This window comes from Lolium perenne, chromosome 5 (assembly GCF_019359855.2).
Source record: "Lolium perenne isolate Kyuss_39 chromosome 5, Kyuss_2.0, whole genome shotgun sequence".
Taxonomy (NCBI): domain Eukaryota; kingdom Viridiplantae; phylum Streptophyta; class Magnoliopsida; order Poales; family Poaceae; genus Lolium; species Lolium perenne.
In genome coordinates, this window is record NC_067248.2 from 166,784,381 (window position 1) to 166,854,778 (window position 70,398).

Sequence of the window (70,398 nt, forward strand, 5' to 3'; positions counted from 1 at the left end):
TTCCATATTTCCCAACAAACAAGTATGAGTAGGGACGTAATTGACCTCCTATGGGTGCCCTGAAGATTTGTTACAGCGCACCACAAATCCTTGGTGGTGACGAAGGAGCTCTAAATGCCCCTATCTGTGAGACCATGACATTGTCAAACCATGCCCCAAATGTAGATGGAGTACGTAGTGACGACCAAATATAAGATGATCTGCCATCTCTTACACCCACTTGCAAAGCTAACAGATACCACAATTCGCTATCCTCACGAAAAAGAAAAGTAATGACATTCCAAAGTTCAACCCCTCCGATAAAAAGGATCGGTGGGTCTGGATCATGTTTTGAAAAATTAACCAAGCGAAAAACTTGCATTTCTATGGGGCCCAGTTGTCCCTCAAAGCCGGCCTCATCGATGTTGTTGGCACACCCTCGAATTTCACAGAGCATGCAGATGATGTCATGTATGTACCAAAGCTTAAACGGTTCCAAATAACAGAGTTAGAGGTCCCATAGAGGAGTTGGATGTCTTGGAGCAATATCCAAAGCGAGCAAATCCCCCCTCCCCTCCCCCCGCTTTGTCAATATTTCTCACCCACCAGTTGCCCGAAAAATATTTAGGAACCACCACATTCTTAGCTCTTGAGATGTTGTAGATAGAGCGGCAACATCCTTTGTCTTCAAGTCGTTTAACCACGACGCGCGCGTGTCATACATGTTAAATGTATCCATAAACTTTGGTGTTTATTCTATGACATTTGCATGATATGTGAGGTTCCCTACATGTTTTACATTGATCTATGGGAATTTGCAACAAGGTCCTCTTTTGTTTGTTTCTAATTCTGCAAAACATGACACCCTATTTTGGGTATTTTTGAATTTTAGGGACCTTACGGACACAAATGGATCCACACGTACTGCCACATCATTTTTTTCCAGAAAATACAAGAGGATGAGAAGAAGAACTGGAGCTGGAGCTTCATGTGCCAGGAGATAGGGCCCATGGCGCGGCCCGGCCATGGTCGCACCATGGGCCCACGCCGGGCCCCGTGGACCCCTTTGCCTTGATTCCAATGGCATCCGATGAGTTTTTACCTAAAACCGACTATATATAATCATGATATCGTGAAGTCGCAAGGAGGCAGATGCAAACAGAAAAATACACGAAACAGATAAGGTGCTGCAAAGATTGGGAGAGGAAACACCGCTTGAGTCGCCCTTGGTTGTTCCTCTGCCTCCATCAATACCATCACCATTGTACCACCATGATGAAGATTGAGTAATTCACCCATAGACTTTGGGTTTGTGAAAGTAGCTTGTATCAATCTCTCTATGTGCTTCACTAATTAGAGCCACACATGAGGTGTCTACATGATTGTTAGCACTTTTGTATTACTTTGGCCGTGAAACTTGTGTTATAAGATGCGTTTTGAGATGCAACTGATATTTTATTCTTGGTGTATTGATACATGCATATGTTACTTCATTCATGTATGCTATGTTATGATCAAACATGTATTGATACATTACACCGAGCCACATGTATTGATCTTGCTATACACTACTTCCATTAATCGGTGCAAGAAGGCTTACCTGAGCTGCCTGAACCACGGCAGATTCGAATCCACCTTAGCTATCTAGAAATACAACCTTTGCAGAAAGAGGATTTGCAGTACGGGGAGGCTGACATTGGGGACCCATGAGCCAGCAGCGTCGTCAACGTTTTAAAGGCGGCAGGAGATCGAAAGAAAAAATAAGCCAAAAATCAGTTGGTAAACAAAATCCAAGAAAAGAAACATTTACGTTTCTGAGAGGATGACATGCGGGACCCATGAGGCAGCAGCATCCTCAACTATTCCAAGGCGGCAGGGGATCAAAAGAAAAAAGGAAATAGCCAGAAATTAATTAGGGTCAAAAATAAATCCACCAAAGGAAACTTTTATTGTTCATAGAGGATGACATGTGGGACCGACCTGCCAGCTGCGTCGTCATCGTTTCAAAGGGGGCAGGGGACCAAAAGAAAAAAGGCAAATAGCCATAAATTAGGGCTAAAAAATAAATCCAACGAAGGAAACTTTTATTGTTCATAGAGGATGACATGCGGGACCCATGAGCCAGCAGCTTCCTCAACGTTTCAAAGTCGGCATGCGATCGAAAGAAAAAGACAAGTGACCAAATATCAGGAGCCAAAAATAATCCAAGGAAATAAAGTTTATTGTACATAGAAGATGACATGCGGGTCCCATTTTGCATCAGCGGTCTCAACGTTTCCAAGGCGGCACAGGACCAAAAGAAAAATGAAGTAGCCAGAAATCAGGGGGTGAAAAAAATTCAAGAAAAGAAAGATTTCAATTGGGCTGCATCTGGACATCTGGGCCTTTGAACTATCCTGCTAGGCCTTTTGACTCGTACAATTTCAGCCCACTCCAAAACAGGAAAGTTCGGATTTTTCTATAAAAAAAAGGAAAGTCATATGCTTCGAAAAAACAAAAAACAAGGAGATTGAACATATAAGTTTGTTTATGTAAAAATAAAGATTTAATTTATCCGTTTGTAATAGCTCAGAGCGAAATACACTATTTATTGTCTGCAAAATAATCAAGATATCACATGTTTCTTGTACGGGGAGGCTGACATCGGAGACCCATGAGCCAGCAGCGTCATCAACGTTTTAAAGGCGGCAGAGGATGGAAAGAAAAAATAAACCAAAAATATGTTGGTAAAAAATCCAAGAAAAGAAACATTTTCGTTCTGAGAGGATGACATGCGGGACCAATGAGGCAACAACATCCTCAGCGTTTATTGCTCATAGAGGCTGACATGTGGGACCCGTGAGCCAGTAGCATCCTCAACGTTTTGAAGGCGGCAGGAGATCGAAAGAAAAAATAAGCCAAAAATCATTTGGTAAACAAAATCCAAGAAAAGAAACATTTATCGTGCTGAGAGGATGACATGCGGGACCCATGAGGCAGCAGCATCCTCAATGATTCCAAGGCGGCAGGGGATCAAAAGAAAAAAAAGGAAATATCCAGAAATTAATTAGGGGTTCAAAATAAATCCATCAAACGAAACTTTTATTGTTCATAGAGGATGACATGTGGGACCGACCTGCCAACAACGTCCTCATCGTTTTAAAGGGGGCAGGAGATCAAAAGAAAAAGGCAAATAGCAGAAATTAGGGGTAAAAAATAACTCCAAGAAAGGAATCTTTTATTGTTCGTAGAGGATGGCATGCGGGACCCATGAGCCAGCAACTTACTCAACGTTTCAAAGGCGGCATGAGATCGAAAGAAAAAGGCAAGTGACAAAATATCAGGAGACAAAGATAATCCAAGAAAAGAAACTCTATTGTACATAGATGATGACATGCGGGTCCCATTTTGCAGCAGCGGTCCCAACGTTTCAAATGCGGCTTGAGATCAAAAGAAAAAGAAAGTAGCCAGAAATTAGGGGGTCAAAAAAATCCAAGAAAAGAAAGTTGATGGACATAGAGGATGACATGCGGGTCCCATGAGCCAGCAGCTTACTCAACGTTTCCAAGGCGGCAGGGGATCAAAAGAAAAAGGAAATAGCCAAAAATCAGAGGGCGAAAAAAATCCAAGAAAATAAACTTTTATAGCACATAGAGGATGACATGCGGGTCCCATGAGCCAGCAGGTTCCTCAACGTTTCAAACGTGGCATGAGATCGAAAGAAAAAGGAAAGTGACCAAATTTCTGGAGCCAAAAATAATTCAAGAAAAGAAACTTGATTGTACATAGAGGATGACATGCGGATCCCATTTAGCAGCAGCGGTATCACCGTTTGATAGGCGGCACGGGATCGAAAGAAAAAGGCAAGTGACCAAATATCAGGTGCCAAAAAAATCCAAGAAAAGAAAGTTTTATAGTACATAGAGGATGACATGCGGGTCCCATTTAGCAGCAGCGGTATCACCGTTTGAGAGGCGGTATGGGATCGAAAGAAAAAGGCAAGTGACCAAATATCAGGTGCCAAAAAGAATCCAAGAAAATAAATTTTTATAGTACATAGAGGATGACATGCGGGTCCCATTTAGCAGTAGCGGTATCACCGTTTGAGAGGCGGCACGGGACCGAAAGAAAAATGCAAGTGACCAAATATGAGGTGCCAAAAAAAACTCCAAGAAAAGAAAGTTGATTGCACATAGAGGATGACATGCGGGTCCCATTTAGCAGCAGCGGTCTCAACGTTTCCAAGGCGGCACGGGATCAAAAGAAAAAGGAAGTAGCCAGAAATCAGGGGGTCAAAAAAAATCCAAGAATAGAAAGAATTTTGGTTCATAGAGGATGACATGCGGGACCCATGATCCTGCATCGTAAACGGCTCGATCGGAGAGCGTTGAACGAGATGGCGCGATCGAGAAAAAAACAATGCTAGAGAGGCTGCCATCTGGCCCTACATCCCTGGGCGGTGCGGATTTGCGTTGACTCGGCCGGCGAACCCGAGAATTCGTGATGCACCACGTGCTGGGCCACCATAGGTGACGTTTTGGACGTTTTCGTCGGGCTAGGTGGCCTCAAAAACGAGAAAAAAAAGTTTTGACATGCACAACGGAGAGACCAAAAATCGTCGGTCATGGTGCAGCAGCAACCACGGCGCTACTTCAACTTCACCGGCCATAGCAACTTTTCTTGTAGTGTAACCCATGAGGGGTATGTGTATGTTAGTTGGAGCAACTTGGTAGTATGCATGGACAACAAACAATCTATGTGCTACTAAGGTATTACCTTTCCATTAGTTACCTCACTAGGGATACATGTTTGTTTACGCTTTGTATGTCCAGTGACAACCTAGATAGCCTTTTTTTTTTGCTCAAGATGGTATATTAATAGTCAACATCAACATCATACCAAAATTTTAAGGCAGTACTATATATGTTTATCTTAAACTTGGATTAAGGAGATTTCCTTTCAAATAAAGTATTAGTGAGATGTGTTGCATCATCCCTATGCTAGGACATGATGTCTTGATGCCCATATGAATGCTCATCAACAACTTAATTTTGCTATCACATTTTACTTGTCATTAGAAGATTTACTCATGCCGCATGTTTATAAGAGAGATCAAGTGCAACTGTGAACCTCGGTCCATTTTAACCATAGGAAACAATTTTTTACTTCAGTTTTTTTGAAGTTTTACTTTCAACATTATTAATTTAAAAAATACAAAAATACATTACACGGTGTACTTGCTTTATTTTAAATTTTTTATATTAATTACACACGTTGTGTCTGATAAACACCTCAGTTGAGTTGGCGATCGAAAATCTATTTTTTTTTTTTTGCATTTGCAGGTTGTGTGGAGAGGATAGAGGATATGATCACTTTTTCCCCGAGAGTTCGATATAACCCCCAAGTCACCTTTGTGGAAAAAATTACGCTTGATGCATGACTTTGCGCTTACAGTCCCAACGAGATGATAAACACGTGTAGTTTTGTTGCTATCAGCATGCCAATTTTTTTGGAAAGCTCCCATCTCCAATAGGTATGGTCGTGCAGCCATTTAAAAGTTCCATGTCGCCATTATTGTAAGGATTTTAGGTACCACCCCATCCACGAGTCGGGGAAGTCCATTCTAGCCAAGGGCGCCTCGAATGAAGAGCACACGTGAATTTTGGGAGATTCTACACCCCAAGCCCACCCAAATTTCTTGGTCTATATGCAAGCTTCCATATAACCTTAAATTTCTTTCTAAGGCATTATTTGTACGATCCCACATGAAATCTCTTGAAAATCTAATGATTTATGGAATTGTGATTTGTGGCAAGGTGAGCACCGAAATGTGATAAATGGCAAGGGAGGTACGAGTCGATATGATGTAGGTGCAATTACCAACATGGTGATGTGCTTCCCAATAGGATGTTTTGTCAACTAGCAGTTGGAAACCACTCTTCCAAGCCTGTGCACCATAAGTACTAGTCCTAGGTACTCAATTTGAAAGTCAACTATAACCGTCCCGAAATTTTTGAAGGGTTCATACCATAGAAAACAAAAAATTACCGCAAGAACAACCAAAACCAAGATGCAATCTATAAAAAACCAATGTACAATCTACTAGATTGAAGCAACGAGATATATTAGAATCTTACCCTTGAATATCTCGTGGATGTATTAGTCGTACTCTTGCCAAACTCAAGTTCGTGATGAAGTCCTTCCAGCGCTGCAAGTGGCAGCACCTCCATACTCGGTCACACGTATGGTGTCGATGAAGACGCCATTTCCATGTTCCAGCGGGCAGCGTATGTAGTATATCCTCCGGGAATCCTAGCAACACAATGATGTGGTGGTGGAGGAGAAATCCTGCAGGGCTTCGCCTAAGCCTGCGCAGGAGGAGAGGGAGGGAGGATACGTGGCAGCAACGTCTTACTGTTGTTGCAAATATTCGATATCCGATAGTAAATGAGTAAGTCATGTTCATTGTGTCCATAAGAAGGGAGGTCTTACTGTTGTTGCAAATGAAGAAAATGAACTTATCCCTCAAAGGACCATTAATGGCTATAGAATGTGCATGAATTTAAGAAATTTAAATAAATCTATACATAAGGATCATTCACATTTACCATTCATTGATCAAATTCTTGAACAATTGTGTAATTAAACATCCTCATTTTTGTTACCTTGATGATTATATTGGTTTCTCTCAAATTTCTATGCATAAAGATGATCATGAAAAGACAAATTTTAATTGTCTCCATGGTAATTTTGCGTATAGAAGAATGCCATTCGATGTATGCAACGTCCCTGCTACTTTTCAAAGATGCATGAATGCCCATATTTACTGATTAGATTGAGAACATTATGGAAGTCTTTATGGATGTTTTTTCTATGTATAGTACTTTATTTGATAATTGCCTATTCAATCTTAACAAAGTTTTGCAACGGTGTGAGGACCAATACTTGCTCTTGAGTAAGGAGAAATGTCACTTCGTGGCAACAAAAGAAGTTGTTCTTAGAAACACAATTGTTCTTAGACACACAATATTAGATAGATGTACTGAAGTTGATAGAGCTAAGGTGGAGGCAATTGGAAATCTACCTTATCCGTGAGATATAAGAGGTATGAGAAGTTTCCTTGGAAATATGTTTTTTATAGGAAGTTGGTTAAAGATTTCTCTAAAGTTTCTAAGTCTCTTACTATTGTTTTTTTAAAAGGATGTTTGTTTTTTTTCTTTTGATGATGATTGCATTGAATCCTTAAAAATATTAAAGAAAGCTTTAATTTTTGTTATGTCATTTAACCACCAAACTGAAACTTGCCTTTTAAAATTATGTGTGATGGTAGTGATTATGTTGTAGGAGCTATTCTCGGTTAATGTGCTGACAAGAAACTGAATGTGATTTACTATGCTAGCAAAACACTTATCGTGAAGGAATTATAAACTGAAAAAGAATTTTTGGCTATCTACAACTAAAATATGTCTAGATACATCTATATTAGCATCAAGTAATATGAATCGGAGAGAGGATTATTTTTGCTTGTAGTAAGTTTAGATCTTACATTGTAGACTCTAAAGTCAATGTGCATACTGGCCATTCAACTCTTAAATATCTAAAGAATAAAAAAAATGATAAACCAAGAATAATAAGACAAATTCTTTTACTACAAGAATTTGATTTGATTGTTAATTGGAAAAAATGAAGATAACCTTGCTGATGGTCATTTGTCTAGAGTAGAAAATATGCCTGATGATCATAATTCTATTGGTGACTTTTTTTTAATGAACAACTTGCAAGTATTAAAGTGGAATCACCTTGGTTTACTGATTATGCTAATTTCGTTGTTGCAAAAGTTATGGTACGTAAGTTTACTATGGAACAATGAAAGAACTTACCTTTTTATGATCGTATGCAATACATTTGGACGACCCATTTTTGTAGTATAAGAAATTAAGAAGTATGTTGATGGCATTATTAAACTCGTTGTGCACCCAAGTTTGAACAATTATCGTAAGGAAATGTCATTCATGCAATTGCTTCATGGTGTACTTCAAAGTAGGCACGGGCCAAACTCAAAAACAGCTCCGGGATTTGTTTATAAATCATGCAGCAACGACACACATGACACCAGTGCAGCCCAATGGTCGCAACCACATAATTTTTTCTAGCAGATATTTTTGCAAAGAAAGCAAGTACATATTTTGTACCTAATGGATGATCGAGTTGCATTAGAAAATGAAACGAGCACACATGACACCAATGCAAAAGACAAAAATATGGACTCTTGGGGCGAGGGTGTGAAAGGATATTGAAAGAGAATGCCAATTTCTATCTGGCAAACATCCATATAGCAAAGGAGAACCACGACTACCTTCTCTAGGTATTGTTAGTTGCATGTTCTAGCTTCTTATTTCACATCCTTCCGTTTTCCTATTTGGAAGCTTGACGGTCAATCTCTTACATGCATGTGCCAAATTCATGGGTTCCTTCCTCTTCTAGCATTGTGTTATCACAGTGAGAGTTCCTATTGTCGACATTAATAGGTACCTGTTTAAAATAACAGAACAAGTCAGATAATGACATTATCTGCTCAGTATTTCAAACAGAATATGGTACGGGTGACTTTCACCAATTCCACACAAACTACTCTAAATCCAATATCATGTGCGGAGGGGGGATTACATACAAGGCTGTAACAGGGCAGGCAGGCAGGATGTTCAGCATTACGGCAGATAGTCAAAGTCTTCTGTTATGCCAGCCTGAAATTCCACAACAACACACATCAGATGAATGCAGAACTGGTTTCTGAAGGATGTTATCTTATCTAGGAAATGAGGATATGGATTAGTCAAAGTTACTTTCCAGAAAAACAAGCTAACGTTTCTCACAAGATAAAGAAGCCAATCTCAAACTTTAGTTGTCACATCCAATGGCGCACCAAAGCTAAGCTACACTACAGTCACTTGCGAACGATTCAGGTCTTTACATGTTTCAATACCCCGCCAAGTCCAAACTAGTAAACAAAAAATGGCCAGCTTCTTAATTCTGGCACTGTAATTCATTGTGCTGGGCGGCATGGCACGGCATTCTACTGCTATGTTCTTAAATTTAAATCACTCAAGACAAACATGTACAGTGTGTTCTCTACAGGACAAAAGGCTTCACAATTTAAGTGGGCAAGTAGGTCGGATGGATATGCTTCTTTAAGATGGTCAGGTTATTTCACACCATGTACAAATATGGTGCATTTGGGTCCACTACACCCTGGATAAGAGATATACCTCACAAGCAACATCTAGTGCATGAATATGGATTAGTTGCAGACTTTTTGGTATGCCTTATGGCAACAATAAACTTGGCATGTTAGCGAGCACAAAGACAACAAGTACAAAGTAACAGATGGACATGATTTAGGCTCATCCTTGTAGAGCAGGGCCAGAGCTAGGTACGGGTCAATGGACTCAGCTGGCCCCAATGGACCACTGCAAATACCTTGGTAAATTACTGAAATTACACTAATTACCAGGCCATGACAGTGACACCAGCACAATGGAGGTCGCGCTGGTCCTCCCCAAAGGTGTCCTCGTCCCTATTCTACTGCCCAAACAGAAAGCACACATCGAATGCTAGAATTTTAATGTAAGCACCCTTACATAGTCAACATAACCACCAATTGTTTACACTCTTAATAACATTACTGAAGATAAAAATGAAGGTTCTAGAGCACTGCAAAGTTAGTTAACAAAAAAGAAGAAATATATTGACTAGTGAAAAGATCTAGCTGTGGCTAGCTTAAGTAATTAAAGGAAAAAAGAAGAAGATTTAATGTGCATGCATGGCAATATACTTACTAGTATGTTAATGTATCCTTTGAAAAAAATAATATGGTACTAATATCTATGAGGTAGATGATCTTAAGTTGGCCATATTTTATGGTATCAACCATTTAAAGGATTTTATGTAACCCAATAATTATTGTTGCACTCGCTCAGAACCATGTCAATCCACTCTGCACTAAGTGGCATTCTTCTAACTACTAAGTGTTGCTTCACCTAAGCTTTAGATGGTTACAAATCGTTAGTTCCAATTGTATATTGGCATAAGTGAAGTAACAGGCTAACAGCATGCCATCTCTATAGTTTCTGAATTCCATTTCTAATTACAATATGAGGAGAGGGCAGAACCTACCTCCCTGTACATGTTTTCGAGTTGTTCTTTTGCTTGAGGGAATGTAGTTGAACACCATTGTTGCAAAGTGAAGATGTTCTCTGAAGTTTCATTCATAATGACATTAGCCTAAGTGATGGCAGGCAAGTCGCAAGCATTAATTTCTCACAAAGTTGACAAGTGGAACTACTGGTACCTGTCCACCTGTTGGCTGCTAAATGGGAGACCTCAGTAGCATCCTCTGCAATTATCAGCATACAGTTTAGAAAAAAGTATATTTACTGTACGAACTTCGATGAAACAGGATGTTTCCGTGGAAACACAGGTCAGAAAAATGTATCAAACACTAATAATAGATGCGACAAAAGCCAATTCCTATACTAAATGAGGAATGGTAGATGTCATACTCATTGCCTCTAGCGCAGATGGATCACTATCAGCATAAGCAGCCAGTTCTTCCTGAAATGAGCATAGAAGTGGTTGAGCTGCACATGGCACTGATGAAAACCAAAGAAGAGATAGCTGGATGTATATAAACCTTTAACTTCTCATGGCGTAACTCTATAGCCTTCAGCTCCTGCAAAGCATCTTCTCTCTCGTCCTACAGCAATGCATATAAGTTTGATCTAAATGCCTCTTACACAGCTCAACAGAGGACACGGTGAATAACTTACAGAGTCCTCCCTGCCAGTTTTCAAGTTGTCTCTCTGCTCAACAAGCTCCAGGTAACGCTTTTTAGAGTTTGAAAGATCAGACTCCAGCTTGTTGTAAGTAGTCCTCAGCTACAAGCAATCCAACATTCACTATTATAAGTTGGTCTTAATGAGGCTACATGTAAGTGACTTAATTGGTATGTGCGGCCTGGTTTTCATTGAAGTCCAACCACACATGCAAGGTTAAAGTTTGCTAATGACGCTATGCAGTGTAAGAAGAGCAGAGTTCAATTCATCATAACAATACCTGATTTCCAGCACAGCTGGGAAGACTCCAAAAGTACACCTGTAAGGAAACTAAGGAGTTCAGAAACAAAAGGTACATGGATGAGTATGCAAGTTAAGCAAACAATTGGCATGCACTCTCTTTGTGATACATATAGCATGCAAAGTTAAAGTTAGGTGCAACCCAAACACAATTTTCTTGAAGAGGACAATAAACCTTCTTTAGTTAAAGAAACATCAACTTAATGCACACCCTATCTGCAAATGGCTACATCATGACAGTGAATCAGTCCAACTACTCTTTCCCGTCGATGCTACAATAAAAGAAGAAAAACTTACAGAAGTCCCTATTTTGTCTCTCAAGACAAGATCATCATCCACCAGGGTTTGCACAACATCCTTAACGGACTGGCTGATCACTCCCCTTTTAGGACCCATCTTCTCGAGCTCTTTTAGCTGAAGTACAAGAGAATAATAAATTTATGACACATTAAAACATATTCTACAGCCTACACGAAGAAACAACAGACATAGACGCTACTGATCGTTTTTCAAGCCAAAAGAACTGGCGCGACCACATGAACATCAGAACAGAAACCTTTAGTGCACAGAAATAGAAGTTCACCAAAGCACGTTGGCACTCATATACAGCTGTATTATTTACTGCTGGCAGCAGTATATATAGAGTCGTATGTTAAGGTATTAACGGTGAGCTTTAAATAGACTCTGATTTCCTGTGGAAAATAAATGCATAATGTAACATGGAGGTGACAATTTGACAGGTTAAAATCAATATTGAACGAGAATATGGGAATGAAGTGCAGCAATTAGACTGGCATGTAGCATATGAATTACTTGCGTTGATCATCATTACAGATTATAGCTAAACTACATATAAACACCCTACGGGCGCATCTTCAAGCTAAAACTTCCACATTAGCACCAGAAAAGAAGCACACATAAGTTTGTTGCGCACGAACAAAAAGTAGTCGCTGGAAACAGCTAATGTTGGCAAAAAAAAAGTGGTAGAATAGTTTCGCAAAATCTCCACAGGAGGTTTACCAGATAGAAGTCTTGACTGTCGTAGAATATTTGAAGCATCTGCTCCCGTTTCTCCTCCAACGAAAGGCCCCTCTTCTTCGACTAAGGACAGTAAGGAGAATAATCAGCTATGAACTATCCATTAAAACTATGCAGGCGCTTAGGGATACAGTACAGGAAATGCCATCACAATTCCAAACTTGTCACAGGAAATACAGTACGAACACAGTTCCATGGCATTGCAAATCCCAATTCCCAACCGCACCCACAAGCACACCCAGTGACCCAGAAACACAACCGGTGACCCACAAACAGCTGATAGTCTGAAATTCATCGAGGCGGCACTCTAAACTGAAACATACGGCTATGAGATGCAAAATGCACCTTAGATGTGACGGGCGGCAGTGCGATAACAATGGAAATTGGAAAACCTAGGGGCCCAACGATTCACAGTACGAAATGCACCGAATTCTCCAATCCGCTACACCCTAGTGCTTCTGAACGCACAGCCGAACTACCTCGCGTGCAAAAGGGAGCTCCACTTCCAGTCCGCCGAGCCATGGACCCCGTGCCCGCGCCACCAAAATTCGGCGGCGTTGGCGCGCAGGGGTGAAGGAGATGAACCATAGGAGAAGGAACTCACCATGGCTGGAGAGCACCGTCGATCCGGTGGCGACGGAGGGTGGCGCTGCCGCCGGTCGCCGGGAGACGCGAGGGGGAGTGGGGAAGGTTTTGCGTCAGTTCGCTCCGCGAATGCGCCTTCTAGATTAGACGAGGCTAGAGGGCTTGTTGGGCCCTGGCCCGCCTAGGTTGGGCCGACGCACGAAATGGGTAAGGCCGGGCCGGCCCAGGCCCGGAAGCCCAACCTGCGGTTCGCTTCCCACGGCGGAGCCGAGTCAAGTCCGTACGGTCGGCAGCTTCTTCTTCCCCATCGTCACATCCCGATTCCCCCATCCCACCACCGCGAGAAATTCGTTTCTAGGGTTTGGTTCCCCCGTCCGATCTCTCTGGATCAGGTAACTCTCCCTCACCACGCGCCCTCCCGCCCCCATGGGATCCAGCGATTCGAGGCCTCGCGCCTCCATCCCGGAATTTTCCCCAATTTTTTGCACGCCAAGTCTCGCCCAAATCGGCTTTTGGTGGATTTTTTCTGAGCGGGATGGGGGTGGCAGGCTAGATTGCGTCTAGACTTGTTTCGGTGGATTATGTATGTTGTTACCTTTTCTGTAACAACCCATGGCGGTGTGTTGATTGGAGCTTAAAGGATTGTGTAGCGTAGCCATGGATAAGGGCCTCTTCGCCAACGACGGCTCCTTCATGGAGCGGTTCAAGCAGATGCAGCAGGAGAAGGACAAGGAGAAGGCCACCCCCACCAGCGCCTCAGCCCCGGCCGCGGCGCCCAAGGCTGTGAACCCCAAGTCGCCTATTGTCATCCCCATGAACAAGAGGCCGCTTGAGGTGAAGAAGGCGGCGCCCGTCTTGTCGGGCGGGAAGCTGGCCTTCAGCCTGAAGAAGAACAAGGCCCCCATCTTGCCCGTCAAGTTCGGGGCCGAGGAGGACGAGGACGAAGACGATGTGGGCGGTGTCAAGAGGGAGGATCACGCCAAGCGGCACAAGTCTGCTGATGCCTCCTCAGCAGCTGCCCCAGCAGGGGCTGTTGGTAATCATTTTTCTTTTCATTTGCTGCTGTTACTGCATTTCTTTCTAGTGACACACTCTCTGAGATCATATGTCCTTACTGCGGGTGGTACCTCTTGAGTCTTGACTCTACATATAGATATGCTACAACTACAAGGATTCAAATTTTGACAGACCATTTTAAACATTAGAGATACTGTATCTTGTATGTGTACATGCGCACTGTTACTTGGATTACAATTGTGATTAAGATTGTCTCAAATGCGATCAACTTATTCTGAGCTGAACATTTTGAGCAAAAACAGTTGTTTCTTGATTCCTGACTTGAGAATTGCAATATATAATGACGCTGCACTGCTTATCTGAAGCATACCTGTCTGACTAACTAAAAAAACCAATCGCCATTGCACCACCATACTGAAACTCTGCTTTTGCTTAGCTATGCATGCAGTAGTACCTTGTCGAATGTGGACATCAGTTCTCAGCATCTGTAATTCTATATTCCAAACACTGTTGGCAGAAGAAAGTTGTGAAGGTTTTGGTTTTTTCTTATGGCTGCAGTTTATAGATTAACTATATCGATATTGCTGGGAAGGATGTTGATTGAAAGGGTTGGAAATGTGGCGCTACTGCTTTGCATTCCCTTGTTCATCCGCTTGATATTAATGAGCTCTTAAGTGACATGCAGCCTCAGCAACACCAAATGATATGACTGTCAGGCAGGTTGCTGACAAATTAGCAAGCTTTGTCGCAAAAAACGGGAGACAGTTTGAGGATATCACACGGCAGAGGAATCCTGGGGATACACCATTCAAGTATGACTGCTCTAGCTTTGCTGACTTACATTAATGTTGGAAATAAAAAAAAATATCTATGATTAGCTGTTGCGATAATGAACTCTTAACCACGTGTCTGGTTATCTGCAGGTTTCTATTTGATAAGAACTCTTCAGACTACAAATATTATGAGACCCGGCTTGCTGAAGAGGAAAAAGTGCTTGCACAAACAAAAGATGCTCAGGCTTCAAAAATTGGTACGTGTGTCAGAGAACATCGTTACTGTTGCTATCACTTATCTTCTGTGCATGTTGTGATGCCATATGTTCTTGCTAAATGCAGTTAATTCTAGCACTGAAAGCTCCAGAGCACATAGTGGTTCACATAGAAGCTCGTTTGAACCCAAATCGAACTACCAAACACCAGCTTCTGCTTTATATGGGGCATATGAGGGCGGTCCTTCTCAGGGAAGCTCATCTAGTCATGGTAAGTTCCTCGCGATGTCTTTCTTGATAATGTTCAAATGGTCAAGTTCTTTTTCTTAAGCTTGTCTGCTACTCTTGCTTTGATTGCTTTTTTTTTTTGGTGTTCGTAGGCTGGATTCACCACTTTCTAATTGTTTTATTGTGCTTACAAGTCTGGTTCGCCACATTAATTGTCATTCTGCTTCTCTTTTTTCTTGTTTTGGCATGCTCTGTAATATGCGCTTGTCTTAATGCATAAAATAGATATATGATGCTCTTAAAAAAAGATAAATTGTGATTTGTTTTTGGACCCTATATCCTTTTATCATCACATCTAGCAGTTTCATTTTGTTTCTATTTCATAATTTTAGTTTGTCAATGCTGTCTCATGTACTGCAGGTGATCACAGTGCGTCTGCACCTTCAGACCCAGTAGCATTGATGGAATTCTACATGAAGAAAGCTGCACAGGAAGAACGGAAGAGACCACCAAGACAGTCGAAAGACGAAATGCCACCACCTCCTTGCCTTGTTCAGGGTACCTTTTTTGCATTTATTATTTTCCATTGCTCTGTTGGTAGGCTGTAGAGACTTTGATATTTATTGTAGTACAATCTTTTCTGTCTTTCCAGGTCCTCCTAAGAAGGGACACCACATGGGTGACTTCATTCCTCAGGAAGAACTTGAGAAATTCATGGCACGCTGTAATGATGCTGCAGCACAAAAGGCTACCAAAGAAGCTGCAGAGAAGGCTAAAATTCAGGCTGACAATATTGGGCACAAGCTTCTGTCTAAGATGGGCTGGAGGGAAGGTTAGTCCTTGAATACTTGATACAGAGTTCCATTTCTAGTGAATGCTTGTATGGCATTGTAGGATCTTACTTGACCTATTGGATTGTTTTTTAGCCAGTAAAGAATTCCAGATAAAGTTAAATAACTCAATAGATTTCTGATATTGATATGTATTGTCTCTGATGTCTGAATGTGTCCCATCTCAGTGCATTTGGTTGCCTGTTGCAAACCATCCTTGGTGCACAAATATGCAGTAACATGCAGTTTCTTGTTAACAGCAACACCCAATGGGAAATCCTTGATGAACAACACCAGAAATAAACTATGTTTTCTGGATTCTGCAGCATATAGAATTTCTGCTAACCTTTCCCCTTCCGAGCCTTTCCGTTGGACACTGAATTAGTCACGTGATTTAAACTTGATCCAAGTAGGCGCTAAATGTAGTATGTTATGCAGGTGAGGGTCTTGGCAGCGAGAGAAGTGGCCGTGCAGATCCAGTTATGGCTGGAGATATTAAACAGGACCATCTTGGTGTTGGTGCTGTCCAACCTGGTGTGGTCTCATCTGAAGATGACATCTATGAGCAATACAAGAAGCGAATGATGCTTGGCTACCGCCATAGGCCAAACCCACTGGTATGCTGTCAGCCATGGCTTGCTTTAATGAATTTCCGTTATATATGTTTGTCTTAACAGTTGTGTTATTTTGTGCAGAACAACCCAAGGAAACAATACTACTGATACAAAGGAGGCCAGCCGAGGGGGAAGACGTAAGAAGTCAATTTTGCTGCATTTTTGCTCACAGAACTAACTACTACTCCGGGATATCACTAACACTATTGAAAGCTTTGTTCACCAGCAGAAAAGCCAAGAAGTTCATTTTGTTCAGCAAGTAACTTGGGATGCCACAGCTCTGGGGCTTCCTGGGTTCCGCAGTAGCTTTGCTTTTGTACTGTTCGTTTTTGTCAAGTTAAATACTCTGAATGTTCTATGTAGTGTTTTATTTTAAAGTTTCTTTAAAATGGTTATGTGTTTCTACCTCTGGTGATGGACAATGTAACTTTTGTGATTATGCAACTTCTGTCAGGATTTACTTCAATTAAGTAATGTTTTCTTATATTGTGTTTGTTGCTTTGAGTTGTCCGTTTCCAGCTAATTGTTACATGTGCAATTCTAAAGGAACTGAAATTGCCTGAATTTACGAGTAGCATAGGTGTGCATTAGCGATGGGTTTTATTGATTAAGTGTGATGAGTTTGTCTCAGCTACAGTACTGAAACTACTATGAGTTTATATTCGAAGATGCAAGTCATCATCACGCTGACTAATCTATGATCTGTAGGTGAGTGGTTTTCTATTTTGTTAACATACTGTACAAGCGATATTCAGGTTTTCCTTCGACGAAACGTGAACGCTGTAAGGACTGTTGTTCCGTGAACAAAGTGGTTTAAAATTCAAACAGTGCCTGCCATGTCGGCCAATACATACTGGTTTAATAAGTCAACGGCGACAAAAATGAGATGGTTCACCTTCTCTATATGCCTCGTGTTTTAATAAACCGCAAATCGACCAAATCAACTGAACCTTTTTCCGCTTTGCATATTGCTGTGTGTTGATGGTAGGCTGGTTTATCACAAATCAACTGAACTTTTTTCCGTTTTTCATATCGCTGTGTGTCGTCGACCGATTCGAAGTCCCTAAGGTAGATTCGCTGTTCATATTACTAGAAAAGAAGATGCGCCTGATGTGGTCTCGAGGAAGATGACATGCATCCCTCCTGCCTCTGTTCTTTTCCTAATCTTTGATTGGTCTTTTTACACTTGGCTTATTCTAGTCCTGACAACTATGTTGCTAATAATGTCAACTCTGATCCAGCTACTATGCAGGCTATTTTGCAATCTGGCAACCCGTGTGCCCCTCTCTAAAATATTTTCACTTTCTTTTGGTTTCACTGGAAGACCAGGAACGGTCGGCTCGCCTTCGCAGGTTTGCTTGACCTTCATCGAGCTCCTCCGCCCGAAGTCGGTTTACCGCATGGCACGCAGTCAGGACTTAGAGCATCTCCAGTCGCGTCCCCCAAAGCGTCTCCCAAACCGCGCCGGATTGAGCGTTTGGGGGACGTGTTTTGTTCGTGCCACCTTTGGGGGACGTCGCTCCCCAGCCGTGTCCCCCAAACGCCGCCCCCAAACATTTAAATTACTTTTTTTAACACATAAACCATTTATCAAATGTAGCATATGAATAAAAATGTTTGCGAGGATTGTTTTTAAATTAAATTACAACAAACAATAAAACAAGTAATCAAATATAATAAATAGGGCTAGATGCTACATCAAGGTGCCACAGTATTTCCTTTGATCCTCCACAAATGCTCTTAGCCGTGAACGAGAACGAGTGCCATGATGTCAGGAGGAGAGCTTGGGGCGTAAATTATCCGGAACGATTTAGCTCGTTTCGAACATTTTTTGAAGTTAAAAGTTGAAAATCCAGGCTCGTGTAAGAAGAATCTTCCTAGAACAAGTAGTGATAGTATACAAGGGGGAAGCAAACCTAGCCAGTACATTGGTATTTTAATCTCGTGTGGACCGTTGACGGTTGAGCGAGCACGTCTTCGCACTTCCTTTCCCTCTCCCCTCCCTCTTTGCTGAATTTCCATCCTCCTCGTGTGCATCTCCACTTTCCTGTTGATCGCTTCAACACTGCCAGCTCTTATTTTAACACCAAACAAGTTTACAAATTCTTCATCATCATCGCCGCCACCATCTTCTTCTTCCCAATAACAATTCAGCGCTCTCATCGATCCCACCCACTACCTGCTCCTCAATACTACTTGCGTTCTTGCTGCAACAGTAGCCCCGCGGTTCAGAAAACCAAGAACGTGAGAAGGGGGACGCACTTTCCTTCTCCTGACGCCAAGATCGGTCAGCCAAGATAAAGAGATTCCCTGCCGGTGCAGATTCGGTTGAAGTAGGGAAACTCGGCGAGGCGATTTCACCCGAGAAGATGTCTCGGGGCTACGGGGAGATGGGGCAGAAAGTCGACTACGTCTTCAAGGTGGTGCTCATCGGCGACTCCGCCGTCGGCAAGTCGCAGCTGCTCGCGCGGTTCGCGCGCAACGAGTTCAGCCTCGATTCCAAGGCCACCATCGGCGTCGAGTTCCAGACCAAGACCCTGCACATCGACAACCGGACCGTCAAGGCACAGATCTGGGACACCGCCGGACAAGAAAGGTACTAATAACCAAGTACTCTATTAACAAAACAAAAACAAAAAAACCTGCTCGCTGGATCCTCTCCATGGCCTTGATCGTTTAATTGGGGGATCATTCATATTGCTGATGTAGACCATGCACTAGCTAACTAGCTGCAGTAATAATCTTTATGGATGAAGATATTTTTGTGATAAGATTCCTCTAAATTGGGTTTTGCACTTAGTCCTGTCATTGCTGAGTGGAATAGTGATGGGTTTATCATTGTTTGTGGTGAAATCATGAGCTTATTGTCTCTTCTGTAAAATAATGTTGCAATTGTTATGCTGTCTCCTTTACAAGATAACTTGGTGTTCGTTGTTTTCCTTGCTATAAGCTTCTAAGTAGGACCCGTTAAATGCGCTTAAAATTGACAAACTGATGTTTTCCCTGATCATCTTGGGTAGCTACCATATCCAAATTTTTCCATACTAACGCAGTTGGAATTTGCTCAGTCTAAATGTAGACTAGAGGGTTACATCAGAGTATATAGCATGCCTTAGATTTTGACAGTTGCGGAAATTTCAGTTGCCTATTATCATATAGTTGCACATGTAAATTAGGAAAAGGATTAGAATCTGCCAAAATGCTTTGACCAACTTCTCCACAATAAAGTGACTAAAGAAGTAGGCAAACAGAATAAACAGCTTTCTCATATAAGGCATATCGTAATTTTTTAGACAAGGGTTCAACCAAAATTTACTCTACTGGAAAAAAAGTAATGTCACTGGATCTGCATTCAAAGTTGCTTACTTAGGATTAAAGTTGTGTGTCAGATAAAGATTGGTCTTAACGAATCGTGACATGCAAGTGAATGGAGGGAGTAAGTCTTAACATCTAGCAGTTTGGTCATGAATATTTTGTTAGATCTGCAAGTGAAGGGATGGTATTCTTGTTGTTGTTGTAAGTGAACTGTAACAGTAATAATAGCCTACCCAACTTGCTTGGTTTATTTAATTCTTCACTTTCAATATCTGAACCTGTACTGAGTTTATTTAATTCTTCACTTTCAGTATCTAAACCTGCACTGAGTGTATTAAATTATTCACTTTCAATATCTAAACTTGCACTGAATGTGTTAACAGGTACCGAGCAGTAACAAGTGCTTACTACAGAGGCGCAGTAGGAGCGATGCTAGTATATGACATGACCAAGCGCCAGTCCTTTGATCATATGGCAAGGTGGCTTGAGGAATTGCGAAGCCATGCTGACAAGAACATCATGATCATGCTAATTGGGAACAAATCAGATCTTGGCACACTACGGGCTGTACCGACCGAGGATGCGAAGGAGTTTGCTGAACGCGAGAGCCTCTTCTTCATGGAGACCTCGGCTCTTGAGGCCACCAATGTCGAAAATGCTTTCACGACTGCTCTAACAGAGATATACCGCACCGTCAGCAAGAAAAACCTTGTTGCGAACGACGAGTCGAATTCTAGCGGAAACGCGAGTTTGCTGAAAGGAACTAAAGTTATCATCCCTGGTCAGGAGGCAGCCCCTGCAGCCAAGGCCACATGTTGTATGTCCTCGTAGACATAGCATCATATATACTATGGTGTTTCTGGCAATTAAATGTTTCCATGTAGTCCCACTGTATCTACACATTGAATAGCTGGGATTCTTGGGAGGAGGGACGAAAGGTCCATATCAATAGTTAACTCACATACATTGTAATTTTCTTGATAACTACTTTTTAATCTAATTATATGGCGGTGTGTAGTCATTAAAAACATTTTTCAGATAAACCAGCTCAACCTTTTCACCTTTTATGCTGGCTTTTCTCTGAATCTCCAGGCGCAAACATGCTAGGCCATGAAAGCGTGTGTTGCCGTGTATATCTATCTTCTTAAAATAGGTGCAGAGATATTAGAGAAAAAAAATTAAAGGTACAAGTACAATTATCTGAGTAATATTGTACAAAATTACAGATACTATCTGGAACCAGCGTAGTTTAGTCCTATCTTAGTCAGACATTAAGCAGGTCACAGTGGTGGTCGAAATGAGAAACCTCTACAAGACTTTTTTCCCCCAGAAACTACAGATGTTGTTAGTTAAACACGCACAAACTATAACACACGTGTAGTTTAATTTTGACATGCTTTTATAAAATCGGCTGAAACCCAATAGAAGTACCTAGAAACAGAAAAAATTGTCAAATATGGGTCTAATTTCAGCGAAAATCGGTGTTATACCATATTACCCCTTTTTTTGTTATTCCTTCAACAGACCTCCATTTTTGGGACACATAAAACGGGAAAACAATTTTTTGTGACAAAAAATTTGAAACTCATTTCGACCCTTTTGTTTGTCATGCCAAGATACACTTATAGGCATAATTTGGGAAAATTATGACAAAATATGACACGGATATGGCCATCACCATGATCATTTGGGTAGAAAGTCAAGATGATTCAGACATGATAGCCCATTTAAGAATTTGTGTTGTTTTAATCATCAACTTACAAGTTTGTTGTTTTCTGTCAACGAGGACACATAAAGGACTCTGTGTGCAAGTTTTACTTATTTTTTTATATTTTCTTTGATTGGATTCAAAATTGCTGAAATGACCATTCATAGCAAGGGGTTAAATATTTCAAATTTCTTCGCCTGGAATCCTACTTTGTTAGCTTAAAACTATATTTTCTCACTTTTAGAACCAGACTATAAATTTTTTATTTTAAATTTAACATACTTTTTTTTAAATATGGCCGAAAATAAAAAAAAAGGGTATCTAGGAAACGAGAAAACCCATCAAATCTAGAAACTGCCATTCTAAATTTCTAATAGGGTCTAATTTGAGTGATGCCATATTTCCCCATATTTTTTGTAATTTCTTTCAAAACCCCTTTTTAGAACACATGAAATCGAAAATAATTTTGTATGAAAAAAATTGGAAAGCTATTTTAAAATTTGTAATAGGTCCTCAGAACGAGTAATTCCCGATATTTAGGGAAAAGACGGCCACGGGAAGGCGACAGGAAGCATCTTGGGCCGAAACTACACCAAAACAGTCCGAACTGAACCTTCTCCCAGATGGGCGTGTTTCATCTTCTTCCCGGGCCTTTTATTCTTACATGATGGGCCGTAGGACGGCAGCGCTCGCTAGGGTTATTAGAGGAGTCTCACTCCTCACCAAATCAGAGCCCCGCGCGCACCTGGTGCTCCCCCAGTTCCCCCTAGCGCCGCTGCCGCCGAGCTCATCGCCTGGGTGGACACCGAGGACGCGGTACCGAGCTCTCCATCCAGTACCGCATCAGGGTATCGGTGCCGCCCGGGATCGCTCACCGCTTCCTCCGCCCACCACCCAATTCGCCATGGCGGAAGACCTGCCACCGCGATGGGGGCGACCGCCTCGTGATTCTGGATAACCGGGAGAATTTTAGTTTCTATCTACTGGTAAGAGCATGTCTAACAGGTCCCTTACTTTTCTGCCCCGTATAACGCTTGAATTTCGCCCCGTATAAAAAAAATGGTCGATCAGACACCGCTCCGTCTAGCAGAACCCGTATTTGACCCCGTATATTAGTAAATTTAAAACCCCGGGAAACTTTCATTCATAGTTCATCGATCATACATAGAAATCGACGTACCTACATACATACAAAATGCGCTATCGGATCGCGACTTCTAGTCGGAGAGGTAGACGATGGCCGCCGCCTGCGCCTCCCGCGCCTCCGCCTCCTGCACGGCGGCGATGGCTGCCGCCCTTTCTTCCTCCTCCGCCTTGTCCTTCTCGGCGGCGTCCTTGAGGGAGTCTTGAATCGCCTTCAAGAAGGCGGGGTCCTCGTCTTCCTCCTCCTCCTCGCCGGCGAGCGGGGCACCTCCGCCGCTAGTGCTCCCGATGGTCGCCCTCCACGCCTCGCTCACCCGGCGTTGGCGCTCCCACTCGGCGAGCCACGCCGAGAACTTCGGGCCGCTCATCGGCTTGAGCGGCGGGTCCTCGTGGTACCAGCGGCCGCCCCGCGCGAAGTCGATGAGCTTGTCCGGGATGTACGCGGCGCCGTCGTACTTGCAGGCCGCGCGACGGCTGCCGGCGGCTGATCTTTTGCAAAAAAGCCGCCACGCTTCCTCCACGGTGTCCGGCGAGCGGGATCGCTTCGATCCGCTCGCCGGCGAGGCGCTACTGCGGCGGCGGGAGTCCATGCAGGATCTGGGGTGGAATGTGGCGCGGGGGAGCGACTAATTGCTCGCCGGAGCAGGAGGAGGAGGCGGCGGCGCACGGCGGAGCTAGGGTTGCGAGTGAGGGGTTAACCCCTCACTCGCACCTACGCCCACTATAAGTACGGGGCGACGGGGCCGATTTCCTGGGCCCCGTATTCCGCCGTAACGGGCCGGCCCGAATATGGGGCCTGCTAGACGCCCAAACTCGTGCCGGCCCCGTATCCCGCCGGAATTTTACGGGGTGGGCGGGTTATACGGGGCCTGTTAGACCTGCTCTAAGGCATGTCCTAACTTCTGCAATGACGATCGGTTGATTTTTGGTTGAAAATGTCAGTACAAAGGGTGTCTTTGCTGTTGCCACAGGGCATTCGTAATTCATGGATTGGATATCCTCCTAGAGACGTACTATTTGGATTTAGAATTCGACGTGATAACCAGTAAGATTTTATTGCCATGATGATCTAGTAGTTTTCTATCTATGTGCTTGTTTTTGTATTACAAATTGTTTGTTTGCAATTTTGCGTTGTGGGTAATCGAAGAAAACTTATTACAAATTGTTCATATATATGACTTTTTTTTGTTGCTTTTAGATACATTTTAAGTGTTTATCGGTAACATTCACATATACATACATTAATATTTTTAAGGAGTCGACGCTTCTAACTTACACATTTGTATTTTATTAAAGGACCGGCCCTGCCCCTGCCCGTGCGTTGCTGCCATCAACCTTGCCGGGCGTCATTTTGAGCGCACGCTCCCCCGCAGATCGACAGCATCTGACAGTCGACATGGACATGGAGCACACAGATGTGCTGGTGGACATCCTCCGCCACCTCCCTCCGCGCAGCCTCGCCATCTCCCGCTGCGTATGCTCCACCTGGCGGGCCACTGTCGACCACCACCGTCTCCTGAGGGTGGACCTGCTCCCGCTCTCGCTCGATGCCATCATCTACGACAAAGTCGAGATAGACGCCCCGATCCTCTTCTCCCGCCGCTCCACGTCGCGCTACATCACCAGCAGGCTAGACTATCTCGAAGAAGATCCTGCCTATGGGGAGTATGCAGGAGAGATGAAGGATCACTGCAATGGCCTCATCTTGATCCAGAATGACGTGGTCGTCAATCCTGCCACTCGACAGTGGGCACCGCTGCCCCCGCTGCCATGTGCGTGCCCGAGGCCCAGGATGGCAACAACGTCCTGCGGACGCTGCCACAATAACCGCTACCTGGTCTACGATCCCACCATGTCACCGCACTACCAGGTTTTCTTCATCCCTCGTGTTCCTGGTGACATACTGGCCGACAGTGACACGGCCTGCACCACAGAGTGGCCTCCTTCGCAGTACGTCATGCATGTCTTCTCGTCGAGGACAAAGTGCTGGAAGCAGAGGTCATTTGCACGAGATGGGGATGCCCCTGGAACAATCCAAGACGTTCTATCGTGCAGGAATTCTGATATGGATCTCTACTACGCCGCTTACTGGCATGGGTCACTATATGTTCCCTGTAGACAAACGCAAGGTGGCTTTATTTTGAGGTACATCTACTCAAACTCGGACACCATACATATTTACATCGATTCCTAGTATTACTTTATCATCCTTACTAATGTTACTTGGGTTATTAATGCTAGCGCCGATTTGATTTTCCTAGAATAAACCTGTCGGATGACAAGTACGAGGCAATTAAGTTGCCACGAGGGTGCAGACAATTTCGTCTTGGAAAATCAAAGAAAGGGGTCTACTGTGTATTGTATATCGACGGCCGATGCAAGTTTCAGGTTTGGTTCCTTGACGAGTCGTGCGGTCTGATAGTCTGGGTGTTCAAGACAGAAATCAACCTCGAGCCAGCATGGAGAAGATACTGTTGGAGTTATGGCGGCGGCCGTGGACCATGGATCTTGCAGACGAGCGAGGAGGCGGAGTTGCTGTTGAAGAGCGACCTCACGCTCGTACAAGAATACAACCAAGCGGTAGAGAAAGATGGTTTCGAATGGCACTCTGACGATGAAAATGCTGTTGGCATTGTTACAGACGGGTCCGAAAAGTGCAATTCTTACTTTGACACTCTTGTTCTTGGGTGTCTTGGATTTCATCCTTACAAAGAAATTGTCTTGTTTCACGAGGACGATTGTGGAACAGTTGCATATCATTTAAACAGCTCCAAGGTTCGATACTTGGGCAGGATGGAGCACCATCATTCTGAGATAGAGATCAGTTTTCCATACGCACCTTGTTGGATGAGAGACTTACCTGGAGGTAACTAACGCCAAGTCATATATATGTTTCTCCTTCATACATGGAGGGACTTACCTGGAGGTAACTAATCTTGAACTGCACTTTCTCCTTCATACATTAGTATTTTTTTTTATCTCCGTGTAGAGCTAGTCAGAGTGAGAATCTCTTGTCAAAGTTAGATATGCTGATACTACTTTGATATATGCTCCTAGTATATTGGTGTTTGTATGGGATTTGTTGCCGTAGATGAAATCAACTCAGCTCGGTTATGCCATTTATTTATTGCCATGCACATTCACTAGCTTCGCTTCATTAATCGTTGATAAGGTGGTCACATGTTCTTACTCGGCTCCTTAAATCCTCAACCTAAATATATACCTTTGAGTTACATCAGAATAACCTGCCTGACATTTTGACACTTTCAGAGGTTTCAGTTACCGATTACTCCCTTCTCAGGAATAAAGTGACAGAAGTAGACAGCAAATTAAACAGCTTACACCAGCTGGGCGTTTTTGCTCCCGAGCACATATGAGCTCGTTTTGTGGACCATTCATTTGGTCTTCGGACATGAGCGAGTGTAGTTCTTTAATCGTGATACTGAGCCTAGAAAATATAATAAATGCATGTCAGTGGGACAATGTTGACAACAGTGGGCGTTTTTGACGGTAGATGTGGTGGACCTATGGTACAGATGAGAGATGAGCATGCATGCGCCCTGTCTATACTGCTGCTCACTGCTCACGACATGCTCAACTTGTCCTAGCTCCATGATAATGTGCCCCGCCACCACGGGCACCGTTGGTCGCCTCGCCGAGGGGGCTCGTCCTTGCGCAGACCTGCTGCATCGCGCGAGGTACCGGGACACGCTTTCTGGTGCTGATCCTAAGGGCAACGCGGCCGACAGCCCAGCGCTCCCTCTACGGGCCAACGAGGACATCTTCGGCAGCGGGTGTGGCGCCCGCGTCGTCCACAGCTTACCTGACATACAACACGATTGCACTCGCACACCTCACGACCAACCAGAGATTGACGTCCATGCCGCGCACAGCGTGCAGTGGACACCGTTTCTGCAGGCCACCTGCGACCATGCCGACAGCAACCTCCGCGCGCGCTCACCTGAGGTTAGGATCACCGGCGCCGGCCACGGCAGCGACGTGCTCCTCCGCGCCTAAACCGCCTACGTGCCTTCGAAATGTCCCTCGACCTCGCATCCTGCTTCCACCCGCTGCTCTTCCCCTGCACGGCCTAGCTCGCAGCTGACCCAGTTACAACCACGGTCCATGAGCTACACCTATACAAGACGCTGGCCGTCAAGTGCGTGATGTTCCTCCCACAGACTTTCATGGGATAGGTGACCTCGCCGCGTTCTTGAGGTGGGTCTATCAGACGAGCCCGGAGCCCCGCGGTAGCTACGGTCGCCGAGACAGAAGCTGGTGGAGGAAACGACGACGACGACCAGCTTGTCGGGTGGCCGCTGCTATGGACTTCTCGGTGATGCTCCATGCGCTAGAGACCACAGTACGTGCGGCCGGGCAGTGCGGAGTGGCTTTCGATGGAGCAGTAGGTCCTGACTCCTGAGCACGGCGACTAAGGTTGGAAAGGCCCGACGGCGGTGGCAGGAGTCCCCGCTGCTTCAAGGCGTGCGTTGCCGCGCGGCGCTGAGCTATGACCGGCAAGCACGTTCGGCAGTGCAGGTGTGGCTCCGCTCCAGCTATGGCTGCATTGCACTGCTGCACTACCCAGTCTACCCGTCGATCGGAGCAATACGGTCAGGCGCAGAGGAGTCCCGCGGTCAGTGTTTTCTGGTTGTGTACCGACAACAGCCGTCCGTTAAAGCAACGTTAAATATGTGCACAGATGTGGTCCATGTGCTGCAAACTGTATGATTTTAAAATTGACATACCATCTACAGCAGAGGAAACGAGTGGTCCAGAAAAAGAGCTCAGCTGTGCTCGGGATCAAAACAGCATTTCCGAGCTTACACACGTAATATAATAATGTGTATAATGATTCGTGTACAACCAAAAATTACTCTACTAATATATGCACTTTATGTGGCATAAAGGTTAATGCCGCTGCAACTGTATCTATAGGTACTTACATTGTAATTGTGTATTGCAAGATTGGTCCAGCTCCTGTCCTAACAAATCATGGAACTTCTTATATTATGAATGGAAGGATTAAGTCTCATCATCTAGCTGTTTTTTCATAAATATTTTGTTAGATTTGCAACTTAATGTATTCTTGTTGTTATGATTGTTGTAAGTGAACTGTAATAGTGATAATAGCCTAACCCAACTTGCTATAACTCTTCATTTTCAATACCTAATAAGACATGCACTGAATGTGGTTACAGACACCGAGCATCAACAAGTGCGTACTACAGAGGTGCAATAGGAGCTTATGCATAGTATGGCATGACAAAGCGCCAGTCCTTTGATCATATGGCAAGGTGGCTCGAGGGGAACTCCGAGGCCATGCTGACGAGAGCACCCTTATATAATACTAATTGGGAATAAACCAGATCTTGGCACACTCCGGCTGTCCTGACTGAGGATGCCAAGGAGCTTGCTGAACGCGAGAGCCTGTTCTTCATGGAGGCGGCTCTAGACATAACAATATATATACTGTGGTGATTCTGAGAGTTACAAGTTTCTAAGTAGTCCCGCTATATCAAGTTCTAAGTAGTCCTGCTATATCTACACACTGAATAACTTGGATTATTGGCAGGAGAGACGGAAGGGCTACATCAATATTTAACTCACATACATTAAATTCTTGAGGACAACTTTTATATGCTGGTGTGTAGTCAACTAGTCATTAAGAATATTTTCTGATATTATCCGCTGAACCTTTTCACATTTTCAACTGTTCTTTTCTGAATCACCATGCCCATGCAGCAGACATACTAGACCATGAAAGAATGTGTTTTTCCGCGTATATCTGTACTCACAAAACAAGTGGTGAAATATAATATTTGAGAAAAACTTAAGGGTACAACCACAACTATCTGAGTAATATAATATTGTACACAATAACAGATAGTATATGGAACTAGAATACTCCTAGATTAGTTCTATCTTCTCATTATTGTCGCCGGCCTCTAGCCCGAGAGATTTTCCAAAATTATAAGACGAGTTTCTTTCCCTACCAACTTTTTTTTTGTGCATATTATCATTCATTGCCTAGCACTATGTCTAATTAACCAAACCTTGATTTTGATTTTCGGAGTTACCTTAGTCTTCCATGGGTATTTTAAAATTTTCTTTCTCAAATGATCATGAAGTCTTTTATATAAATATTTTAAATTATAAGTTTCTGCATCACAACCTTTGGTACTCTCCCACCAACTGCAATTGATGCATGAATTGCTTGAAGCTACGACTCGAGAAACACAGAGAAAAATTGAACAAGAAAATTGGCAAAACATGTATCCATAAACCTTATCAAGCGACAAAATAAACTAGCCTAACTCGTAATTAATTAAACAAGAAAAGCGATGAAATAGTAAATATTTTAAGCAGACGTATATGTGAAGACCAAAGAAGTGCCATAGCTGATCGATCTACTTGAATGCCCACTGGTTCTCCTTGCGGATCTCGGCCTCCTCCTCCGACGTGAAGTCGTTCTTGATGTTGAACATACGATACAACGATGTTGTAAACAGAAACGCAAACGAAATGTAGACGGCGGGGTGAAGCCTGACTATTCATCTACTCAACCCTTAAGCTTCCTGATCATCTACCACGAAACTCTGATTTCAGGTGGAGATTTAACAAGTTTAAGAAGCAAGCTTTATTCCTCAATTTTTATAAGGCCCGACACAAAGCGGCTTGCTTTCCCAAGAAAAGATTCTAACAATTCAACTAAAATATTGGTCTATTTGGCGCCCCTATAGTTTTACTCACCACACTCCACATATATTTTGCCGCCGAACACTTAAAAATAGATGATGAATTGTTTCAAAATCATCATAGAACCATGGATTTAAAATTCACGGCCAATTTTTTTTTTTTTGGCATATACTATCCGAGTGTGGATTTTGTACACCCACGCATGGATGTGGCTGTATCATGTACCACTCATTGCAACATGGAGATTCGTGCATTAACAAGTCACTGTGACATTTTTGCCGTCACATCACTGCTCCTTTTCGTGTGGCTTTTGTCCGCCCGACGCGGGGCATGAGCCTAGGCCCTGTTCTCTGACGCTGACTCTATCCAGAAAAACAAGTATGGGTCCTCTGGCTCCCCATTTCTGCCTCTCTCCGCCGGCAGAGATTCTAGATTTCCCCCCGCCGGCCATCTTTCACGGGCATGGTGATTGCTCCATCGCGCTGCCTTGCCGAAGTACCACCAGTCCTCTCCAACGCGCCGCTGGGAGGCCTTGCTAGAGTCATCTACACCGTGCCGCTGACTTGAAGGTAGAATACGCCGTCGCTGGAATCCAAATATGTTGTCTCTGCCCGACCTTGTGTTTGTTTATGTACTGCCTGTGATCTGTGCTGCGTGCAGGCAATGGCTGGCTTGACTTCTTCCGACGCGATTCCACCTACTTCTTGCTGACGGCCTGCTCCGCCGGCTCGCCTGCTCCGTCTCCCGCAGTCTGTGCTTCGCCCCGCCTACTTCTGGCCGACGCGGCTGCTCTGTCTCCCGCTGTGCGTTCCATCTTTGTCGCGGCCGATGAAAGCGACGGCGAACAAGACCTGACTGCGTGCTCCAGCTCGAAGTGGCCCGTGGCCTTCACGCTGCTCCTTGTCGCGTCCGCCTCCTACAAGCCCTGGCAGCTCGTGCAGGAGCTCGGCCTCGTCGCGCTGCTGCTGCCGCGGGAGTTTCTCAAGCACTCCGCCTCTGGTGCGGCAGGCAGGAAGGAGCAGGGCGTCAGAAAAATGCCGCCGTCCAAGGCAAAGGCGGCGAGGGAGCACGGGCTGCCCGCATTGGCGGTGGACACAGGCGACGCGCTCATGCTGCTCGACCTGCCGGAGCTAGTGTTGCTTGCCCCTATCCAAAACAGAGTGCTGCCCTGGTTGCCGGAGTTCGTGCTGGCGGGAGCCGAGGCCTACGCCGACAAAGTGGCCCTTGCGGAGGCTGCGCCCGGTGGCCTGTGCAGCTGTCCTACACCTACGGCGAGGTGGACGTCGCATGGACGTCACATGGTGTCCCTCGGCGTGATGGTCCAGCTTGTCGCGGCCGGAGGTCGCTGCGGCCAGCACCGTGCACATGCGTGACATGGCTGTGCGGCCCAACTTCTTGTTGTTGCGGTGTTGTTGCTGTCCATCGATGACATGACGTCAAGGGCGAGGAGCTCTAAGCAACTCAGCTCCGGACAGGCGAGCTCGACCAAGTTCCCATCGGCAGAAGTTGTTGCTTTTGCAGACACGGATGCCTGTTCGTTGCCTCTTCTCCAAGCTCCGCCTTAGGTCGCCACCGCTGCTCCGCCTTGGGTGCCTCGCTTGAGAGCTCTCTCTACGATGCCGTCTTACAGCTGTGGAGAAACACCATCAGGCCCAACACACACCTGCGAGAACTCCTGTAGGTGGCGGCGGTTCGCAATGGAGTAGAAGGAGGTAGGCAAGGGAGGCAGCGCCATCCTCTCTCTCTCAAAGGTTCTCTCAAAGGTTATTTTGATATGTTCCAGATTCTTGTTGTTTTGTTTTATTTACGGTTGCAATGCATAAAGAGAAGCACATAACATATCAGCAAACCGTGGATATTCGAAACATTTAGAATATTATCTTTTGTTATTTGTGGATAAAGTGGTGATGAACCAAAGAACCATAATTTGTAATGGCGAAACAAAATTCAGTCCGTTCATGTTGAGAAAGAGTGTGTGTGTGTGTGTGTGTGATCTGGCCTGGCTATTTTCAGTTGAATTTGGTTGAATTATCCTCCAAGAACTGTATCGACAGATTCGATAACACAAGTATGCAACCAAGAACCTAAATATTATCTAGGAAATCATCAACTAGTTGAGACGAAACATGAACACATTTTAGTGTCAAGGCAAACAGAGTAGTAAAAAACAAGAACAAAACAGATGCAGGCACCACCCAGTATTCATCCTGATGCCGACGCAGCGACGGTCAAAGATAAGTTCGGAACAACTACTACTACATGATATACTACAGTGCTAGAATTAATGATGCCAACTGCAACTACCGCCGTGCAGCGAGGAGCTTCTGGTCCTTGCCGGAGTAGTAGTAGGAGACACGGGGGAGCGACACCAGCTCATGCTGCAAGGCGACGATTGCGGCGGAACTCCGGCTCTCTGGCACTCGGACGCTGCTCCACATCTTGACATGTACAACATCCTAAACCAAGCACTTGCCCAGCGCCTCCGCCGACGCGCGCATCAGGCCCAGGTCAATGTAGATTAACTTCTTGGACGCCGGCCTCGAGCAGGACGACAGTGAAACACCGTTAGAAATTGATTATAGCTCGCCGCTATTTGGGCAGCATCCGGCGGTGGGAGGAGCCCAATTCGTAGCGGCGGTGGAGAAGTCGCCACGAGGCTGGCGTGTTGGGGAGTCGCGGGCGGGCGGCGATGGACATGAACGGGAGCTTCCTCCATATGCACAACTTGACCGCTGCTGCCTTGGCCGTTTAGTGAACGCCAGAGCTTTCTCGATTTAGCCTTGGAGCTCTCTGAATCGGGATGATAGGCTAGGGAGGGACGGAGGCGAAACGTGATTTTCAGGAGGAAGGACAGTACCCCGGGAATCCCGCCGCATCCGCCCACGCCGCAGCCGTCGCCGCATCCGCCCACGCCGCAACCGCCGGGGAAAAGGAGGGGAGGGGAGGAGAGGATGCAGGACATGAACAGAGGTGAGGGACGGGGTGAGAGAGAGGAAGAGCTAGGCTGTATGTAGGCTCTATCGCTCCGTGTCGGGTGGCTTTCCGCCTGTACTGTTGGGGCCCACCCGACTTGTAAAAATGGAGGAAAAGGTTTAAAAGGATTTCTCTCACCTGCCATCTTATCCGAATCTCCAACAATCGGATGGCTGGGACAACATCCACACCCATGCTTGGGTGTACAAATGTATTATCATATACTATCATTCGTTGCCATGGCATTATTTCTAATTAACCAAAGCTAGATTTTGATTTCGGAGTTATCTTAGTCTTCCAAAGATATTTTAATTAAAATATTCTTCCTCAAATGATCATGAAGTCTTTTGTATAAAGATTTTAAATTTAAGTTTCTGCATCACAACCTTTCGTACTCTCCCACCAATATTGCAATTCATGCATGAATTGCTTCAAGCTACGGTTGGAGAAACACACTGAAAATTTGAAGGAAACCGGCGAAACATGTATCCATCAAGCTTACAAGTTTTCAAGGTTTCAAACAACAAAATAAACTAGCCTATCTCATAAGTAATTAAACAAGAAAAGTGATGAAATAGTAAACAACTTAAGTAGCTACTTATATATAAAGAGCAAAGCGGTGCCCCAGCTAGGTGATCGATCTACTCAAATGCCCACTGGTTCTCCCTGCGGATCTCTGCCTCCTCCTCCGGCGTGAAGTCATTCTTGATGTTGAACGTCTGGCGGATTTCCTCTGGTGACTTGCCCTTGATCATGTCAGCCACCCTCTGGCAGCTGAGGTCGAGGAGGCCCTTGATCTCCAGAAAGTTGGCGGCGAGGATGATGTCGTACAGAGTGGCCTGATCCAATTCGCCGATGAAGGCGACGTCAAAGGTCTTGAGGTCCTGCTCGCTGGCGCTATCGCCGGAGGCGGCGACGTGCTTGTTACAGTACTCGATGATCTTGGAGAGTATGCCGGAGGTGACGTTGGGGAGCTTGACGCCCTTGTCGTCGACGCAGTTGTCCTCGATCATGTGGTTGACGGTCTGGGACATGGCCGCCGCCTCCTGCGCGATCTCGAACTCCTCGCCGTCGGAGCTGATCAGCGTGATCATCTTGCCCACGACCTCGTCAGCTTTCTTTTCGTCCGCCGTGGTCGCCGCCATTGTCCCTGGCTGGATCTCTCGTCGAAACGCTAGGTCGGGTCAAGGGCGTCTAATAGCTCGAAACGTTAGATCTCGATCGTAAGCTTGATCGATTTGGTGCAGGGCAATCGATGGCTCCCGGCCGTATTTAAAGGCTCAGAGAAGGCAAGGAGAGGCCAACTCGGGTCGTACTCGATCGAGTTTGGACCGGTCTCTTGTCAGACACGGTCATGATCTCGGAGAGATTCTACACGTTATGATTCATCATGCAAGCTCTGCGTAGTTTGCGGCCGTGATTGTTTGGATAATGTATGTGAATCGGCGATGGATTTGACAATGGGATCGAGTCTCTTTTTCTTTTTGAAAATTCCACCAAGCTATTAATAATCATCAACAATATAAATATTCTAAAAAATAATAAAATTACAAATAGATACTTAGACCACCTAGCAATGACTACATACACTAGCATGAGTCGAAGGCGCGTCGTCATCGTCATCATCCCTCCATCATGGAAGTCAAGCAAAGTTGTATTATAGATTGTTGTAGTAGACAAACGAGAAGACATCATGCTAAGACCCGAAAGGACCAGAGCACCAGAGCAGCAACCATCACTAATGATGACAAACATAGATCGGAAAAGACTGCCGTGAACACGAAAACCGACCGCACCCCAGGATTGAACAAGAAGGACTTTATTCTAACTTCGGTATGTAGCCGCCGCCTCAACATCCAAATAAAGACATTAAAAAACAATCTAAAAAGGAACATAAATTCCCCGCCAGCATGGGACCCGTGGTCCACCATACCTCAAGGCCCCAAATCCGCTGGAGGTGGAGCAAACCAGCGGCGTGGCATCATCGGCGAGGATGATGAAACCCTAGATTGTTTTTGGGGCAACTACCGCCTCCCAATGGCTCTGTTGCACTCACTGTTTCGAATAGTTATACTGCGAAAGTCTAAAGTACAATTGTGGGCACGACCATCTTCTACTATATATGCTCATGTATGGCAAGCAGAGGGTTTTTTCACGGCTGGTATTTCTGAAATTTTGAGAAAACCAGTTATTCCGGTTACTAGTGAATTAAACTCACCGGTATATTTATAATTTGTCTAAGTTTAATTGTTTTGGCAAATATTGATGAATTATAAATAATTTGAAGCACCTCAGCCAACATTTGGACCGGTATTTTCGAAACTCGGTAATAGTGGTGGACATCGGTATTTTTCCCAACCAAGGGAAAAAAACCCTACCAAGGCACATATAAGGTGATGGCTGGACAAAGGAATGACCGGAGCAAACCTCTGTGCAGAGGACTCGTAGCTAGCACGATAAAGAAAAAGTCGCATGCATTCAGGACACGTGGAAAACAATGGCATCATTGTTTTAAATGGTGTTAGATTTTTAAAATGTTTACTCTATTGAGTTGTGAGTCTAATTTGCTACGTCTTCACTGTTCGCTTGGTTTTGATGAAATTTTCGAAACTTGACTCCGTAGCTGTTAGTATGTTTCATATATAGAATCTGTTGGTTTATACTAAGATTTGAAGAAAACATTTTAATATTGAGTTCTAGAATGCACCTTTCTCTTTTTAGTGATACAGAGAAAATTTACTGCTCGCTCCGATCTAAATTACTTGTATGATTTTGGCTACACCAAATGGCTAAGACATGATCCATGTAGAAGCAACTTGGTGCTATGAGCTACTTCCTCCACTCACTAATATAAGACCAAATTATCTTTCTAAAAAAATCTTATATTAGTGATTTTAGAAATAAAAAAATGCCCACCCCTATCAATATCATGTTTAATTAAGAAAGTAACTTTATTTTTATACCTGCTCCATACATGTTCAAAATGATGTCACCGGTGTTGCATTAGACGAAAACGGCTTTTCATGTTGCATGAAACTAACAGATGCCATGGTGCACGATGAAGAGAATAGTCTTATGTGTTAATATCTATGGATCGACTAGGGTAGGATCTGTGTGTGTAGGTACTGTGGCTGTGCATATGACTTCGTATTTGAGAGAGAAAGAGAGGGATGGGGCGTACCTTCTCCCTTGGAGGTTGAACCGTCGGACGCCGACATGGTGGCGGCGACGGATGGAGTGGATGAGCGGTGGCGGCGGTGGAGCTTCCCGTCGGCTCAGCGCTAACCCTAGATCGGATTGGTATGTCGGTGGGGCGTACGGCAAACGCGGTGAACCTCGTACCTCGAGCCGCCGGCCCCCCACCTCTCTTTATAGCGCTGGCGACAGGGGCCCACCAACCATAACGGATTGGGTGCCCCCGATCAGGGCGCAGGTCAAAGGGGCCCGGTGGGCCATTGGGCCCACGCGGGAGAGATCAATCTAACATTCTTTCCCTTATCTCAACTTTACTTTTAACTTTATACTTTCACTTTATTCGTTTCATTTTGGATCAGTCCATAGGGCATGTTTCATCGTCACAGCTCTGATACCAATGTTAATATCTATGGATCGACTAGGGTAGGATCTGTGTGTGTAGGTACTGTGGCTGTTGCGAACGGTGGCGGCGGTGGAGCTTCCCGTCAGCTCAACGCTAACCCTAGATCGGATTGGTATATCGGTGGGGCGTACGGCAAACGCGGTGAACCTCGTACCTCGAGCCGCCGGCCCCCCACCTCTCTTTATAGCGCTGGCGACAGGGGCCCACCAACCATAACGAATTGGGTGCCCCCGATCAGGGCGCAGGTCAAAGGGGCCCGGTGGGCCGTTGGGCCCACGCGGGAGAGATCAATCTAACATTATCATCCTTAATAAAATATCATCTCTTGGCTAAGAGAACTAGAGAAGTCAAATAACTTTTACTATTTTATTCTCTTCCAACTCAGCAATCATGCATCTTACGTAGCAATGCTAAGATAAAATCGTTGTATGGTCTCTAATGCATCAATTTCATCCATTCACCATATGCATGATGCATCGGAAACAAAGAGAACCACACCAAGGCACCAAGCCACAAGATACCTAAGGTGCGAGAGAAAAGCTGAACCACACAGAAACCCACTTCTACATTTTTTTCTTCGAAACGGACTTCTCCATACTCCATTACTCAAAATCTATTATTAGTGCTGAATTCAAGGACAATGCCACACATATCCATTTCCCTTTAAGTAGTGACATCGTCCAAGTTTTCCAAAGGCGAGGGGCCACAGTCGAAAGAGGCCCCCCTCCTCCTCATATATCTTCCTCCTAGTCCTACGTTCCTCGACCATCTTGATTCGTAGCGGTGTTCGCCGGCCAGCCATGGCCTACCAGATTCTCAACCTGACGTTGATCTCGGCGACCGACCTCAAGAAGGTGACATTCTTCTCCCGCATGCGCGTCTATGCCATCGCCTCCATCTCCGGCGGCGACCCTTGCACGCCCAGCCATGGCACCCAAGTCGACTTCCACGGCGGACGGAACCCCACGTGGAACGCCATGCTCCAGCTCCCGATCCCCGCTGGCGCGGACACCCGCGGCCTCGCCCTGCACGTGCTGCTACGCTCCAAGGCCCCCTTCTTCGGCCACCGCGATGTCGGCGAGGTGTTCGTCCCTCTCAACGATCTTCTCTCCGGCTCCAGCGCGGATGGCGGTGCCGACCCCAGGACGATGAGCTACCAGGTGCGGCGCCCCGTGTCTGGTCGCGCCCACGGCGTCCTCTACTTCAGCTACAAGTTCTCCGACGTCAAAGCCGATGTAGCCGCTCCGTCCGTTGCCGACCAATATAGTGCCAAGTATCCTTCTCGTGACCATCATATGGCAGTGTCCAACAAGACCATGGCGGCGCCCGTCACCCCGTACCCGCCACAAGCGCAGGCTCCGTTGGCATACCCACCGAGTAACGTATCTTACGGCGCGCCATACATGGCGTATCCACCACAGCCATATGGTGGGTACGCGTCTCCGCCACCGTACGGGTACAATTCTGCTCCACCGCCGGCGACGTACGGCTACGCGCCACCGCCTATGGCTGCGCCAGCAAGGCATCGGGGAGGGATGGGCATGGGTCTAGGCCTCGGGCTCCTCGGCGGCGCCGTCGGAGGGATGATGCTCGGTGAAGAGATCGGTGACTTTGAGGCCGATGCTGCCTACGACGCTGGTTTCAATGATGGGTTGAGTTTTTAGTTCACGCCATTTGGACTATGGAGGATGTTATTTTGAACTTGTAATTAATCTGCACGAAATATGAGTGAAAAGTTGGAATCATTTGAATGTGCAAATCTGTTTGCCGCTTAATTACTTCAACTTGAAAGGATTTGCAGTCTAGGTGATGGAACCACGTTAAAGTAGACTTAAATTCCTAACATGCAGACTAACAATGTTCAGCAATCCTATATAATTATTTAGACGAGATATCTTATTTAGACGAGATATCGGTATTACGGCATCACCACATTTCATGATAATTATCACGTGGATACTGAAATACATACGAGTAAAGAGAATGGTACCGGATCGAGAATAGCAGGTATATTGATGAAAAGATTGAATTCATAAGGGATGGATGCAAGCTAAAGAGCTTTTAAATTCCTAATCTGCACGGTAACAAAGTTCAGTCATCCGACAGCTGAGACCAGCCTATTAAAATGAGATGAGATCCAATATACTGCAACTACCTGCGGAATCATAGAAATCGAAAGCCTGTTTCTACCTTCGTTGCTGATTGGCCCTGACCTAGAACTTTTAGAAAATCAGTGCTTCTGAGGGTTTACCATAATTTTTTTCGATAAAGGGAATATATTAATATTAAAAGATACCAATTACACATAGCCTCTGCAACAACGCAACACCCTAATGGCGGTACGGATGCACACGGCGAAAAAAATAAAACAAAACTAAGAAACAAAAGTCCCGCTATAGCATCCTAGGCTTAGCAACAGCAATACAACCACCACCAAGACAACACCTGAAATACAGAATCTCCAAAGTCGACGCCTCCAAGAAGGAAACGGTGCACCAGCGCCGTCGTCGCCCGACCAAAGATCTTAGGTATTCACCCTGAAGATAGTCCTCGCTCTCAAAACAATGCCTCCAACAAGGTCATTGCCAGACACAACCAGTTAAGGCCAGACCTTTGATTTTCACCCTGAAAGGTAGGACTCCGAACTTCACCTGTGCTGCCGCCCTCACTTCCATATGACTGTTGCGAAGCCCGGGACAGCAAGCAAGTCCCTCAACAACGCGGAGACTTGAACCTCCCTTAGCTAGTCCTTCGCTCTGGCCTTCATGTTATTCCCTTCATCTGACTGCATCATGGATCAAAATGTCTCTTGATGCTAACACAGACCAGAGCTTCATGCCGCTCCCTCTAGAACCAATCAGCCGGAATAAAAGCATGGGTGCTGATGCGTGTAGTTGACACGTCCGTTGGGAACCCCAAGAGGAAGGTGTGATGCGCACAGTAGCAAGTTTCTCTCAGTAAGAAACCAAGGTTTAATCGAACCAGTAGGAGTCAAGAAGCACGTTGAAGGTTGATGGTGGCGGAATGTAGTGCGGCGCAACACCAGGGATTCCGGCGCCAACGTGGAACCTGCACAACACAACCAAAGTACTTTGCCCCAACGTAACAGCGAGGTTGTCAATCTCACCGGCTTGCTGTAAACAAAGGATTAACCGTATTGTGTGGAAGATGATTGTTTGCGAAGAACAGTAAAGAACAATTATTGCAGTAGATTGTATTTCAGATGTAAAGAATAGACCGGGGTCCACAGTTCACTAGCGGTGTCTCTCCATAAGATAAATAGCATGTTGGGTGAACAAATTACAGTTGGGCAATTGACAAATAAAGAAGGCACAACAATGCACATACATATATCATGATGAGTACTATGAGATTTAATCAGGACATTACGACAAAGTACATAGACCGCCATCCAGCATGCATCTATGCCTAAAAAGTCCACTTTCAGGTTATCATCCGAACCCCTTCCGGTATTAAGTTGCAAACAACAGACAATTGCATTAAGTATGGTGCGTAATGTAATCAACACAAATATCCTTAGACAAAGCATCGATGTTTTATCCCTAGTAGCAACAGCACATCCACAACCTTAGAACTTTCATCACTTGTCCCAGATTTAATGGAGGCATGAACCCACTATCGAGCATAAATACTCCCTCTTGGAGTCACAAGTATCAACTTGGCCAGAGCCTCTACTAGCAACGGAGAGCATGCAAGAACATAAACAACTCATATATGATAGATTGATAATCAACTTGACATAGTATTCAATATCCATCGGATCCCAACAAACACAACATGTAGGATTACAAAGAAACGATCTTGATCATGATAGGCAGCTCACAAGATCGAGCATGATAGCACAATTAGGAGAAGACGACCATCTAGCTACTGCTATGGACCCATGGTCCAGGGGTGAACTACTCACACATCAATCCGGAGGCGATCATGGCGATGAAGAGTCCTCCGGGAGATGATTCCCCTCTCCGGCAGGGTGCCGGAGGCGATCTCCTGAATCCCCCGAGATGGGATTGGGGGCGGCGGCGTCTCTGGAAGGTTTTCCGTATCGTGGCTCTCGGTACTGGGGGTTTCGCGACGGAGGCTTTAAGTAGGCGGAAGGGCAGGTCAGGGGGCCACACGAGGGACCCACACAACAGGGCCGCGCGGCCAGGGGCCAGGCCGCGCCGCCCTAGCGTGGCGTCGCCTCGTGGCCCCACTTCGTATCCTCTTCGGTCTTCTGGAAGCTTCGTGTGAAAATAGGACCCTGGGCGTTGATTTCGTCCAATTCCGAGAATATTTCCTTACTAGGATTTCTGAACCAAAAACAGCAGAAAACAACAACTGGCTCTTCGGCATGTCGTTAATAGGTTAGTGTCGGAAAAATGCATAAATATGACATATAATGTATATAAAACATGTGAGTATCATCATAAAAGTAGCATGGAACATAAGAAATTATAGATACGTTTGGGACGTATCAAGCATCCCCAAGCTTAGTTCCTACTCGCCCTCGAGTAGGTAAACGATAACAAAGATAATTTATGAAGTGACATGCTATCATAATCTTGATCATACTATTGTAAAGCACATGAGATGAATGCAGCGATTCGAAGCAATGATGAAGATAATGAGTAAACAAATGAATCATATAGCAAAGACTTTTCATGAATAATACTTTCAAGACAAGCATCAATAAGACTTGCATAACAGTTAACTCATAAGCAATAAGTTCTTAGTAGAAAGCTTTGAAACAACACAAAGGAAGATATAAGTTTCAGCGGTTGCTTTCAACTTCAACATGTATATCTCATGGATAATTGTCAACACAAAGTAATATAACAAGTGCAATAGGTAAACATGTAAGAATCAGTGCACACAATTTACACAAGTGTTTGCTTCTAAGATAGAAAGAATTGGTAAACTGAATCAACAATAAAGTAGAAGATAGGCCCTTCGCAGAGGGAAGCATGGATTACTATTTTTGTGCTAGAGCTTTTATTTTGAAAACAAGAAACAATTTTGTCAACGGTAGTAATAAAGCATATGAGTTATGTATAAGACATCTTATAAGTTGCAAGCCTCATGCATAGTATACTAATAGTGCTCGCACCTTGTCCTAATTAGCTTGGGTTAACACGGATTATCATTGCATAACATATGTTTCAACCAAGTGTCACAAAGGGGTACCTCTATGCCGCCTGTACAAGGGTCTAAGGAGAAGGTTCGCATTGGATTTCTCGCTTTTGATCATTCTCAACTTAGACACCCATACCGGGACAACATAGACAACAGATAATGGACTCCTCTTTTAATGCTTAAGCATTCAACAACAGTTAATATTCTCATAAGAGATTGAGGTTTTATGTCCAAACTGAAACTTCCACCATGGTTCATGGCTTTAGTTAGCGGCCCAATGTTCTTCTCTAACAGTATGCATACTCAAACCATTTGATTGTGAAAACCGCCCTTACTTCAGACAAGACGAACATGCATAGCAACTCACATGATATTCAACAAAGGTAAAAAGTAGATGGCGTCCCCAGAAAACATGGTTACCGCTCAACAAGCAACTTACTAAGAAATAAGACACATCAGTACATATTCTTCACCACAATAGTTTTTAAGCTATTTTGTCCCATGAGCTATATATTGTAAAGGTAAAGAATAGATATTTTAAAGGTAGCACTCAAGTAATGTACTTTGGAATGGCGGAGAAATACCATGTGGTAGGTAGGTATGGTGGACACAAATGGCATGGTTATTGGCTCAAGGATTTGGATGCACGAGAAGATTCCCTCTCAATACAAGGCTAGGCTAGCAAGGTTGTTTGAAGCAAACTCAAGTATGAAATGGCGCAGCAAGACTCACATATAAACATATTGTATGCATTATAAGACTTTACATCGTCTCCTTGTTGTTCAAACACCTCAACCAGAAAATATCTAGACTTAGAGAGAACAATCATGCAAACTAAATTTTAACATGCTCTATGTAGTTATTCATTAATGGGTACAAGGTACATGATGCAAGAGCTTAAACAAGATCTATATGAGCACAACAATTGCCAAGTATCACATTATTCAAGACATTATACCATTTACCACATGCGGCATTTTCCGTTCCCAACCATATATCAATGAATGAGGTAGTTCAACTTTCGCAATGAACATTAAAGATAAAGCTAAGAACACATGTGTTCATACGAAACAGCGGAGCGTAATATCTCCAATATAAAGGATTGTGGGATCCGACTTTATTCAAACAAAACAAAAACTAAAGCAAACAGACGCTCCAAGCAAAGCACATAAGATGTGACGGAATAAAAATATAGTTTCATTAGAGGAACCTGATAATGTTGTCGATGAAGAAGGGGATGCCTTGGGCATCCCCAAGCTTAGACGCTTGGGTCTTCTTAAAATATGCAGGGATGAATCACGGGGGCATCCCCAAGCTTTGACTTTTCACTCTTCTTGATCATATTGTATCATCCTCCTCTCTTGACCCTTGAAAACTTCCTCCACACCAAACTCGAAACAAACTCATTAGAGGGTCAGTGCATAATTCATATATTCAGAGGTGACATAATCATTCTTAATACTTCTGGACATTGCACAAAGCTACTGAAAGTTAATGGAACAAAGAAATCCATCAAACATAGCAAAACAGGCAATGCGAAATAAAAGGCAGAATCTATCAAAACAGAACAGTCCGTAAAGACGAATTTTAAAATGGCACCAGACTTGCTCAGATGAAAATGCTCAAATTGAATGAAAGTTGCGTACATATCTGAGGATCACGCACGTAAATTGGCAGATGTTTCTGAGTTACCTACAGAGAATTCTGCCCAGATTCGTGACAGCAAGAAATCTGTTTCTGCGCAGTAATCCAAATCTAGTATTGACTTTACTATCAAAGACTTTACTTGGCACAACAATGCAATAAAATAAAGATAAGGAGAGGTTGCTACAGTAGTAAACAACTTCCAAGACTCAAATATAAAACAAAGTACTGTAGTAAAAACATGGGTTGTCTCCCATAAGCGCTTTTCTTTAACGCCTTTCAGCTAGGCGCAGAAAGTGTGTATCAAGTATTATCGAGAGATGAAGCATCAACATCATTACCAGGGGTGTTGGGAGTTTTATCAATTTTATGCCTATAATAATTCTTTGGTTTAGGCACCTTAGAGACATACATGAATTTTTGCTCTTTACCCACATAAGCTTTCTCCTTATATTTAAGAGAAGAAAAAGTTGAACCCAAGGTTCCCATAGCTTTTTCAAGTTCGCCAATCCTATTGATTTGATTATCATGGACAACACAAGTTCCTAGGACACTAATTCTTTCATCAATTCCTCCTAAGGATTTATCAAGTTCATCAGTTTTATCAAGTAACATTTCCAATTTAGTTTCAACACTTGGAAAAATTTTCTCTATGGTTTCCAATTTTTTCATAACATCCTCAAGAGAGATTTCAATTTTAGTTTCATTAACAGGTGGTATTCCAACTAGACTCTCAATGATGCAACTAGCTTCTAAAGCAGGAGTACCTAGGAAATTACCCTCCGAAAGAGTATCAAGAACATACCTATTCCAACTAGATATACCAACATAAAAGTTCCTAAGTAGGATAATAGTGGAGTGTTTCTTAGTGCACCTATGATGAGCACCACTAATTCTATACCAAGCATCTTTAAAACTTTCTCCACCTTGTTGTTTAAACGAACGAACTTCAACTTCAGGATTACTCATTTTAGCAGTAGTAAATAAAGCAAACTAGATAAAGTAAATGCAAGTAACTAATTTTTTTTGTGTTTTTGATATAGAGAACAAGACAGTAAATAAAGTAAAACTAGCAACTAATTTTTTTGTGTTTTGTTTAAGTGCAGCAAACAAAGTAGTAACTAAAATAAAGCAAGACAAAAACAAAGTAAAGAGATTGGAAGTGGAGACTCCCCTTGCAGCGTGCCTTGATCTCCCCGGCAACGGCGCCAAAAATTTGCTTGATGCGTGTAGTTGACACGTCCGTTGGGAACCCCAAGAGGAAGGTGTGATGCGCATAGTAGCAAGTTTCCCTCAGTAAAAAACCAAGGTGTAATCGAACCAGTAGGAGTCAAGAAGCACGTTGAAGGTTGATGGTGGCGGAATGTAGTGCGGCGCAACACCAGGGATTCCGGCGCCAACGTGGAACCTGCACAACACAACCAAAGTACTTTGCCCCAACGTAACAGCGAGGTTGTCAATCTCACCGGCTTGCTGTAAACAAAGGATTAACCGTATTGTGTGGAAGATGATTGTTTGCGAAGAACAGTAAAAAACAATTATTGCAGTAGATTGTATTTCAGATGTAAAGAATAGACCGGGGTCCACAGTTCACTAGCGGTGTCTCTCCCATAAGATAAATAGCATGTTGGGTGAACAAATTACAGTTGGGCAATTGACAAATAAAGAATGCATAACAATGCACATACATATATCATGATGAGTACTATGAGATTTAATCAGGGCATTACGACAAAGTACATAGACCGCCATCCAGCATGCATCTATGCCTAAAAAGTCCACTTTCAGGTTATCATCCGAACCCCTTCCGGTATTAAGTTGCAAACAACAGACAATTGCATTAAGTATGGTGCGTAATGTAATCAACACAAATATCCTTAGACAAAGCATCGATGTTTTATCCCTAGTGGCAACAGCACATCCACAACATTAGAACTTTCTGTCACTGTCCCAGATTTAATGGAGGCATGAACCCACTATCGAGCATAAATACTCCCTCTTGGAGTCACAAGTATCAACTTGGCCAGAGCCTCTACTAGCAACGGAGAGCATGCAAGAACATAAACAACTCATATATGATAGATTGATAATCAACTTGACATAGTATTCAATATCCATCGGATCCCAACAAACACAACATGTAGGATTACAAAGAAACGATCTTGATCATGATAGGCAGCTCACAAGATCGAGCATGATAGCACAATTAGGAGAAGACGACCATCTAGCTACTGCTATGGACCCATGGTCCAGGGGTGAACTACTCACACATCAATCCGGAGGCGATCATGGCGATGAAGAGTCCTCCGGGAGATGATTCCCCTCTCCGGCAGGGTGCCGGAGGCGATCTCCTGAATCCCCCGAGATGGGATTGGCGGCGGCGGTGTCTCTGGAAGGTTTTCCGTATCGTGGCTCTCGGTACTGGGGGTTTCGCGACAGAGGCTTTAAGTAGGCGGAAGGGCAGGTCAGGGGGCCACACGAGGGACCCACACAACAGGGCCGCGCGGCCAGGGGCCAGGCCACGCTGCCCTAGCGTGCCGTCGCCTCGTGGCCCCACTTCGTATCCTCTTCGGTCTTCTGGAAGCTTCGTGTGAAAATAGGACCCTGGGCGTTGATTTCGTCCAATTCCGAGAATATTTCCTTACTAGGATTTCTGAAACCAAAAACAGCAAAAAACAGCAACTGGCTCTTCGGCATCTCGTCAATAGGTTAGTGCCGGAAAATGCATAAATATGACATATAATGTATATACAACATGTGAGTATCATCATAAAAGTAGCATGGAACATAAGAAATTATAGATACGTTTGGGACGTATCAGGTGCGCACGACCAAATACCACCGACTAGCAAACTCCAGGCAAAAAAAGCATTGTTACTTTCGCCGGTGGCGCCTTCCGGAACTCAACACTCCTGCCAGATCGAAAAGAGCAAACCTCGGGTGAGTCTTCATCTTCGCCCAAGAGAGACCCTAGGACCGCCGCCTTTATTCAGGTTGGACCACCACGCCGGCGACCATCCTAGACTGGCCATAACTAGCCCTCCACCGGCGACATCAGCCGTCGCCGGCTTCCACGCCTCTCCACATCGCCGCCAAAACGCGGTGACAGATCGAAAGACCCACCACCACCATCCGCAGGCCGGCCATCTTCGGCGAAGAAGAAGGTCGCCTCCACCGTCGAACCCAAGGTTGCTGCCCCGGGCGACCTCGTGCCGCGGGAGAAGCCCAAGATCACCTCCACGCACCGGCGAGAGGCGGGGGGATAGTGGCGCAGATCAAGGACCTTGCCGCCGTCCACCACCAGCCACCTCCGGCATGCCGCGGTGAGGAGCCGACGGGAGGCAGGGAACCGGAGCGCAGATCGAGGTCTGGTCGCCGCCGCCCAACACCATCCACGTCCGATCCGGTCGCAGCGTCGAGGAGGGAGTCCGGCCGCCGTCCCCAGCGCGGCAACGAGGAAGGGCCGCCGCCACTCCCCGTGGTCTTTGCCCGGCGGCGCTACCGGCGCCGGCGGCGGGAGGTGGTTAGGGATCGGGAGGCAGCGGGAGGGGGCGCGAGGCTGAAGAGTCATTCATGAGTCGGTTCATTTCCAGATATGTTGTGCTCATATTTCTTAGATGGTGGACACACAGGTTCTAGCATATATGTCAGATGATAGTTTGGGGCTTTGGGCTCAGCTCTGGAAATCTATAGCTTTTTTCTTTTTTTGGCTTTAGTGTCGCACTTATATTGACATTAAGATTTAGTTTTGAAAATAATTTTCATGAGTGCTTCAAGTGTTCAGTGAGATGCTTGTAACTGATTAACTTAATCATAATTCTCCTGCTAGAAGTATTAATACTTTGCGCATTTGTACTGTCTTCTGTAACTAGCCGACACCCACATATCTTCACACGGTTTCTTGACCAACGGATCTTACTGCTTTCACCTTGATTAAATGCAGGCTTACCAAACTTTATTGAGGAAATCTAATTAGCACACATATGCAAATGAGATGTTTGCATGCTTTTTTCCCATGGTCCTTGAATATTTTCCATACAATTGTTTACTCATGAAAAGAATTTGCGTGATTGATTCAAATGTTGAGTTAACACTAGTAGAAAAAGAGGCTTTGGTTTTTGGCTCCAAAGAGCATTAGCACCACTTGTGCTACGAACCCAGACTAAAGTTTGCACTAGCACCGGTTCGAGAGGCCAGAGTTTTAGCACCGGTTCGTGCGGGACCTTTAGTACCGGTTCGTGTCACGAACCGGTGCTAAAGGATTGGCGTCAGCTGTGAACCTTTTAGCACCGGTTCGTGACACAAACCGGTACTAAATGGTAGATTTTTAGACCGGTTCGTGTCACGAATCGGTTGTCGAGGGTGCTCCTCGGCAATGCCCTCCGATAGGGGCTTAGGGTTGATGGAATCCTGCAAGCTGACACGAGACATCGGTACACAGACAAGCGGGGAGAGCGATTTACCCAGGTTCGGGGCCCTCGATGAGGTAAAACCCTTACGTCCTGCCTGTCTGTTCTTGATTATGATAAAAACAGGTTACAATGGGGTGCAGAATAGTTCGGCTGAGATCTCGTCGAGATAGCTAATTGCTAGGGTAACCTAGTTCTAAACTTCTGTTGGCTAAGATTGCTAAGATTGATTGTCTCTCTCGATAGCCCCTCTCCTGGCCTTTATATAGGTGGCCAGGTCTCGAGAGGTCTATCTGAGTACGAGTTGGTTTACAGTAGATCTATCTCTAATCTTTCCTTGTTTGGCTTCCTCCATATCTTGTACTCCAAGTAATCTTCCGTCGCACCGTCCTAGTGGCCCATCTTGCCATCGGGTACCTTCATGGGCCTCCAGTTGGACCGTGCAGGGTAGAGCAACAGTAGTTACCCGAAGGGTAATGCCCACGTCAGTAGCCCCCGAGTGTCTAGCCGAATGTAGTTTGGGTAGAGACTAAAGCATGTCTTCTTCTGAAGTTCTTCTCCTCGATCATTCTTGCCTTTCTTCTATCGGGTGCGCGTCAGCGCTCCCGATGGGAGTAGCCCCCGAGTCTAGGTACGAATGCTTGCAATCCGTGCATAGACTCAAGTTGTACCACTCGAGCATTTTCTTCTGCCGAAGCTTTTTCCTGCAAGTCTTCGTAGACCATCCGATACATTTTCTTTACGCAAGGGATAACGAATAACGTGCCCAACTTTTGTTGGTTAACTGCCGATGGCAAAACAACGTTACCCTACACAGAATCAAGACCCCAGGCATGATCCTGGAGTGCGAAAAAAGTTTTATCGGGTGCGCATTCAGCGCTCCCGATGGGAGTGTAACCCCCGAGTCTGAGCACGGGTACTTACGTCCGAGTGCAGACTCGAGTCACGTTTTTTCCTTCGAGTCTTTATTCTATCGGGTGCGCGTCCGCGCTCCCGATGGGAGTAGCCCCCGAGCCTAGGTGCGGATGCTCGCAATCCGTGCGTAGGCTCAAGTTGATCACCCGACATTTTCTTATCTCTTCGTATATAATCAATAGTGCCCATGACGTCACTGATGACACGCCGCTGTTGTGACCTGATTGACAAGACTTGACCCCTCCGGGCCCACCCTAGCTCTGCGCAGGCAGTTTTTAGGTTTTGACCAGTGCACGCGCAGTGACCGAGGCGTTTCCTCGATTTTCGCGCGACGTGGGAATAATGGGCCGCCGGTTCCATCCTGTTTTTTAGCGCCACGTGTACAGCTGGATTCGCTCCACCTCCCACGATGCCCACGGAGTTATGGCCACGATCTCATGTTAATCCTTAAGGTATAAATAGAGGACTTCCTCATTTTTACTTTTTTTACACCTCCACTGCTCATCTCCTTCGCGCATCCTCTCCTTCTTCCTGCATCCTTCCCTCAGAAGCTTCAAGTGCCATGGGTAAAAAGAAGGGTGCTAGTGCCTCGGAGGCAGCCAAAGTTAGCCGTGACTGGAGTGCCTCCGCCATTTCCAACCGCGACATCAACAGACTGCGAACCCTCGGATTCATCTCCGCATCTGAAGACGATATCCGCCTTCCAGGTGCAGTTTCTCGCCCAAAGCCCCCAAAGGGCTTCACCGTCATGTTCTCTGCTTTTCTATTCCGCGCCTTTCTCTTCCAGCGCACGAATTCCTCCGTTCTCTTCTTTTCTTCTATGGGATTCAGCTCTGGCAGCTAACCCCAAACTCCATCCTCCACCTTTCTATCTTCATTACTGTCTGCGAAGCCTTCCTTGGCATTGATCCTCACTGGGGTCTCTGGAGGAAGATCTTCTACGTGAAGCGCCACAATGACAGCAACGGCCCCCCCGTCGTCGGTGGCGTCGGCTTTGTTGTTAGGAAGGAAGTCGACTACTTCGATTATCCAATGAAGGAGTCCGTCCAAGGCTGGCGCAACAAGTGGTTTTACTTGCGAGACCCACTAGTGCCTGGGCGACGCCTAAACCTTCCTCCCTTCGAAGATAAGCTGATAGCTAAGCCGAAAAAATCTTGGCAAAACACTCTTTCTCCCGAAGAGAGATTGACAGCCGATAGGCTGTTCGACCAAATAGTCACCCTGAAGAACACGGGAGGCTTGACGATGTGCGGTACCGAGGTTGTCTCGGTGTTCCTTCAACGTCGAGTGCAACCGTTGATGTCTCGCTCCCACCAGCTGTGGCTTTACACGGGCAAGGAGGATGAGTCCAGAGTCAGCTCTGCCGAACTTTCGGCTGAAGAACTCCGGGATGAGGTCCGCCGCTTAGCGTGCCTTAGTATGAGGGACAACATCGTCCTGACTTCGGCTCGTTCCCCTTATGATTCTGATCACCCTCCGACTGAGGTAATCTTTTGTCAAGCTTCTTTTCTTCTGCTGTTATTACTCCTTTATCCGTTGCGTCTCACAAACTTATTTTTCCTTCGGCAGGCGCTTGCTGCTGCCCGATGCTATCCTCCCACACCCGAAAGTGGTGTGGTACTAGAGGATGACGACGAGGATTCTAACGGAACTGAGGAGGCCCCGCACGCCCTTGAGGATAGCGATGTCCAAGAGGAAGATGCTACTGAAGACGACGCTTTTAACAGGAGTAGGCGTCGGAAGCAGGTACATGACGACCTTATCACTTCGGCTGAATCAAGTCCTCGCGAAGGAGATAATGATGCCGACGAAGCTGCCGCGCCTCCTCCCGTCAATAAGAGCTCAACAAGCTTCTTCGCAGGCGAAGATGACCTTGACCTATGAGTGTTTCTTACTTCTCCCTTGATTTATTTCCTATCATCTTGCATGCTAACTTTGCACTGTTTTTAAGTAGCTCTGATGATGACGATGATGAAATCCCTCTTGCAAAGAGGGCCAAACTTTTCTCTGAGAGAGCTGCATCGGCCAAGGAATCCAATCCTTCTCCCACGAAATCGACGCCTCCCTCGCGGACGGTTGTAGAGAAGGTTCCAGTGTCGACGGTTATTCCTCCTGGCGACGTTCCTACTTCATCGGCTGGTCGTGACCATGTAAGTATTCAACCTGCTCCACGTTGCCAAGTTTTTCTTTATATCGACTGAATCCTTATGATCTTATTTTGCCGCAGCCGATTTATGCCACAGTCGATGCTGTGGTGGAGTTCGCCGAAGAGTTCACCCGACTAGAAGCTGAAAACTCCCAACTTCGAAAGACCATCAGATCTTCGGCTGACCAGGTGCTTGAGGCCAACAGGCTCGCCACTGACGCTAAGAACGAGAACGTCTTGCTGAAGGAGGAAGTAAAGAAGTTGAAGCAACGACTGAGGGATGAGCTAGATGCCAAGAACGCAGCGGCGGCCGCGATCGACAAGAAGGAAGGCGCTCTTCGTGAGTCCATCAAGGATTTGCTAGGTAACAGCTCATAGTTCACCGTTTTTCGTCTTGGTGTTTCCATTATTGATTGCTAACCTGTCTTCCTTTCAGATGCTGCCGACCTAACCATCACCCGTCGTCATCAGCTCCGGGAGGACTCTACAGCCGATGCCTTATCACTTGCTACCGAGTCTAATGTCCAAGTACTTAGTCTTTTGAAAAAGGCCAAGGGAGCACTGTCGAGGTTATACTCGATGATCTTCCCGAAGATGAAAGAGGACAAGACTCTCGACGAGATGGCGGCTTCCTTCCTTGTTGACCCTTCCGAGCCTGTGGAGGTATTGAAACGTCGTAGCCATTTGTTTGGGGCGGTTCTTACTTTCCAATTGCTCATGGGCCATGGGATGGGGTCGGACTTGGAGGAGTTGTCCAAGGCGTTGCCTGTTGATAATGACAATCATTTAGTCGACCTTGAACCTTACAAGCGATCGGCAGTTACTTGTGCCAACCGACTCCTGAAGCTGGTGGATGAAGCTCAAGCTGAGCCTGCTCCCGAATCTGCTCCTGGCTCATCATCAGCGAACCCTTGAACTTTTTATTCGACTTGTTGTAAATAAGATCAGTCGTAACTTCGTTGCAGTCCAATTTTATTTCGGCTCTGTTGCCAATTTGAACATGCTTTTGAATGTATCACATATGCCCAGTGCTCCCGATGGGAGTTTTACTTTGATACTAGTCTGAATTTAAGGATTGCACTGCAGATTCCTCTGTCTTCTTCTCGTGTTGAGCTTTTTCCGAATCCTTCAAATAATGATGAGTCAGGCCTTGTTCGCCGCTTGCGTGACCAAGTGTCTAGTTTAGACAAAGATATCACTTCTCTTCGTGCGATGGCGGCCTTGGTGAAGAAAAAGGGGGAAATAGCGACAGCTATCGAACAGTACGCTCTTGATGGTCTCCATGTTGCTACCGAAAGTTTAGGCTGTAAGTATTAACCCATGCTTTGCTCTCTGCAATAATTTTGAATGTTCCCTTAACTGGTTCTTATTCCTTTCCAGTTGTAGCTTCAGATGTTGCTGAGGAGAACAAGAAGATCCATGAAGAGGTTGAGGCAATGACCGACGTTGCGCACCCGAATCATAGTTTGTGGCTGCATCGTCCGAAGGCTGTCGTCATGGCGAAGTTTAAGTATCGGGTGGGGAAGGCGCATTATTATTTTGATAAGTTTCATGCTCATCTCACGATGGTTTGGAACACCTTGTTTCCTCTGGACCAAGCACCCGAAACCTTATCTGCCTTGTTCACCCGATTCAAGTCTCCCGAAGGGATTCGGCAGCTGGTGCGGAAGGAACTCCTGGTTGGTGCGGAACTTGCTTTTGCTTCAATATTGGCATGTCATCCATCTCTAGACTTGGGAGCCGTAGCGAACACCGAGAGGAGCTTAGGCCAGTATTATGATGCCGCTAGAGGTCCTGCTTACACCATCGTTTCCCGGATGGAGTCGTGCCTTGAGAAGGATCTGAAGGCCCATTGGGACCGGGGAGCTCGACTATGAATGTAATAGCCTTATTTTCTGCATAGGATTACTTTGTATAAATTTATTGCGTACGTTGTACGCTATATTAATTCGATTGATATTTTATTTGTCGGGGGCGGCTGAGTGATCAATTCAACCTGCTCTTCCGACGACTTCGTTGGATTATGCAATGTTATTGCGAAGCCTTTGTGTAAGTTTTGTAAAAGCGAGACCCATCGACTTAGTCGAGAGAATTAGACGCTTGGCATCGTCACGCGGTGCACCGGTTTGAGCCTCATTTTGTGATAATGTAACCATCGACTGCAGCACTCGCGTATTTTCTCGAGGCTTGGATTGGTTGTTTTCTTTTTGTGTGTCACTAATCTTAGCTCTCGTTGAGAGTATTTAATTAATGACACTGTGTGTTTTCTGGGCCAACGCTCCCGATGGGAGTAAGAGCCGAAGGTAGGGGCCGCAGTCGACCTGTTCAGGTGGTGGGGGCCTAGATTGAAGAAAGGAGGCAGAAAACCTGATTAAAACTTTATTCATAAGGAAAAGCAACCTTAAGTACTATAAAAATAAAAAACAATCGCGCCCTATGTATAGAACCGTCGCAGGTGTGCGACATTCCATGGATTCCCGACATCTTTTCCCGAAGTTGGATTTTTGAGCCTGTACGCTCCTCCTGGTATCACTTCGGTGACGATGTAGGGTCCCTCCCATGGAGACTCGAGTTTCGAGGGCCTTTTTTGCTTCAGCCGAAGTACCATATCCCCAACGCTAAAGCATCGGTTGCATATTCGCCGACTGTGGTAGTTTCTCAGCGCCTACTGGTATACCGTGGTTCTGGCTAAAGCAATGTCTCAGGCTTCATCTAGTAGGTCTACAACATCTTGCAGTGCGATGTTGGAAGAGGGTTCTGTGTATGCCGTCACTCGAGGTACTTCGAATCGAACATCAGCTGGCAGGACTGCTTCGGCCCCATGTACCAGAAAGAATGGGGTGTACTGAGTCGACCTGTTAGGCGTGGTACGCAAACTCCAAAGTACTGATGGTAGCTCTTCGACCCAAGCTCCCTCTGCGCCTGTAAGGCGTTTCTTGAAACCGTCCCCTATTAGACCGTTGATCCTTTCCACCTGACCGTTTGTTTGCGGGTGAGGCACTGATGCGACTTTTAGTTTTATTCCCCTGTCATCACAAAATTCTCGGAACTCTTTGGAGTCGAAGTTAGTCCCATTGTCTGTGACGATACTGTGAGGCACGCCGAATCGACATGTTATTTCCTTGAAGAATTGGACTGCTGTTTTTGCCTTCTGGTTTCGTACTGGTACTGCCTCGATCCACTTTGTGAATTTATCGACTGCGACTAATAAGTACGTGTGTCCTCCAGGCGATGATCTCGGCAGTGGCCCAACTTGATCGAGTCCCCATTGGGCGAACGGCCACGCCAAGGGTATCGTCATTAGGTGCATTGCGGGCGTGCGGTTTTGGGGAAAACCGTTGGCAAGGGTCGCACTTCATGACCAGATCTCGAGCGTCCGCCGCCGCCGTTGGCCAGTAAAATCCTGCCCTGAAGGCTTTTGCGACGAGAGCCCTACTTCCCGCATGATGCCCGCAAGTTCCCTCGTGTATCTCGCGCAGCAGTGCTCTTCCGTCGTTGATGGCAATGCACCTTTGGAAGATACCAGAAATGCTACGCTTGTAGAGTTCACCGTTTACTACGGTGAAAGCTTTCGATCGCCTGACGATTCGTTTTGCTTCTACTGGATCCGCCGGCAGTTCCTGCCTTGTAAGGTACGCCAGGAACGGTTTAGTCCATAATGGCTCAAGGAGGAGGATTTGTTCGGCTGGGAGAGCTGGAGCTTCGTCGGTAACTGGCTGCGGGTTTGCCTCCGCACCCTCAGTCGACGGTTTTAAAGGTGCCGGCGCCTTCTCTTTTATTGATCGCTGAGTGATCACCTCGTAAAATACTCCGTCTGGGATGGGAGAGCACATGGAGCCGATGTTTGCTAAGGTGTCGGCTTCCTCGTTGCTGGCTCTGCCGATATGTTTGAGCTCGCACCCCTCGAACTTGGCTTCCATATTTTGATACAGCTGCCGATAGGCGATCATGTTGTCGCTAACTGCGTCGCACAGATTCATCGACTGTTGTACTACCAAGTTTGAGTCCCCGTAGATTTCCAGGCGGGTTGCCCCACACGCCTTTGCCATCTTCATCCCGTGCAGCAGTGCTTCGTATTCTGCTTCATTGTTTGTCGGCAGAGAGAAGTTCATGCGTAGTATGTACTTCATCTTATCTCCTTGTGGTGATATCAGCACCACTCCTGCCGCAGCGCCTGTGCTTCGCTTTGACCCGTCGAAATACATTATCCACGATCCCGACATGTCGGGTGCCGTCGGTGTCTGGGATTGAATCCAGTCTGCCACAAAGTCTGGGAGGATTTGGGATTTTATAGTCGTCCGGTTAACGTAAGTTATGTCATGAGGTGCTATCTCGATAGCCCATTGAGACACACGACCTGTGGCCTCTGGATTGGTCATTATATTTTTCAACGGTGCTTCGCTCACGACGACGATCGGATGCTCTGTGAAGTAGTGCCGTAGCTTGCGGGCTGACCTCCATACTGCATATGCCAGCTTTTGATGATGAGGGTACCTCTGTCTTGCGGGTGTGAGTACTTCGCTGAGATAGTAAACGGGCCTTTGTACGCCATGAACTCTTCCTGCTTCTTCTCGCTCGACGACCAAGACGCTGCTGAAGACTTGGGCTGTCGCAGCTATGTACATGAGCAGCGTTTCCTTCTCGCGAGGGGTTACAAGGACTGGGGATGTCGACAAGATCTTCTTCAGATTGTCGAAGGATTCCTGCGCCTCCTTTGTCCATTCGAACTTTTCCGATTTCTTCATCAAGTTGTAGAAAGGCAAAGCTTTTTCTCCTAGCTTGGCGATGAACCTGCTAAGTGCTGCCAAACGTCCTGCCAACTGCTGCACTTGATGCAGATTCTTTGGCGGCTCCATGTCGAGAATAGCTTTGATTTTCAAAGGGTTGGCTTCGATTCCCCTGGCCGAGATGAAGTATCCTAGTACTTGCCCCCCTGGTACTCCGAAGAAGCATTTTTTGGGGTTTAACTTGATCTTGTACCTGTCTAGGTTATCGAAGGTCTCCCGCAAATCGTCGACGAGGGTGGAAGTGTGCTTCGTTTTTACCACGATGTCGTCAATATAGACTTCGATGTTTCGCCCGATCTGCTCTCCGAGGCAAGCTTGCATGCAACGTTGGTAAGTTGCTCCCGCATTTTTCAGCCCGAAGGTCATGACGTTGTAGCAGAAAACGCCGTGTGGGGTGATGAACGCGGTTAGCTCCTGATCTTCCTTCTTCAATTTGATCTGGTTATACCCAGAGTAGGCATCAAGAAAAGAGAGGCGGTCGCATCCGGCTGTGGAATCAACTATCTGGTCAATTCTAGGCAGCGGGAAGTGGTCTTTCGGACAGTGCTTGTTGAGGCCGGTGTAGTCGATACACATACGCAGAGCGGTGGTGTCCTTCTTGGGTACCATGACAGGGTTAGCCACCCACTCTGATTCCTTGAGCTCTCGGATGAATCCTGCTTTACGAAGTCGATTGATTTCCTCACCAATTGCTCTCCTCTTGGGTTCAGAAAATTGACGCATTGATTGCTGCACTGGTTTGGCTGTTGGGTCAACATTAAGGGCGTGCTCAGCGAGTTCCCTGGGGATACCTGCCATGTCGGATGGTTCCCATGCAAATATCTCCCAGCGCTCACGGAGGAACTCGATGAGCGCGCCTTCCTATGCGACCGTAAGGTCAGCCGATATATTGACCGTTTTCTTCGGGTCAGTGGGGTGCACCTGTAGCTTCTTGGCTTCCTTTGCAGCATCAAACTCGTCGGATCTTATGTTTCGGTTGTCGGCTGGTGGCTGCGTATTATCCACAGCTGCGTCGATCGCATTGAGTTCCTCCTTAGCGCCGAATTTCGAGGCAATCTTCTGGAACTCCCTGTCGCAGGTGTCTGATCGAGCAAAACTCCCGTGAACGGTTATTGGGGTTCCGTGTTGCCTGGCATCTTTAGTTTTAGGTACGCATAATGAGGCACGGCCATAAACTTGGCAAACGCAGGCCTGCCAAGGATGGCATGATACTGAGACTCCCAGTCGACAACTTCGAACTCGATCTTCTCTTTCCTGAAATTGGTGGGCGTGCCGAAGACCACATCCAATGACGTTTTCCCAAGAGAATAAGCGGGTCGAGTCGGTATAATGCCATGGAATCCTGTGTCGGACTCCCTCAGCATATCGACTGTTAAACCCATTGCTCTCATTGTGTTGGCGAATAGTAGGTTTAAGCCGCTTCCTCCGTCCATGAATACTTTGCTCATGTTGTACCCTCCGATCTGCGCCTCGAGGACTAGAGCTGCATGGCCTGGTCTAGGGACGGCTTTCGGGTGATCTGTCCTGTCGAAGGAGATACTTTGTTCCGACCAGTCGATGAATTCGGGTGTGTCGACCATGGCGACTTCTGCATACTTCACTTCTCGCGAGAATTTCTTGATTTCCCTTTTTGAAAAGCTGGTTTTATGGATCATGCTGACCTGCCCGCGTGGTTCTGGGAATACCTCGGCTGGTACATACTCGTCCTTTTCCATTGGTTCGTATGGCTCCGGCACGTACGGCTCTGCCCGATAGCTGTAGGATCTTGCCCTCTTCTCCATCATGCGGACTCTTGATATAGCTTCATTCCTGAGGTCATCGCAGAACTGTCGAATTTCCAAGAAGTGTCGGCAGTTCCTTAATAGGTGACTGGATTTCTCCCGACCGTCCTTTGGGTCGATGTAGGAGTGGAGGTAGCATGGTGCATCGAGTTGCTCCGTGGCCGATAGGTGCGGTGAAAGAGCGCGGCCATGGATCGATTGCACGCCCTCCTGCTCCCGTTCGGACTGACGAGGGTGAGGCGCTGCACGTTCTTCTTCTCCATGGTAAAATTCCCTTCGTATTTTCTTTCGCCCTGTTGTGGGGTCGAAACTTCCTCGGCTGCCTCCATGCGTGCTTCTGGGTGGAATTCCCAAGGTTGCTGCCAAGGTATCCTATGTCGAAACCGAGGGTCCCAAACCGGACGTATATGTCCTAGGGAGGCGAAGAAAGCCTCCGGAGTCGATGATGAAGTGGAAGCCTCCAAAGGTGGTGGTCATGTCGTCACACGATCCCGCAGAAATCGAGTGCGACGATTTGAGGTGTGGTACGAACTCGAAGGATCCACAGCGGATCGGATCTTTTGAACCTGGAGGTGTTGGTGATTCGAGCACAAACGCTGCAGATGTGACTGGTACTGCCGATGCCCTGCCTTGTGCCGACAGGTTTCCCACAGACGGCGCCAATTGTCGAGGGTGCTCCTCGGCAATGCCCTCCGATAGGGGCTTAGGGTTGATGGAATCCTGCAAGCTGACACGAGACATCGGTACACAGACAAGCGGGGAGAGCGATTTACCCAGGTTCGGGGCCCTCGATGAGGTAAAACCCTTACGTCCTGCCTGTCTGTTCTTGATTATGATGAAAAAAGGTTACAATGGGGTGCCGAATAGTTCAGCTGAGATCTCGTCGAGATAGCTAATTGCTAGGATAACCTAGTTCTAAACTTCTGTTGGCTAAGATTGCTAAGATTGATTGTCTCTCTCGATAGCCCCTCTCCTGGCCTTTATATAGGTGGCCAGGTCTCGAGAGGTCTATCTGAGTACGAATTGGTTTACAGTAGATCTATCTCTAATCTTTCCTTGTTTGGCTTCCTCCATGTCTTGTACTTCAAGTAATCTTCCGTCGCACCGTCCTAGTGGCCCATCTTGCCATCGGGTACCTTCATGGGCCTCCAGTTGGACCGTGCAGGGTAGAGCAACAGTAGTTACCCGAAGGGTAATGCCCACGTCATCGGTACTAAACTGTTTCCTGCTCCCCACGCACCTCTACACCCCCGCTGGATCGCTTTTTTAGCTCTGCAAAATATAAAAGAAAATGATAAAAAAATTAAAAAAATTAAAAAAATAAAATCTTTTTAGATTCCTATATGTTACGCAACCTACTAGTATTAGGGAAAATTTTAAAAATTGAATTTCGACTTTTTTTGCATAAAAAGTTTAGAAAAATGTAAAATGGCATTAACTTTTGCATACCACGTCGGAAAAAAACGTATAATATATCAAAATGATCGTGAGGAAAAGTTACATCCGAATTTTTAGATTCTCAAAATTCCAAATGAAAATATGAAAGCATGAAGATTTTAGTTTTTGCTCGAAATTTAGGATTTTATATTTTTTCTATTTTTTAAAATTAAAATTAATAATTGCATCCGGCATAATGATTACTATTACCTTTAGCAAAATTTTAGATTTTAAAACTTTCAAGTTTTACGTTTGGCAAAAATTATTAAAAAATAAAAATAATACAAATTAAAAATGTAATGTTTATTTATTTATTCGAAATTATTATTACATCATTACTTTTATTTATTAAAATAATTATTTGAGATTCAAACAATAAAGAAATATGACATCGAACAACATGTTAATAGGATTGATATGATACTACTATCACATACATGCGTGCGAAACACTTGGAAGCGGGACGGGAAGGAACTCGGAAGTTAAGCGTGCTAGTGCTGGAGTAGTGGAAGGATGTGTGACCGAGCGAGAAGTTTGACCACGAGTAAGTAATTTGACTAGAGATAAGTGTAGTTAGAGACTAGTAATAACTAAAATATTAGAAATTCTGAGAAAAAAAAGGAAAGAAAATAAAAAATTATCGGTCGCGGTAGAGATTTGTGCACTTTCTCTGCCTCGTCCCCCCACCTTTGGTACCGGTTCGTGTTACAAACCGGTACCAAAGGTCTCCAGCCCCGCGGGCTCCTCCGTGCTTGTAACATCCCAACCTTGTTATGTCTAAATAAATGGGTGTTCATCAGCATTGCATGCATATAGCTTGCATTTGAGTAAAATTTGCAACAAAGTTGGATTGTTTTCATTTATGCAAACCCTTCTCTTTTCTTTCTCATTCAAATCTCTCAAGATTTTCAAAACTAAGCAACATGGTTTTGTTGTTTATCAATAAGGCCATGTGTGTTTCTTGTTCTCTGAAAAGTTTGAGTTTTCAAACTCTATTCAAAATCAGTTTTGAATTTGGTTTAGAATAGGAAAAAAATAACAAACCCATAAAAATATAAAGGGAGAAACCCCCTCTCTCTCTCTCCCTGGGCTCAGCCCACCTCCTTCTCTTTCTTTTCCCTCTTGGCCGCAGCCCAGCTCGGCCCAAGTGGCCCAGCCGCACCCCCACCACCAGCCCAGCAATCTTTGCAGGGGGTTTTCTGCAAAACCCCCTTCGTCCCCGCGCCTCCAAGCAGCTCGGTGGCTGCTCGCCGGCCACCCGATGCTCCCCGCCGCCCCCCGGCGGCTATAAAGGCTCGCCGCCGCCGCCCTGAACCCTTGCCCCGCATTTCCCCTCTCCCCCGCGCTCTCCCGCGTCCGCGAAACCTAACCCTAACCCTTGCAGAGACGGCCGGCCTCCGCTCAAATTCATCGCCGGCGACCTTCCTCGGCCGTCGCCGACCCCTCCACGATGCTCGCGGTGAGCTCCTCTCTCTCCCCATAGCCTCACCTCGCTCTCTGGCCCTCCCTAGCGCCGCCCCCACGTGCACCTATCCCCGGCCGCCGCTACACCTCGCCGGAGGCGACGCTCCGGCGACCAAACGCGGGCGGCGCCGCCACCAAACGCCTCAGCGCGTCACCCCGAGTATTTTGCCCCCAACCGCGCGTCCTCTCGTCCACGGGAGCCTCCGATTGGAGCTCCTCCCGAGCTCAATTGCGAGCTCATGGCCGGCTGACGTCATGATGACGTCAGCATGACGCCATAAATGCATTTTCCTATTTTCTGTATTTTCTGTTATTAATTTCTGTAATTTCTGTAAATAGAAAAATAATGACATGTGGGTCCCCTTGTCAGAATTTTAATAATTTAGGAAATGTTTAGAAAAGAATAAAATTATGACATGTGGGTCCAAATTGTTAAACTTTTATTATTTTTATATAATTTCCAGAAATTGATTTAAAATGAATTAAACTTGGGAAATTCATAACTAATTTATTTTAAATCAGAAAAATATAAAATTATACATCAAAATGTTCAGAAAAACAAATCCTAATTGTTTATCCATGTTTCATACATGCTTGAACCAACTAAATATGAGCCTTAGTAGAAACCCTAATCAACCCCTCTCATATGTCGGGATTCGATGCCGAACCCCTTTAAATTCTGTCGATGCACCTAGGGTTACCCAAACCCCTTTAATATGACATGTCATCATATTGTATGTGCATTGCATTGTACCTTGTCTTAATTGTGCTCTTCCTTTCCGGTATTTGGTTCTTCTCGATAGGGACCGAACGCGCGCCTGAGATCAACGCCACCGAAGAGCAGCACCAGAACAACGAGGGACAAGGCAAGCCCTAACCTGGTTCATATATGGTTTTGAAATGCTTTACTTCTGGTTCTTACATATTATATCCGCTTCAAATATGTTTTATCGACAGTTGTAGATATCCTATGTGTGCATATTCCATCCTTGTAGCCCAGAGTTCCTGATCCACCGCTCCCAGCAAAACTAGGTCTGAGCTTGTTCGCATCGCTAGAGCCATATATGTGTTATGCTTAGCCATGCTTAGCTGTTGAAGTCTGATCCATCCGGTTGATGAATCAGAGCTACGAATGAACCTAGTTTGACAGGATGACGTGGTAAGATCAGTGATGTTGTTAATAAATATGTTAAAGGCTTGGATGGGCCACCATATGGGGATGTGGTGATTTGACTCATTCTCGCCGATACTAGGACCTGAGTTCTCGCCTTCGGGAGCGTACAGCCACACGGGGCCCATGGGAACCCCTTGGCCCGAACTTACCTAGCTTACCCATGAGTCAATTAGTTTGCGAGTTCCATTTGCCATACGCATGGGGAAAAGATGGAAAAGGTTTTCAAAGTGCATCATACAGGGCGTGGCCGGGGTGAAGAATGCTGTAGGCATTGAACTGGATTCCCTGCACACAATGATCGGGACCGCCTCGGAGAGTGGCTACCTACGATGACGGAGCTCCCCAGTTAGTTTGACTCATGGAATAGGCGAAGTAAGGGAAAGGTTTTGGTCGACCACCCTCTGCCAGCACACCAAGGAAGTGTGTTATACTAGTGGCACTAAGAGTCAGTCGGCGCGTGTGGGTAAAGTTGTACACCCCTGCAGGGTAAATCTTTTCGAAAAGCCGTGTCCACGGTTATGGACGACTTGGTGATGGATTCTGTGATCATAGACAACTTGAACCTAATCGTAAAACTTGATGTCAATGTGTGATAAGGATCCCTTCTCAGGGTGTCGAGGGGTGATCCTAGGTGATAGGTTCAGGTGATGATGAAGATTCGGTGGATTCAACATGATGATATTAGAGCTAGAGTTGATATCGCTCTCTTATCCCTTTTTTAAAATGGTCTGAATAGACGAGCTTCTCCTCCCTTCTATTTACAAAGGAAAACTGGCTTTCCGCAAAATAAGCTCCACATAAAGCCTCGCATAACCGCTTTGCTAACAGGTTGTACTAAGTCTTGCTGAGTCCCTGTACTCAGCCTTGCATGCTTTGTTTCAGACGAAGTGCTTCCAGATGGTGGCTTCTACCTTGACGTCGACGAGTAGTTTGGAGTTCCCAGGCGGTAGCCGGCCTGAGACTTATGGGCTGGGACGTCGCCTTATGTTATGGCCTCTTAGGCCCTTTGCAGTCTTGTTATCTAGATAACATAATTTGCTTTCCGTTGCTTGTTGAATTGTGGTCAGTGACCTTTGCGTGTAATAAATTTGGATCTTGACTCTGTTAAGAGTTGTAATATATTTGCTTTCAGTCGTAGAGTCACTGTTGTGTTACCGATTCTCACCCTGTAGGCCCTAGAGATCTTGGTTAGGCTTATGCCAGATCTGATATCTGGGTTTGTCTAGCCCCGACCTCCGGGGTTACCCACAGGTTTTGGTATCAGAGCAGGACTGTCTGTAGAAACCCTTTCTACTGGTCGATGTTGAGTCTAGTAGTTGTGAAAACTATTTGAAAGTTAAAAGTATTTGCAAAAACATCTGAATAGGATTCTTTTTACTCCTTATCTGGTGTCATTCTAATGCTGAGTCATCTTACCTTGTTTTGATTGAAAAAGGTTTTACCTCTACCCTGTTATTTCCAAACTTCTAGGATCTACGGGTTTGGGTTGTTTTCTCTATAAGTACTCCGTACTTGGTTGCTTAACTCAGTGTTCCTAAAGTTGCATCAGTTGATCTGGATCTTTGTTCCTCCCATTCAGTCGATGTTATCATTCTGTTGAATCCTTTCCAAGGAATCTGTTTCTCATGGTCTTTGTCTTTCTCTTCAGGATGGATGGTCGTGGTCGTGGTCGTAACCGACGTGGACAAAACAATGCTGAACCAGAACTACCGCCACCGCCCACAATGGCGCAGGTTCTTAACAACATTGAGACCAACCGCCTGAGGAATGAACAACTCCTGGAGCGTGTAGCTCAAAACACAGAGCGTCGTCCTGACAACTGTGTCACACTTGGGGACTTCATCCGTGCACTGCCTCCTGTCTTCACCCACCCAAAGGAGCCTCTTGACGCTGATGATTGGCTTCGCACCATCGAGCGCAAGTTCAACGCTCTTCATGTTCCACCAGGTGAACGCGTGAACTTCGCCACCTACCAGTTAGAAGGTGCCGCTGGTTCTTGGTGGGAAGGTTTTCTGGCTCTTCAAGCGCCAGGACATGATGTTACCTGGGAGGAGTTTGTCACAGCTTTCCGTGCAGCCTATATCCCCAAGACTGCCATGGACATCAAAAGGAGGGAATTCTTGGACTTCACTCAGGGGAAGCTGGATGTGGAGACATATGGATGTGAGTTCACTCAGCTGTCTCGCTATGCACCTCGTGATGTGGTTGATGATGCTGATAAGCAAGATCTATTTCGTAAGGGACTTAACCCTGAGCTTCGCTATGAGATGTTGCCTTTCACCTTCCAGTCATTCCAAGACCTGCATAACCGTGCTCTTCTGATGGAGAACGGAAGAAAGGATCTGGAAAAATCCAAGAGGCGTGAAGAAGGTGATTCTCGTGCGTCTTCCTCTAACAACAAGAAGCGCCGTGTCTGGATCCCTTACAGTGATGTACCTCGTGCTCCATATGCACCAAGGTCTTCTAGCAATAACTCTAAGCCACCATCTGGTGGTTCAAGCTACCGTTCTGCTATGGGTACTGTGTCTAGTGGTGCCTGCTACTCTTGTGGTCAGCCTGGCCACTACTCAAAGGAGTACCCCCAGAAGTCTGCTGGTCGTGGATATTCTCAGCCCAAGAAGGATGACAAATATCCCTTTGGTCGTGCTCGTCTGACCCATGTCTCTGCTGATGAGGCTGAAGAGGATCCAAGCGTCCTAATGGGTACGCTCTATATAAACTCAATCCTAGCTACAGTTCTGTTTGATTCCGGAGCTTCGCATACATTCATATCTCAAGAGTTTGCACAAAAGCATGATATACCCTTCGAGACAATGCCCTCCCCTCTAGAGATCACAACTCCTAGGTCTCGTTGGCAAACCATTTGGATTACCCGTGAGGTTATAATCAGTATAGGGCCAGTGTGGTTCCCCACCTCTCTCATTGCCCTCAAGTCAACTGACATTGATGTCATCTTGGGCATGGATTGGCTAGTAAAGCATAAGGCTGTCATTGATTGCTCAGCTAGGTCGATTGTACTGACCAATCTTTCCGGCAAAAGTGTTTTGTACTGGGCTCCATCTGCAATACCTCCATCGGCAAGGTTCACCCCTGAAGCCGAGTTGTATGCTATTGAAGCCCTACCTAAACCAGAAATCTCCGATGTCTGGGTGGTCCGTGACTTTCCAGATGTTTTCCCTGAAGAGTTACCTGGCATGCCACCTGATCGAAGTGTGGACTTTGTCATTGAGTTGGTTCCCGGAACTGCTCCTGTTTCCCGGAGACCATATCGTATGCCTCCGGAAGAGTTGGTTGAACTGAAGAAGCAGTTAGAGGAGTTAGAAGAGAAGAACTTCATCCAACCTAGTACTTCTTCCTGGGGATGCCCTGCCCTCTTTGTCAAGAAGAGAGATACCAACATTCCGCGGCTGGTTGTTGACTACCGTCCGCTCAACGCAGTGACTATCAAGAACAAATACCCTCTTCATATAATCAATGATCTTTTTGATCAGTTGTTCGGTGCCACGGTCTTTTCCAAGATGGATTTGAGATCAGGGTACCATCAAATCAAAATCCGAAAGGAGGACATTCCAAAGACAGCATTCACAGCTCGTTATGGTCTTTACGAGTACACTGTCATGTCCTTTGGTCTTACAAATGCTCCTGCCACTTTTATGCGGCTCATGAACTCTATTTTCATGGAGTATCTTGACAAGTTCGTCGTGGTCTACATCGACGATATTCTGATTTACTCCAAAACCGAAGATGAACATGATGAACATCTTCGTCTGGTGCTAACCAAACTTCGTGAGCACCGTCTCTACGCCAAGTTCTCCAAATGTGAGTTCTGGTTAAAAGAGCTCATATTCCTGGGTCATGTTATCTCTGAAAAAGGTGTTGCAGTCATTCCAGATAAAGTTCAAGCCGTCCTTGACTGGAAGACGCCTAAGTCAGCTAAGGAGATTCGAAGTTTTCTCGGTCTGGCGGGTTATTACCGTCGATTCATTGAAAATTTCTCCAAGATTGCCAAGCCAATGACAGATCTCCTCAAGAAAGACAAGAAGTTCGAATGGTCAGAAAAGGCTGAAGAAAGTTTCCAGGTTTTGAAAACCAAGCTGACTACTGCTCCTGTGCTCGTCCTTCCGGACACAAGCAAAGACTTCGTTGTCTATTGCGATGCCTCCCTCCAAGGGCTTGGATGTGTGTTGATGCAAGATGGCCATGTGGTGGCCTATGCCTCTCGACGGTTGAAACCACATGAGCTCAATTATCCTACTAATGATCTTGAGCTTGCAGCTATGATCCATGCTCTTAAGCAATGGCGACCTTATCTTTATGGTAATCGTTGCGAGTTGTACTCGGATCATCAAAGTCTGAAGTATCTTTTCACCCAACCGGATCTGAATATCAGACAGAGAAGATGGTTGGAAGTCATCAAAGATTATGACTTGGGTCTCAACTATAAACCCGGCAAAGCCAATGTCGTTGCTGACGCGCTAAGTCGGAAGTCCTATTGCAACAATCTGATGGTTAAGCAAGCGCAACCTTCTCTCTATGAGGAACTTGCAAAAATCAACCTTGAGATTGTTCCTAGTGGATTCCTTGGTAACCTAGAGGTGAAGCCCTCTCTTGAAGACCATATCAATATGGCTCAGAAGCAAGATTCTGGCATTACCGAGATCAAGAAGAACATTGCTAGCGGAGTTGCTAAATGTTTCTCCATTAATGATCAAGGTACCGTTTATTTCGGAAAACGTCTAGTTGTGCCGGATAAATCGGATCTCAAAGAGATAATCCTTAAAGAAGCTCATGAATCACCCCTCTCCATCCATCCTGGTAGTACCAAGATGTATCAGGATCTTCGCCAAAGATTCTGGTGGTCTGGGATGAAGCAAGAGATCGCTAAGTTTGTTGCTGAATGCGACGTTTGTCATCGTGTGAAGGCTGAACATCAAAGACCTGCTGGCACTCTCCAACCTCTATCAATTCCAGAGTGGAAATGGGATGAAATTGGTATGGATTTCATTACCGGTCTCCCCAAGACCAAAAATGGAAGAGATGCTATATGGGTAGTCATTGACCGTCTATCCAAGGTTGCTCACTTCCTTCCTATCCGAGAAGACATAAAAGCTAGTCAACTAGCGGATCTGTATATCTCACGGATAGTCACTCTTCACGGAGTTCCTAAGAAGATCATTTCTGATCGTGGGAGTCTGTTTACCTCAAAGTTCTGGTCTAGCTTTCAACAAGCTATGGGAACTCGTCTTTCCTTCAGCACAGCCTATCATCCTCAAACCGGTGGTCAAACCGAAAGAGTGAATCAAATTCTTGAAGACATGCTCAGGGCTTGTGTTATATCCTCCGGTAAAGATTGGGAAAAGTGCCTTCCATTTGTCGAGTTCACTTGTAACAACAGTTTCCAATCTAGCCTGGGCATGGCACCTTTCGAAGCTTTGTATGGCAGAAGGTGTAGAACTCCTTTGAACTGGTCCGAAACCGGAGAAAGAAAGTTCTTTGGACCAGATATAATCAATGAAGCAGAAGATCAAGTTCGCATCATTCGCGAGCTTTTGAAAACTGCTCAGTCACGTCAAAAGAGCTACTATGATCGCCATCACCAAGAAGTGAAGTATGAAATTGGTGATCAAGCTTATCTTCGGGTCACTCCTCTCAAGGGTGTCCGTCGTTTCGGTATCAAAGGCAAACTAGCTCCTCGCTATGTTGGTCTTTTCTGCGTCCTTGCCAAGCGTGGTAATGTTTTTTACAAGTTGGAGTTACCTCAAAACTTTCCTGAAGTTCATGATGTTTTCCATGTGTCCCAACTCAAGCGTTGCTTCAAAGATCCTATCCGTGGTGTTGATCATGAGACTCTTGACCTTCAAGAGGATCTAACCTATCGAGAACATCCTATTCGTATCCTTGATGAAGCCGAGCGTAAAACTCGATGTCAGAGCACCAAGTTCCTGAAAGTTCAGTGGTCTAATCATTCTGAGCAAGAAGCAACCTGGGAACGAGAAGATCGTTTACGATCTGAGTACCCTTCCTTCTTTTCTAAAATCTAGGAATCTCGAGGACGAGATTCTTGTAAGGGGGGTAGAGTTGTAACATCCCAACCTTGTTATGTCTAAATAAATGGGTGTTCATCAGCATTGCATGCATATAGTTTGCATTTGAGTAAAATTTGCAACAAAGTTGGATTGTTTTCATTTATGCAAACCCTTCTCTTTTCTTTCTCATTCAAATCTCTCAAGATTTTCAAAACTAAGCAACATGGTTTTGTTGTTTATCAATAAGGCCATGTGTGTTTCTTGTTCTCTGAAAAGTTTGAGTTTTCAAACTCTATTCAAAATCAGTTTTGAATTTGGTTTAGAATAGGAAAAAAATAACAAAACCAGAAAAATATAAAGGGAGAAACCCCTCTCTCTCTCTCTCTCTCTCTCCCTGGGCTCAGCCCACCTCCTTCTCTTTCTTTTCCCTCTTGGCCGCAGCCCAGCTCGGCCCAAGTGGCCCAGCCGCACCCCCACCACCAGCCTAGCAATCTTTGCAGGGGGTTTTCTACAAAACCCCCTTCGTCCCCGCGCCTCCAAGCAGCTCGGTGGCTGCTCGCCGGCCACCCGATGCACCCGGCGGCCCCGATGCTCCCCGCCGCCCCCCGGCGGCTATAAAGGCTCGCTGCCGCCGCCCTGAACCCTAGCCCGGCATTTCCTCTCTCCCCCGCGCTCTCCCGCATCCGCGAAACCTAACCCTTGCAGAGACGGCCGGCCTCCGCTCAAATTCGTCGCCGGCGAGCTTCCCGGCCGTCGCCGACCCCTCCACGATGCTCGCGGTGAGCTCCTCTCTCTCCCCATAGCCTCGCCTCGCTCTCTGGCCCTCCCTAGCGCCGCCCCCACGTGCACCTGTCCCCGGCCGCCGCTACACCTCGCCGGAGGCGACGCTCCGGCGACCAAACGCGGGCGGCGCCGCCACCAAACGCCTCAGCGCGTCGCCCCGAGTATTTTGCCCCCAACCGCGCGTCCTCTCGTCCACGGGAGCCTCCGATTGGAGCCCCTCCCGAGCTCAATTGCGAGCTCATGGCCGGCTGACGTCATGATGACGTCAGCATGACGCCATAAATGCATTTTCCTATTTTCTGTATTTTCTGTTATTAATTTCTGTAATTTCTGTAAATAGAAAAATAATGACATGTGGGTCCCCTTGTCAGAATTTTAATAATTTAGGAAATGTTTAGAAAAGAATAAAATTATGACATGTGGGTCCAAATTGTTAAACTTTTATTATTTTTATATAATTTCCAGAAATTGATTTAAAATGAATTAAACTTGGGAAATTCATAACTAATTCATTTTAAATCAGAAAAATATAAAATTATACATCAAAATGTTCAGAAAAACAAATCCTAATTGTTTATCCATGTTTCATACATGCTTGAACCAACTAAATATGAGCCTTAGTAGAAACCCTAATCAACCCCTCTCATATGTCGGGATTCGATGCCGAACCCCTTTAAATTCTGTCGATGCACCTAGGGTTACCCAAACCCCTTTAATATGACATGTCATCATATTGTATGTGCATTGCATTGTACCTTGTCTTGATTGTGCTCTTCCTTTCTGGTATTTGGTTCTTCTCGATAGGGACCGAACGCGAGCCTGAGATCAACGCCACCGAAGAGCAGCACCAGAACAACGAGGGACAAGGCAAGCCCTAACCTGGTTCATATATGGTTTCGAAATGCTTTACTTCTGGTTCTTACATATTGTATCCGCTTCAAATATGTTTTATCGACAGTTGTAGATATCCTATGTGTGCATATTCCATCCTTGTAGCCCAGAGTTCCTGATCCACCGCTCCCAGCAAAACTAGGTCTGAGCTTGTTCGCATCGCTAGAGCCATATATGTGTTATGCTTAGCCATGCTTAGCTGTTGAAGTCTGATCCATCCGGTTGATGAATCAGAGCTACGAATGAACCTAGTTTGACAGGATGACGTGGTAAGATCAATGATGTTGTTAATAAATATGTTAAAGGCTTGGATGGGCCGCCACATGGGGATGTGGTGATTTGACTCGTTCTCGCCGATACTAGGACCTAAGTTCTCGCCTTCGGAACCAAGACTGATCGTACAGCCACAGGGGGCCCATGGGAACCCCTTGGCCCGAACTTACCTAGCTTACCCATGATTCAATTAGTTTGCGAGTTCCATTTGCCATACACATGGGGAAAAGGTGGAAAAGGTTTTTAAAGTGCATCATACAGGGCGTGGCCGGGGTGAAGGATGTTGTAGGCATTGAACTGGATCCCCTGCACACAATGACCGGGACCGCCTCGGAGAGTGGCTACCTACGATGACGGAGCTCCCCAGTTAGTTTGACTCATGGAATAGGGGAAGTAAGGGTAAATCCTCTGCCAGCCTCATGGGAAAGGTTTTGGTCGACCACCCTCTGCCAGCACACCAAGGAAGTGTGTTATACTAGTGGCACTAAGAGTCGGTCGGCGCGTGTGGGTAAAGTTGTACACCCCAGCAGGGTAAATCTTTTCGAAAAGCCGTGTCCACGGTTATGGACGACTTGGTGATGGATTCTGTGATCATAGACAACTTGAACCTAATCGTAAAACTTGATGTCAATGTGTGATAAGGATCCCTTCTCAGGGTGTCGAGGGGTGATCCTAGGTGATAGGTTCAGGTGATGATGAAGATTCGGTGGATTCAACATGATGATATTAGAGCTAGAGTTGATATCGCTCTCTTATCCCCTTTTTAAAATGGTCTGAATAGACGAGCTTCTCCTCCCTTCTGTTTACAAAGGAAAACTGGCTTTCCGCAAAATAAGCTTCACATAAAGCCTCGCATAACCGCTTTGCTAACAGGTTGTACTAAGTCTTGCTGAGTCCCTGTACTCAGCCTTGCATGCTTTGTTTCAGATGAAGTGCTTCCAGATGGTGGCTTCTACCTTGACGTCGACGAGTAGTTCGGAGTTCCCAGGCGGTAGCCTGAGACTTATGGGCTGGGACGTCGCCTTATGTTATGGCCTCTTAGGCCCTTTGCAGTCTTGTTATCTAGATAACATAATTTGCTTTCCGTTGCTTGTTGAATTGTGGTCAGTGACCTTTGCGTGTAATAAATTTGGATCTTGACTCTGTTAAGAGTTGTAATATATTTGCTTTCAGTCGTAGAGTCACTCACTGGTGGAAAAACAGGCTTCGGGTGAGCCCCATAAGTCGCGATGCTGCAGGAACCGCGACTAATGGTACCTTTAGTCGCGGTTCGGGAGGAGAACCGCGACCAAAGGCCTGGGCCCAGGGCGCTCGGTGGCCAGCCGGTGCACGTGGGGGGTCTTTAGTCGCGGTTGGCCAGGCCAACCGCGACTAAAGCTGCCCGAAGGCCTTTAGTCGCGGTTGGCCAGGCCAACCGGGACTAAAGCCCCTCCCCTATATATACCCATCCAGCAGCCAACACTTAGCCATTTGGTGCCATTCTCTTCACAAGCTTCACAAGTGGGTGTTAGGTTTGCTTTTGGTTCCTCTTATGCACATAAGGTGTTTGATGAAATGCCCCAAGAGCATGAAACAAACATGATATGAAGTGTTGGAGCCACACTTGAGCTTTCTCATTTATTTTTTCCTCCTCGATCGCGGTTAGCAACTTGAACCTTTGATGTGTCGTTGATAAAATGTGCATGTGTGTGTAGTTCATTGTTTAA

General features: G+C 45.7%; 6 protein-coding genes across 8 annotated transcripts; 4 read left to right on the top strand and 2 right to left on the bottom strand.

Moving 5' to 3' along the window:
• Positions 1-8,078: 8,078 nt before the first annotated feature.
• Positions 8,079-12,858, bottom strand: LOC127300536 (meiotic nuclear division protein 1 homolog). Its single transcript, XM_051330665.2, has 11 exons — positions 12,733-12,858; positions 12,111-12,191; positions 11,388-11,504; positions 11,071-11,109; positions 10,785-10,892; positions 10,649-10,711; positions 10,518-10,569; positions 10,307-10,351; positions 10,132-10,211; positions 8,630-8,702; positions 8,079-8,490 (listed from the first exon to the last, which is right to left on the bottom strand). The coding sequence occupies exons 1-10, from the start codon at positions 12,733-12,735 to the stop codon at positions 8,667-8,669; spliced, it is 624 nt and encodes a 207-aa protein (XP_051186625.1). The 5' UTR covers positions 12,736-12,858; the 3' UTR covers positions 8,079-8,490; positions 8,630-8,666.
• Positions 12,859-12,988: 130 nt separating this feature from the next.
• On the top strand, positions 12,989-16,874 carry LOC127300533 (SURP and G-patch domain-containing protein 1-like protein). 2 transcript variants are annotated; one of them, XM_071820156.1, is made up of 10 exons: positions 12,989-13,105; positions 13,354-13,749; positions 14,416-14,542; positions 14,654-14,760; positions 14,846-14,989; positions 15,367-15,504; positions 15,599-15,778; positions 16,215-16,393; positions 16,472-16,527; positions 16,617-16,874. In XM_071820156.1, the coding sequence occupies exons 2-9, from the start codon at positions 13,371-13,373 to the stop codon at positions 16,496-16,498; spliced, it is 1,281 nt and encodes a 426-aa protein (XP_071676257.1). In that variant the 5' UTR covers positions 12,989-13,105; positions 13,354-13,370; the 3' UTR covers positions 16,499-16,527; positions 16,617-16,874. The 2 variants fall into 2 exon arrangements, with proteins under 2 accessions (XP_071676257.1, XP_071676256.1); XM_071820155.1 differs by having other exon boundaries at positions 16,472-16,874.
• Positions 16,875-18,338: 1,464 nt separating this feature from the next.
• LOC127300535 (ras-related protein RGP1) lies at positions 18,339-20,748 on the top strand. Its single transcript, XM_051330664.2, has 2 exons — positions 18,339-18,986; positions 20,089-20,748. Exons 1-2 carry the CDS (start codon positions 18,760-18,762, stop codon positions 20,534-20,536), a joined length of 675 nt encoding a protein of 224 aa, XP_051186624.1. The 5' UTR covers positions 18,339-18,759; the 3' UTR covers positions 20,537-20,748.
• Positions 20,749-22,158: 1,410 nt separating this feature from the next.
• On the top strand, positions 22,159-28,242 carry LOC127300537 (uncharacterized). 2 transcript variants are annotated; one of them, XM_051330666.2, is made up of 4 exons: positions 22,159-22,399; positions 23,853-24,701; positions 24,818-25,482; positions 27,758-28,241. In XM_051330666.2, the coding sequence occupies exons 2-3, from the start codon at positions 23,953-23,955 to the stop codon at positions 25,428-25,430; spliced, it is 1,362 nt and encodes a 453-aa protein (XP_051186626.1). In that variant the 5' UTR covers positions 22,159-22,399; positions 23,853-23,952; the 3' UTR covers positions 25,431-25,482; positions 27,758-28,241. The 2 variants fall into 2 exon arrangements, with proteins under 2 accessions (XP_051186626.1, XP_071676258.1); XM_071820157.1 differs by lacking the exon at positions 22,159-22,399 and adding an exon at positions 23,447-23,601 and having other exon boundaries at positions 27,758-28,242.
• Positions 28,243-32,824: 4,582 nt separating this feature from the next.
• On the bottom strand, positions 32,825-33,442 carry LOC127304921 (SKP1-like protein 1). Its single transcript, XM_051335466.2, has one exon. It carries the CDS (start codon positions 33,371-33,373, stop codon positions 32,870-32,872), a length of 504 nt encoding a protein of 167 aa, XP_051191426.1. The 5' UTR covers positions 33,374-33,442; the 3' UTR covers positions 32,825-32,869.
• A 3,058-nt stretch (positions 33,443-36,500) lies between these two features.
• LOC127300538 (protein SRC2 homolog) lies at positions 36,501-37,571 on the top strand. Its single transcript, XM_051330668.2, has one exon. It carries the CDS (start codon positions 36,627-36,629, stop codon positions 37,488-37,490), a length of 864 nt encoding a protein of 287 aa, XP_051186628.1. The 5' UTR covers positions 36,501-36,626; the 3' UTR covers positions 37,491-37,571.
• The last annotated feature ends 32,827 nt before the right edge of the window (positions 37,572-70,398 follow it).

Coding starts and splice junctions, on each gene's coding strand:
- LOC127300536 (XM_051330665.2), bottom strand. Junction 10,893..11,070: donor CCAGCTGTGCTGGAAATCAG/GTATTGTTATGA, acceptor GATTGCTTGTAG/CTGAGGACTACTTACAACAA. Junction 10,712..10,784: donor AAACTGGCAGGGAGGACTCT/GTAAGTTATTCA, acceptor GCATTGCTGTAG/GACGAGAGAGAAGATGCTTT.
- LOC127300533 (XM_071820155.1), top strand. CDS start 13,371: ATGGATAAGGGCCTCTTCGCCAACGACGGCTCCTTCATGGAGCGGTTC. Junction 13,750..14,415: donor TGCCCCAGCAGGGGCTGTTG/GTAATCATTTTT, acceptor AGTGACATGCAG/CCTCAGCAACACCAAATGAT. Junction 16,394..16,471: donor GCCATAGGCCAAACCCACTG/GTATGCTGTCAG, acceptor TATTTTGTGCAG/AACAACCCAAGGAAACAATA.
- LOC127300535 (XM_051330664.2), top strand. CDS start 18,760: ATGTCTCGGGGCTACGGGGAGATGGGGCAGAAAGTCGACTACGTCTTC. Junction 18,987..20,088: donor GACACCGCCGGACAAGAAAG/GTACTAATAACC, acceptor ATGTGTTAACAG/GTACCGAGCAGTAACAAGTG.
- LOC127300537 (XM_071820157.1), top strand. CDS start 23,492: ATGTCAGTACAAAGGGTGTCTTTGCTGTTGCCACAGGGCATTCGTAAT. Junction 23,602..23,852: donor AGAATTCGACGTGATAACCA/GTAAGATTTTAT, acceptor ATTTTATTAAAG/GACCGGCCCTGCCCCTGCCC. Junction 24,702..24,817: donor CAAGGTGGCTTTATTTTGAG/GTACATCTACTC, acceptor TGATTTTCCTAG/AATAAACCTGTCGGATGACA.
- LOC127304921 (XM_051335466.2), bottom strand. CDS start 33,373: ATGGCGGCGACCACGGCGGACGAAAAGAAAGCTGACGAGGTCGTGGGC.
- LOC127300538 (XM_051330668.2), top strand. CDS start 36,627: ATGGCCTACCAGATTCTCAACCTGACGTTGATCTCGGCGACCGACCTC.